The sequence below is a fragment of the Pinus tabuliformis genome, chromosome 4_2 (assembly GCF_031772625.1).
Source record: "Pinus tabuliformis cultivar Carrire ecotype Pingquan chromosome 4_2, CPIR1, whole genome shotgun sequence".
In the NCBI taxonomy this organism is placed as follows: Eukaryota; Viridiplantae; Streptophyta; class Pinopsida; order Pinales; family Pinaceae; genus Pinus; species Pinus tabuliformis.
In genome coordinates this window covers 502,056,245-502,128,333 of record NC_142304.1, presented here as the reverse complement: position 1 = coordinate 502,128,333, position 72,089 = coordinate 502,056,245, and the positions used below count along the sequence as shown (strand labels likewise).

At 37.1% G+C, this 72,089-nt stretch overlaps 1 protein-coding gene and 2 pseudogenes across 1 annotated transcript; all 3 read left to right on the top strand.

The window, feature by feature from the left end:
- The first annotated feature begins 31,548 nt into the window (after positions 1-31,548).
- LOC149170188 (amino acid permease 2-like) lies at positions 31,549-36,983 on the top strand. Its single transcript, XM_089427275.1, has 7 exons — positions 31,549-32,220; positions 32,385-32,621; positions 32,734-32,827; positions 35,016-35,230; positions 35,398-35,540; positions 35,808-36,035; positions 36,139-36,983. The coding sequence occupies exons 1-7, from the start codon at positions 32,133-32,135 to the stop codon at positions 36,538-36,540; spliced, it is 1,407 nt and encodes a 468-aa protein (XP_089283401.1). The 5' UTR covers positions 31,549-32,132; the 3' UTR covers positions 36,541-36,983.
- Positions 36,984-49,184: 12,201 nt separating this feature from the next.
- LOC149170187 (amino acid permease 3 pseudogene) lies at positions 49,185-50,370 on the top strand (annotated as a pseudogene).
- Positions 50,371-51,750: 1,380 nt separating this feature from the next.
- On the top strand, positions 51,751-66,504 carry LOC149170186 (amino acid permease 2-like; annotated as a pseudogene).
- The last annotated feature ends 5,585 nt before the right edge of the window (positions 66,505-72,089 follow it).

Here is a 72,089-nt window from a genome sequence, read left to right as displayed (position 1 = left end):
ACAAATGGGTTTATAGGATTAAGCATGAATATGATGAAAATATGGAGAGTTGTAAAGAAAAGGCTAGTGGTGAAGGGATTTTCCCAAAACAAAGGCATTGATTTCACTGATATTTTTTCACCTTTTGTCAAAATGTTATCCATTACAGTCATTCTTGGTTTTGTTACTGCTTTAGACTTAGAATGTGAACAAATAGATGTAAAAAATGCTTTCCTTCATGTTGAATTGGAGGAAGAAACTTATATGGAGCAGTGAGAAGGCTTCATAGAAAAAGGCAAAGAAGACTTTGTTTGCAGGTTGAAGAAGAGTCTCTATGGGTTGAAACAAGCACCTCGACAATGGAACAAGAAATTTGATTCATTCATGTTGGAAGATGGTTTTCACGGATTGGAAGCTAACCATTGCGTTTATATCAAGAGGTATGATCAAGGAAAGTATATATTATTATTATTATATCTGGATGGCATGTTAATTGTTGGGAATGATAAGAATATGATCAATAGGTTGAAGAAGGATTTGGGCATCAAGTTTGCAATGAAGGATTTGGGTCAAGCACAACAAATATTGGGCATGAGGATCACATGTGACAGGAAAAACAAAAGGTTGTGGTTGTCACAAGAAAAATATATCAAGAAGGTGCTTGACAGGTTTAATATGAAGGATGCCAAGCCAATTGGTACACCCCTTGCAGTGCATTTCAAGTCGAGTACTAAGTTATGTCCTAGTGATGATAAGGAGAAGGAATAAATGAGTAATATTCTTTATGCTTCAGTAGTTAGTAGCTTGATGTATGGCATGGTATCTACACGAATAGACATTGCATATTCAGTGGGAGTAGTGCCCAGGTTCCTTGCCAATCCAGGCAAGCAAGATTGGCAAGAAGTAAAATGGATTTTGACGTATCTCAAGCATACTAGTCATTATTGTTTATGTTTTGGTCATAATGAGAATGTGCTTGAAGGATTTACATATGCAGATATGGATGGAGATATCGACACAAGAAAGTCCACTACAAGTTATTTATACACATTTGCAGGTGCACCAGTATCTTGGGTGTCAAGGTTACAAAGAATAGTATCTCTCTACAATTGAAGCAACATGCATAGCTACAACATAAGATTGTAAAGAGATGTTGTGGATGCAGCGATTCCTAGTAGAGGTAGGAATAAAGTAGAACAAGTATGTGTTATATTGTGATAGTCAGAGTGCCATTCACTTGGAGAAAAAGTCAATATTTCACTCAAAAACCAATCACATTGACTTAAGGTACCATTGGATCGAACATGTGTTGGAGGAAAGACAATTATCCTTGGAAAATATCTATACAAATAAGAACCCTATCGATATGCTCACTAAGATTCTACCAAGAAATAAACATGAGTTATGTAGAGGTATGGTAGGACTTGGTGTGACTTGATTCAAGGCTCTTAATTTGGTTTCAAGTGGGGTAATGTTAAATGTGAAACCAATGAAGACGTCAGCACCGAATGACAACACCATCCGACACTCACTACCACCCACGCCGAAATATACAGCCTATTACACCGTCCACTCACTCCACTGTGCAATCATGTATTCCACATGACATAATTGCAGAATTCTAGAGATTCCCTCATCTATAAATTTATAATCTCTCCTCTTCCTGAGCAATGTAAGCCAAGGCAAGGCTTGGGTGTAATAAAAGTCTTTTCTCCATCATTGTCTTGTGCTCTATGTGTGTCTTCTACCTTGTGTTTTGTTGTCTCCTCATGTTTTTGTTGTATTTACCAAAAATTTGTTCCTTTGAACCTATCAAGTTTGTGTGGAGGATGAATCAATCTCCACACCTCCCCACAATTCAGTTGAAAAGTATGCATGATAGCTAGAGCCAATGATGTCAAGGTTCTTGGCATAGACTTCATTATACATAGCTCCTCCTCACTAGGGCCCTTTGCGACTTGAGCATTTGGCCTCTTAGTGGTGGCCACACTATGCGTGGTGGTAATATTCATCTCTACAAGGCTCTTTTTCATTGTTTTCTATTATCATAAATTTTTTTTAGCTTTTCTTTTGTTCGTGTTTGGGTTTATATTTCCTTTCTTAGTATCATTGTATCATTCTATTTTTGTATTTTGTGTTGTCTTATTGATGAACATCTTTTCTAAGTTTATGGATCAATTCCATGCCCTTGATTTGATTCACTGCATAGTGTGTCTGGCCCTTTCCACCTCAAATTCTACCTTTCTGGGATTTCCTAGAAATTTGATTGAGCAAACACTTGCCTCTTCGTATGCCCTCTCACTCATAATTTATCGCTCACCATTCCAGCTAAAATTTTCATAGCCTTCATGGCCATGAATTCTTTATAATACTAGCCTCTTCCTAGCCCTTTGCCAATGATAATCTTATCGACATATGCCTCTCTGCCACTTGATCTCCTAATTTTTCCAACCTGGAAATTGTCTTTGCCAACTCAATATTCAAAGCACTTTCACCCAATCTCAATTCCTTTGTTATCATCATTTATGTCTACATTCCCCATAATAGACCAGTTCCTAGGTGTAAGGGTGGTAAGCATGTTTGAACGATTGCCTCTTCTATGATTGACAATGATGCCACCTCATTTTTACAACCTCGAGCCCAAGCTCAAGCTCATAGCTCCTCTTCCCATCACTGGGAGATTATTCCTAAATTGGTTCGTTGGGAAATTGAACATGTGCAAGTTGATGTGTGCTATAATTTGAGCTCCATCCCGGACACCCATGTTGACTTGCACCCAAGAATGGATTCTTGATACAAGAATATCCTCTCGGCCCCAATTTTCTTGGTATATGCAAGTTGAAAATGTATTTTAGAACACAAATATCTTCATACAAGCCATATTGTAACACCCCGACCCCACATCTACACAAATTCACTGGCTTGCGAAGGTAAACATGAGACGAATAGTTACTATGACATGACCCGACCTCCAAGATTTAGTTATGGAAGTGGGGCCAACAACTAAAAACTCATAGACATCCCTCAAGGCTTAACACTCAAAGGACCACCCTAGGTGACCAAACCCTAAGTTGGATAGCTTTTTTAGTGAGTTGGGCCCACAACCGCATGCACAATCCTGCAAGGGTATGGTTATGACCCTCCAACCACACGCACAAGCTTGTAAGAGTGCGGTTATAGCCCAAAATCATTAATTTAGAGGGTGCAGTCTCAAGTTCTGAGCCACAATTCCAAGGCAACCTCCAAATTACTACCCAAAACTTCCTAAGACTTTCCAGAATGATAAATGACTTAATGAAAATGCTATTCAATGAAAAAATTGAACAAGAACTTGACCTAACCAGGCATAATCATGAAATTCATTTTGTCAAACATATGGTGAACATGTAAACTACAGGTCATGAATGCATATATGATCATAGGAGTCTGAAACTTATATTAGTATCACCAAAATGGCCTAGTTCCCTCTAATAATAGCTGCAGTAACACTTTTTATCCCATGCATTCATTACGCATCAAATAATTATCAAATCCCGAACAAGTCATACTTAGAGCTCATTACAAATCTATGCTTATAACCAGCATATAACCATACTATTAACCATGAAAAAACAACCATCAAATCACCATAATAACAACTGCAAGTTCTCATAGATTACAATAGGAAAATAACTCTTATTAACTTATGCAAAAGCCAACCATGTTAGGTACTTCCACGTACCACCAAACCATAGATTGGGGTGAACCAAATATTTATTTCATACAATCACCCTTGTGTCATATTCCAGGCATGAATGCGGGATCTCAAAACATAAACAACAAGTGCTTCTTGGATATTAAACCACCTCCACCCTCAAGCTACTACAATATCGCCAAAATCGGTCAAGAGATCACAAGCCTAAAAGCCGAGGGGAAGCAGCGATTGACGCGATAAATCGCATCGGGACTTTAACAAAGGGAAGCTCCGGATCAAGACCCATGCGACTTGCGACTTGCGATGATGCGATTTAATCTGGACCGTTGGTTTAGTTAGATCGTGATCTTTGGTGATTCACGGACATTTCTGTTTATAAAGCGCAAATTCATTGTTTTGGCCTTGTTCCAAAGGTATTCCGATTCTAAAAGAAAAAGGCGGAATTGTGTAAAAGGGTGAACAATGTGGTGATTGTTGAGATTCGTTAAGCCATTGTTTCCGTTTGCATCAATGACATTAATGATAGAGTGAATGGATCAGTAACTACCTCGTAAATAAACACCGAGATACACTACAGCTAGACTTATGGTCCACTAAGCAAAACTTAAACGCTTGCAGCTTTATGGATTTTAATAACAATGAAAGACGAAAAGACCATGAAAGTTTGATGGTAAACCATATATCAAATAATGATTCGTAATCCCTGAAACATATTTGCCCAATTAATGAAATTAATGACAGAGTGAATGGATCAGCAACTTCCTCATAAATAAACGCTAAGACACACTACAACTAGACTTATGGTCCACTAAGAAAAACTTAAACGCTTGTAGCTTTAGGGATTTTAATAACAATGAAATACCAAAAGACCATGAAAGTTTGATGGTAAACCCTATATCAAATAACCAATGTCTAGTTTTCCATTCTGAAAATTCCAAATTTTCGTGGGTTAAATAGAAGATAATGCTTTCATATGAGTGAAACCAAATACAAAATGCAGAAAGTGGTTTGATAGCATAATCACAGGTTCTTGTCAGGCCAGGAGTAACTCCAGACTTGCCAGAAAAACTGATTCGTTTATTTCATTAGGTGGCTATTGTTATATACATGAATGTGACTGATCAGTTCATCATCTTGATGATTGTTCACATTCCAAATTCACCCAATCGCAGAGGATTAGGTGTCAACATTCCCCCCCCCCCTTAATCTGAAGGGATGTTGGTGAGTCCAAGCATCGTTCTGAATCTTTCAAGCTTTTCTCTTCCAAGTGCTTTGGTGAAGATGTCTGCAATTTGCTCATTTGTGGAACAATGACGAAGATGGATTGTTTTGGCCTCAACATGATGTCGGATCAAATGATATTTAGTATTGATGTGCTTTGTACGATCATGGGACTTTGTGTTCTTGGCCAACTTTATTGCAGAGGTGTTGTCAATCATGAGTGGAGTTGATTGTACTTGTTTTACCTGCAAATCTTCAAGAATTTTCTTGAGCCACACAATTTCTTTCGTTGCTTCAGCTGCTACCACGTATTCTGCTTCTGTTGCAGAATCTACTGGAACTGATTGTTTGCGTGATCTCCAAGAGATAGCTCCTGATCCAAGACTCATATCATATCCTGAAGTAGATACTCCAGTTTCTTTGTCTCCATCGAAGTCTGAATCAGAGTATCCAATCAAGCTGAAGTTGTCCACCTGTGTATACTTGATTCCAAGGTCTTGAGTTCCCTTCAAGTAACTTAGAAATCTTTTTGCAGCAGACCAATGTCCCTCACAAGGCTTTTGCATAAACCTCGAGAGGATTCCAATAGCAAATGAAATGTCTGGTCTGGTAGTGGTGAGGTAGATGAGACTTCCTACAAGCTGTCTATACTTTATTGCATCCTCAAATTCCTTTCCTTCAATAGATGTGAGCTTTAAGTTTTGTTCCGTTGGATTAGAAAGAGGATTGCACTCTGTCATGCCAAATCTGTTTAACAAATCTCCAATGTATTTATTTTGAGAAAGAAATATGGATTTTGGATGTTGGGTTACTTCAATGCCAAGATAGTAATGAACATAGCCCAAATCAGTCATTTCAAAACTTTTCCTAATTCTTTCTTTATGGATGCAATATAGCTTTCATTGTTCCCTGTAATTAAAAGATCATCTACATATACCACAAGATATACAACTATTTTGCCAACTTTCTTGACAAATAAAGTTGCATCATCAAGATCAAAATGATTGAAGTTGAGTTTCAGAAGATGCTCAGTTAATTTTTCATACCAGGCTCGTGGTGCTTGTTTGAGGCCATACAAAGACTTCACAAGTTTGCATACTTTATGTTCATGTCCTTTCACAGCAAATCCTTCAGGCTAGGACATAAAAACATTTTCTTTTAGATCTCCATTCAAGAAGGCAGTTTTTACTTTCCAACCGTTCTGAGCTGCTAGTGCAAAGAGTGTCCGGATGGTGGCCCATTTTGCTGTGGGGGCAAATGTTTCCTCATAATTGACCCCTTCCTTTTGTGCAAAACCTTTTGCCACAAGCCTAGCTTTGTGCTTTTCAAGTGAGCCATCAGCTTTGTACTTGTTCTTGTAGACCCACTTGCAGCCAATTGGTTTGGTTCCAAATGGAGGATCAACCAGCTTCCAAGTTTCATTCTTTATGAGCGCATCATACTCCTTTTGCATTGATTCTTTCCATTCATCATGAGAAGCAGCTTCTTTAAAGGAAGTTGGTTCAAAATCTGTAGACAAGTTCAATTCACAATCATAAGAAACATCCATATCAACAGGTGAATTATAGTCATCTACATCACCTCCATTTTGTTGGTTTGAATTTCTGGTTCCTGTTTTTCCAATTTCATCAGGATGAACACTTTCAAGTGTCTTTGTCAGCCACTTTGGGGGACCTTTCTGAGATGGTCCAGGCTGCTCTGTTGATTGAGTTGGGATTGAATCAATATTGAGTCTCCCAATTCTATCAATTACATCACTTAAAGCATCATCCGTTGTTGGAGTTTCATGCAGGGAAGATTGTTCTTCAGAAGAAGATTCCACATGTTGATCTAGTATAGGAATCCCCCCTTCAAGATGTGGAATTTGATTATCAAATTCTTGAAATGATTTCGTTTTTGCAAATCTATCCAAGCGATCAAGGTGCCGCTCAACAACATTGTCAGATTTGGATGATTCAAGAAAAATGACATGTCTAGATACAACAAACTTTTTATTCACTTCATCATAGAGGTGGTATGCTTTAGAGTTGTTTGAATACCCCAGGAAGATACACTTACGACTTCTAGCACCAAGTTTGTTTCTATGTACCTTTGGTATCAAAGCATAACAGGTGGAACCAAAGATCCTGAGATGTTTTACCGAAGGAACATGTCCATACCACAATTCATAAGGTGTCTTGTTTCTTATAGCATTAGATGGACATCTATTCTTTATATATGCAGCACATAGAACAGCACCAGCCCAAAACATTATCTTTACATTTTTGAAGAAAAGCATGGATCATACCATATTCAAAATTGTTCTATTCATTCTTTCTGCTACACCATTATGTTGGGATTATAAGGTACAATTATTTGATGTTTGATCCCATGTTGGCGAAGATAGTTTTCAAATTCATTTGATGTATATTCTTTTCCATTATCAGTGCGAATAGACCGAATATGAGATTGTGCATCATTTTCAATCCATTTATGAAAATTCTTGAATGTTTGAAAAGCATCAGATTTGTTCTTCAATAAATAAACCCAACACATTCTGGTGTAATCATCAATAAATGTCATGATATATTTATTTCCATTTGCAGAAGGAACAGGCATTGGACCACATAAATCTGAATGAATGAGTTCAAGCTTCCTATGTTCTCTTGAATGTGAATCATGAAAAGATTGTTTGCTATGCTTTCCTAGAATGCAAGCATCACATTGCTTATGTTTCCTAGGAATTGTAGGCAAACCAGCAACACCATTTTTCTTCAATAAGCGGAGACTATCATAGTTTAAATGTCCAAATCTAGCATGCCATAATAAACTTGATGGAAGTGTACCTTCTTCATGATGAGAAATATATGAGAAATTTTGTGCATGAGCAGAGGTTCCTTGCAGTTTGAGAAGCCTTTCTTCTTCTATTCCCCTCATGACAAGTGAGTGGTCAGATGCTTTTCTTACCTCAAGCTTGCCATCAAACATATGAATGGAGTGACCTTGCTGGCGGATGTGGACCAAGGACAAAAAGTTTCTCTTGAGCTGTGGGAGATATAGAACATGATCCAGAAGAAAGTCTGGAAGACCATGCAGTTTAAGCCTGATTGTGCCAAGCCCTGATGGCTTGATTTTTGACTGATCTGCAAAGTATACTGCTCCATCAACATTGTCAGTGAAATATTCAAAAAAATCTTTCATATGAGTCATATGACAGGTTGCTCTTGAATCAAGCAACCAATCATTTTTCGAAGAAGCAAGTGAAGCATTAAACAAATCTTCATTTACTCCAATGTTACATTGTGCCTCAATATAGTGAGCGGATTCAGGTGCTTTACCTTTGTCTATATCATCAGTTTTACCTTTCTGCTGGTTTCTTTTCTGCTCAATTTTGTCCCATGGTAGCTTGCATGTGGATGCATCATGTGATCCATTTCTTTTGCAGCGAATACAATGCAAATCTTCTTTCTCTGCTTGAGAATGTCTGCCCCCCCTGCCTTTGAAGTATCTTCCTCTTCCTCTTCGTCCACCTCTTCCTCTTGTAGAATCTTGAGCAGGATGCTTTTCTTTATGAGCAAGGCAAACAGTCTCTTCAGAAGATTCAGGGACTGTCTTCTTTCCAAAGGCTTTCTCTCTTTCAACAAAATTTTTCACAAGAGAGTCAAAGGTTATATCTTTAAGATTTCCATTTGCTTGTAAATACTCAAGATAATTGGAGTAAGTAGGATAGAGTGCCTTGATAAAAGCAATAAGAGGGATATCCAGCTCAACCTTAGTGGATTTGATATCATGCATTATGGATTTTACTTCAGATGCAAGAGCAAGAGGATCATTATTTTTCAGTTCAAGAGTGAAGAGTTCAATCATGAGCTGAACAACTTCAAGTGCAGAATGTGAGTCATAGAGTTCTTTCAGTTTTTGTAAAGCTTCAAAGGCAGTTGAATATGATGAAATATGGTGACTTACTTCTTCATTTACAGATGTTGCAATTAATGCATAGGCTTTGCTGTTCTAGTTTTCCCAAATGACGAGCTCTTTGTCTGATGTAGGCTGCACTGGGTCATTGTCTCCCTCTACGACACACACTCCTTTCCACAACTCATTGAAGATGAGGGTGTGTTTTATCATCCGGGACCATTCAGGATAGTTATCTTTGCCAGTGAGAACTATTCCTACCATAGAGATGATGGAATGCATTTTGTAAAAAAAATACTTCTGCTGATATACAGTGAAATTGTATTCAAAAAAATCTCTGTGGGAAATAATCAATCATTCACCGCGAGCTCTACAAAGTTGGAGCAACAACAGTATCAACCGCGAGCTCTACAAAGTTGGAGTAGCAACGGTATTACAATTTTAAAGTTCACTGAAGAGACTAAAAAATCACCATAAATCCCTTTGATTCTCTAGACTTTGAAGCCAGTAATAAAAATATGGCAGCGTTAAAGTGCTCTTGTGGAGAAAAAAACTTCTGCTGCTAAAAAGGAATGCTATCACTATCATAAAATTTTCACTGCATATAACCCTTTTTCTTTAATTCAATATATGCTATGTCACTGCATATAATCCTTTTTTTTTTAATTCAGTATATGCTATGTCACTGCATATAATCCTTTTTTTTTTAATTCAGAGAATGAAAAAGAATAGCGCTTTGACAGAGGGGCCGTAGGCACATAGGAAACGCTGAGAATATAAAGGTCTTGCAAAACATAAACTTACTCTTGTACCACAAGCTTATCTTTACTCATATGACATTGCTTCATCATATGCAATTCGAAACTCAGAACCTGGGAAAACCTCAGCTTTCGTAGCAAGCTTTGCAAGAAACTAATCGTAAAGAATATCAAAGAATTTATGTATTGTTTCTCTTCATATCAGTGGCTCACACCAGGTATTCACCTATTTTTCCATAGTGACACTTCACAAAAATAGCAGCTACAGCAAGGTCGTGGCTTCTCTCTTATTACGGTGGTTAGATAGGTTACACCATACCAGCGTTATAAACATTCAAGAGACAGCTTTAAACGATACAGCGTTAATACACCATTCATGTGATACAACGTTTATACACCATTTATTCAGCATTAAACGATACGCAGTAACTCCATTCAATACAGCGTTATACACCATTTAATACAGCGTTATAAACCATTCAATACAACGTTATAAACAAGCGTTCAATACAACACTTCAAATACCATTTAACAGCGTTAATACTCAGCACATACCAACGTTCATACGAGCACATTCAATGCAGTTCAAATGAGCCTTTTTTTTTCAAAAAAATGAAATGGCTCCTTCCACCATTCACGCAGCCTCATCAAACGTTCAAGCGTTAACCAACGGATGCACAATAGCAGGCAAATGCATTATGGCAGAGTATGGGACAGAGGAGTTACAAGGCACGCCAAAAAAGGAACTTGGGACCTGTGCTCTGATACCATGTCAGGCTAGGAGTAACTCCAGACTTGGCAGAAAAACTGATTCGTTTATTTCATTAGGTAGCTATTGTTATATACATGAATGTGACTGATCAGTTCATCTTCTTAATGACTGTTCACATTCCAAATTCACCCAATCACATAGGATTAGGTGTCAACAATTCTATTATAACGTTCCTTTATTACTTTAACCTAAACCTAAAATATGCACCCATTGGAACTTGGTAATTAAAGTCTTATAATAATTAACGGTTGGTCGGAGTCTCAATAATGTTGGCTTCTTGCAGTGATTCTTCATTCGCCATCAACAAAAACATTGAGACTTTGAGAGTGTAAATGCGACGCAGGGCAGAGTATATATAAAATTATTAGACCATAGCATTTAAAAAAAATCCACAACCTAGATAGTGTCTTTTAAGATCTGTCGTGCATAAACTACACCCATGGAAATTAAATACAAAATTATTAAACCATTCCTTTATTACTTTAACCTAAACCTAAAATATGCACCCATTGGAACTGGGTAATTAAAGTCTTATAATAATTGACGGGTCGCTAGAGTCTCAATAACATCGGCTTCTTGTAGTGATTCTTCATCCGCCATAAATATAAACTTTGAGACTTTGAGAGTGTAAATGCGACGCAGGGTAGAGTATATATAAAATTATTAGACCATAGCGTTTAAAAAAAACCACAACCTAAATAGTGTCTTTTAAGATCTACCGTGCATAAACTACACCCACAGAAATTAAATAAAAAATTATTAAGCCATTAAAAATTTTGGGAGAGCGTTTAACAAAAAGACCAGAACCTTCTTTTTTCTATGGGCTAGTCATATCATGAAGAATTTAAACATAATCGATCCCCTTCTTTTTTCTACGGGCTAGTCATCTCATTTGAATCAAAATGGAAAAATATCGCAGAAGGAAAATGTGTAGATACTTGTAAGATGAGATGGTGGCTCTTATTGTCTATCCATTATGAATCCTTCGATCATACTTGATTCTCTGCACCTTCTCCACAACTAATTCATTTCCCAAACTCTTGCATTCCTTCTTTCCTTCATGTAATGATATTTAACATCAGAATTTAGGAAATAATTCAATCAGACACCAACTACAAAAAATTATCAGAGACAGTCAGGAGAGGATGGAAACAATTAAAAACAGAATCACTAAGAAAGGTTTTTTCCAATGCTGAAACCTGGAAAAATAGTAGGTAGAGAAAATGAAGGCTATGAAAGCTTTGTCACCTTTTTTACCAGATAGAAGTCGAGAGAAGCCCTTCAAATCTTTAGAGTAATCCTTCCCGCATTCTAGTAATCCTTCAACAATTCCAACAACCCTAAGTGCTAACAAAGAAATGCATGCATCCACGGAGCATTTGATTATAATATATGTAATGGTAATGAATAATAAGTACAATAAATATTTAATGACAATTTGAAATGCTCAAGATGGAGTGGCGGTGTTATTCTATCGGGCATGGAGTGGGAGAGTTATTTCCATTGCAGATTAATGGAACGATGGGTGGAATGGTGAAATTGATGGACACCTATTCTTTGGAAATAAACACTTGGAAAATGGTTGAAGAGGCATAAGTTTAAGAATGTGAATAGACATACGTTTCACAATCGGGTTTGAATATATGTTTTATAATTTGTTTAAAATATATTTCTCAGTGTTGAAAAAACACTCGGCAAATGGTTGAAGAGGCATAATTTTAAGAACGTAAACAGACATACGTTTTAGAATCAATGTTGGTTTGAATATATATTTTATAATTTTTTTAAATACATTTTTCACTAATGAACATACGTGGTTATCAACAAGAGGTACAGTAAATTTTTAATCATTATTTGTAAAAAATTAATTGAAGTATGCTTTAAACATGTGATTTAGACATGCAAGTAAGTTAGTGGTGTGAATTCTATCCATTGATATAGTGGCAACCATTAGAATATACTGACATCTTTCAATTTAGCTCATTCGATAAAAAAGATTAATTAAGAAAATGATTAAAGTGCCCAACTCCAATAGGAGGGATGCCTATCAACGTAATTATGATCTCACAACATTGGGAGCTTTAAATACATGGAAAATAAATAAATATTTTCCTAATAAATCAAATAAACATGAATGTCTGCTTGGAAGCTATGTTCTACTTATAGAAGAAAGTTCAAAGAACTAGTATTTTTTTCTCTGAAAAAAAGAAAAGCAGCAGTTATTTTTCACTTATGATCACAAATGTAGTTACTCTGCCGGGAAATTGATAGATTTTGATCATAGGTTTATTATAATAACTAACCATTAAGTAAGTAAAAAAACCTAATTTTACTTAATAATATTTAGCTTTAAGTATGTGCTTAGAGCATTCTCAATATTTTTAAAGGGTTAGATGTTAAATATGGAGAGGTGAATTTGCGAGTTATGGGTTAAATTCAAAGAACCATAGGGTAATAAAGATGTTTGCTCTTATTTAAAAGTGAGATCCTCCTTAAGAACATTTATTTTAATATCATTTTGATGAGTAAATTGAGTATAAAGAATTCTTTGGGGTAACTATAACTCACATTAATTGATACAATTTGAGTAGATCCCTTGCTATAGTTTTTATGTGTAAAGATAAAACCCATCAAAAGGACAACTTAGTGGAGATATTTCATATAAATATAGCAAATGGTTGCTGACTCGAAGATCTCTAGTGTTGGAACCTCTTTATTTCTCCCTTATGTAAGGACTGAGGAAAGTACGGATAGGAGCTACTTAAGGAGAGGGATTGAATCATATCACATCCTTTGAAGGAAACTAACTTTGAATGCATGGGTACCATAGGCCCCACTATTCCACCATGTAGTTGCAGTGCCAAAATAAGAGTTGATTTATTGTAAGCACTATAAATAGGCATTTAAGATAGGTCCTTATATTGTTTACTAATCCAAATCAGATACTTGTCAAAATGTCTTTGAAAACTTCGTAATAGCAATTAAATTTTTTCAACAAAGCTAGAACATGTTCAAAAAACCCTTGGAAGTTGAAATGAAACATTGTGATGGTTTTATTTCTAAGACAACCCCACTAAAAAATAAAGTTATCGTGAAGAAGAGGATTGCATGGAACATAATGTAGAAATGAAGAAGAGTAGTAGCAGAGATGAGAGCTCAAGAAAGCAATCTTCTTAATGATCAAAGGAGAAGAAGATATTGATGATATCCCAAACTAAGTGAATATTGTTGTTGTGTTGTGGCCATCTACAAATTTCCTACTAGTGTGGAACAATACACTAAATCTATGTATAGATCACCCTTTCGTAATCAATTTTCCATTTAATAAAATCTCCAATCAACCTTATTTTCTTCCCATTAGAATTTCCACAGTAATCCTTGTTGTCCATTACTTGGTTTGTTTTCATGTGATTGTATTGAGGTGGTTAATTTCTTTTGTTATGGTATGTTTTTGTGTGTGTTACTTGCTAGAAGGCCATGTGCAGTACTATTTACATGAGTATTTCCTCAAATTGATTAATTATTATTTGCAAGTCAAAAGCATCAATATATCCTCAAGCCCATGCACTTGGGAATTCACCTACAACCATCAACCATTACCGCATCAATATAAAAATATACTTTGTAAGTCTTTTGTGCCTTCTTATGAGATAGAGCACACATTAATATGCCTAAAACATATCCAAATGTCATAGTGTTGTAGTATGTGATTATGGTATGGTGCTAACATGTAGCCACCCATCTTTGAAAACATATAAAAGTATATTTTTTGTATATGGATTTCTAAATTGGATGTGTTGTGTCTACAATGTGGGATTGGCATTTAAAGAGATAGATTTCTCTTTTTAGCTAGAATAATAGAATTGTAAAATGCATTTGACATTGTTGTTGGGCATTAGCCTTAGCACCACAAACAAGTAAACCAAGCCTTAGAACTAGATACAAAATGGAGCCCATTCATGCTCATTGACATATACTAGTATAGAAATAAAAATCTCATATTACACTCAATTTAAACTTTCAATTGAGGATGAATTCATATTACATAAACATTAAATTTTAATCTTCCACAAAGATCTACATTGATGGAATGTATATGTCACAATCCTACCATTTGCAGATCATTTACCCTTGTATAGAAGGTGTTGTTATGCCACAAAGCCTTATTTAATTTAACTTGCAATTAATTTAAATTACTACATAATTAGCATCAATCACCCACAAAATTATTATCTTCCCAAGGAGAGATTTGACCATAATATGGAATCTTACCATGATATTGGATTTCTCTCTACCAATTTCAAGCCCAGAGGAGTTTTTAATAATAGGTTTGTAACGTAAAGCTTGATGGGCATGCATTTTTTCAAACATTTATTCAAAAAACATTTCATTAAACACTTTAACTACTTACCTTGGATTTGAGGCCAAAAGATTGCCACCTCATTGGAGATTGTTGCCAAAATTCCATGACATCCATTTCATTTAATCAAGGTTGTCTCACATAGCCTACTTGCATCAGGCTTCAACAAAGCATCCCATACTTCAAAAGAATATCTTCAGTTGTTTTTTTGGCTACGTGTCCATGCACTTCTTCTAGATGGTTACTAGAGGCTTCACAATGCTTTATGAAATGACACTTACTTGTGATGGGTATCCTCCTCCTATTGCCTTGCTTCTCATTTCCATGCTACCAAATCTTTGATAACTTAGTGGGTGAAAGGATTTGAGAGCATTTTCAATGTATGGCTTAAGTACCTCAATGTGGTACCCATTTTTCTTGATTAAACCTCACCTTTGATTGTAATATGAAACAACAATGGATATATTATTTTAATAGAATTATTAGAGTAAATCCAATGTCATCATTAGTAGATGATGAAAATCCTCCCTCGATCTACTTAGATTTGGTAAATAATTCTATTCATACTTAATAAAATTCATTGCTACTCTTCAAACCAAAAACAATGTATACATTTATTCTAAAGCAACGACATTTTGAAATTTCAACTTCTTCAATAATTAAACTATTTCCACTTATTATTACTATTATTTTTAGAAATCCAATTAAAATACCTAAAGCAATCGAGTTACTCATCCCAAATATAGACACTAGTAGAAAATGAGAAATTAGTGACTAGGTGACTAAAAAAGTTAGTCATTGTAGCTTTTCCACGTGAAATACTACCAAAAATGAGCAATCTTAAGTGACACAACTAAAAACGACTAACATAAATGACTAATATAGTCACAGGTTACAATATATGACTAGCTAATAAGTAATACAAGTAAAAACCACTAACATGAATGACTAAGTTAGTCTGGGAACACAAATATGACTACCTAAGAAGTACTACAATAATATAAATCAGTTGTTTATGTTAGTCATTTTAATTGTATCACTTCAACAATCTAAACTTACAAGTGAATGTACCTCATTTTCACACTAATTTTTTTCCCACTGACATAAATATAGTTTAACAACGTCAATTTCTCTCCATATTGACATATCTCTTCATGATGTAATCAAAATCCTATTCATATTCCTCCTTTAAATTTATGAGTATTTTGTTGACACTTAACACCTTTACAATTAACTCTCCTAGTTTCATATACACAATTAGAACTCCATTACTTTAAGCTCATTCATTGTATATCCGTGTTTGTGTTCTAATTAGAGACATAAGTAATAGGGAATGTCTAAATTAAGACCACTTTGTCCCCTCTTGTTCACCCAACTCCTAGCTCTACATACTACACCACAATAATATTATGCCACTTGAAATTATTTGTGTCATTTACATTATGTACACATTAGACTTTATAATATACGTATCTTATGTTTTTATATATACTACACCATAGGATTGTTGTCTCCCTATGATCTTTGTTTTCCTCCAAAACTCTGGATAAACCCGCTTTCCCTCAAGTCCCCAAGCACTAAGTTTGAACCATCATGTAACCGCAATCACATGACCATGTGCTTTACACAAGCCCTTTTTCGTCACAACAGTTATTTTCTCCTTCCCTCATGCTCCCTTCATCAGTCTTAAAAAGAGTTAATTCCTTATCGGGTCCGGGCTTTAATCGCTATCGCAAATCGCATCCATGTGTGCGTAAAGGCCCAAACCCCTTGAATTCCTCTGATGTGATATTCTTAAAAATAGTTAATCCCTTTATCGGGTCTGGGCTTTAGTCGTTGATCGCAATCACATCCATGTGTGTATAAGGCCCAGACCCCTTGACTTCCGCTGATGTGATATTAAAAGCAGTTAATTCCTTATTAGGTCCGGGTATAGTCGCCGATCGCAATCGCATCCATGTGTGTATAAGGCCCAAACCCCTTGACTTCTTCTGATGCGATATTGTGATCACCCCTCCGCCGTCCGATCAGTCCCGACAAGATCCAACGGCTCACGCCTATTTCGCTCTCATATCTCACATGTATCTTTCCTGCCCGATGGTCGTCAGATCTGTCCACTAGAGATCCAACGACTCACGTTGTTTTCTCCCGCTTCTGCCCGATTCTACTCCTGCTTCCGCTTGATTCTTCTCACCAACAGATCTCTGCCCTCCATTTACTTGATCCAATGACTAATATATGTTCCGCCATGCAGTCAGCTTGTCCATAGCCTGTCTCGTGCATCCGAAGGAAGAAGGTGGCTAGTATCCAGCACTTAGCGTAATAGATCCTCAACAACCGCATTTAACATGAAGAATGGTCGAGAAGGAAAGGACCAACCTCGAGCAAATCACAACATTTATCAGTTATGGAGCTTCTATACAACACTCCACCTGCTTGAGAAGGACAATAGAGCATCCGAGAAGATCAATTTTGTTCGCTAAAGCAGCAGATTGTAACAGAGACTCTTTCAGACAATTAAAGTAGTTGGTGGCCAATTATGACCCCTCCACGCCTAGTAGCAAAGAATTTTTGTAAAGAAACTCTATATATACCTAGAACAGAGATGTATTCAAGGTTGGTGGTTGTTGTTTTGATGTAAGGTTCAACTTCTGGAGACTATAACTACTTCAATACTTGCAGCGTCTGGTCTTCATTTTCAGCTAATACAAGCTTCTTTGTTGTTAATTGCCCACTTTCCACTTCTATTCTATTCTAGGTTGTGCATGTTATGAAGTTTTCATGTACTCTTGATGTTTAGCATTAGAGGAGCTATCATCCTACCTCTGTGTTGAAGTCTAGTATGTATCATTGAATGTGTTATGCAGGTTTCTGTTAACTTAGTGCTAGAGAGCCATCATCATGTCTGCGCATTAGGAAATAGATTTGCAGACCTTTTTACTGGTAACAGCCGGCCATCACACGGTCTTGTGCATTTTCTGGTGTGGTCAATATTCTCCATATTCACCAAATCCTTAAACTATGAGTAATTGGTGGTCTAAAGCCTTGTAGTCTGGGGGTGTTCACCCATGTCTGGAGTTAAGCATAGTAGAAGTGGTTATCTGGCTTGAACAAGCACCATTCCTTCCATTCATCCATTTCCAACATTTTGTTGAGTTTGTAATATTCTCGAGCATCTCCGAGATACAACCTAGGAGAGTTTCTTGGGGTGATAACAGGGACTTATGTTCATAGACTTGCAGAAACTAATTTGCAGTGTTCTTTGATTATGTTGTGAGGGTTGCCTCTCCTAAAAATTCTAGTTAGGAAATTAAGCTCCTTAATACTTTCTTCCTCCTTATTTTACTATTTGAACTTAGTCAACACGTTGTGGCTAGTTCTAGTAGGAAATCCTAGCCATGATCTCTTACTGAATTGTTGGCTAACACTAACACTCTCCCTGCTCCAACAATTTGGTAAGAAATCTCTCTAATCATCAATCAATTGGGTACTAACTATGGAATTAGGTGAGGAGCTACTAAACAACCTTACACATGGATGTAGGTATAATGTTCTTCATTGTACCGATTCCCAAAACCCTTGAGGTACCTTTTGAATTTTTCAAATTCTTTAGGAGTTGGAAGAGTGAATAGAATTTGGTTCATTCAAGCCATAAAATTCTTAGCGATAGATATGGATGGGTGCCATTTTGGACGTCCACACTAATTCATATCATGGAACTCGTTGGCAACATAAAAAGCATCTACTAGATAACTAGACATGTAAAAATAGGGGCCTTGGCTCTGTGGGGCTTCCTTTATTTTCTAAAGAGTTTTCACTAAACTTGTCAACAATATGTTTAACAAATTAAATATTCGACTAATGGAAACTATTTCTTCCGCTAAAGGAAACCATCCAACTTTGAATTTAGAGGCATTGAACTCACCATACAACCTATTGATCATAACTATCAAGTGACAAAACAATAACTACAAAAGCTCGGTAGGATACTGCTTGTTAGCACGCTCCTTGAAGGAGTCACTATACCACCACCATCCTTTCATAATTTTAGTGAATTTAGAATGATTAACAAATAATTTTTCTAGGAAATGCTTATTCAACTTAACTTATGGAGGCTTCAGATGATAAATCTGAATTAAAACTTTAAGCTTTAGGAAGGCTAAAATTTCCCTTATGCTATTGGCTATGGCCTCTTTTTGCAAATTGACATGTGCCATTTCCCATCTCTTCATATTGTTTTATGACATAATGAGTGGTCTTGTGGCTACCAAATAAATATTAAACTTCCTTATGTTGCACATTGCATTGAAATCCTCATCTTCCATAGTGAATTGCGAGTTAGAATATCTCCCCAATTTTAGGTATACGCCAACTCCGTCGAAGACTCTAGTATCCATGAATTAGGTTTCACTCATATGAGGGTCTAGCACAATGGATTTCACATCCCATTGTGAAACTATGGACGTGTCACTATGAAATGTCTCTATGTTTTAGTGCTTGTTATATTAACTAGATGTACCAATATGAAATGTCTTTAGATTTTATTGTGTGTTATATTAAGTATTTAAATAGTGTTTGTTATATTAATTATTTAAAATGGATGAAGATGTTCCATCATTAGATCCTTAAAAGACCCATCTTGCAACATAGTCCCTGCCTCTACTGCTAATTAATTGATTCTCCCCACAAAAGATTTCCATACAAACAATTTTTCTCCCCACAACGACCTCTGCACAGCGTTCTTCGCACTCAATAATTATTTTCATTCAGTCATTGACATTCAAAGCTATTATTAATTGATGTTGGTCCTAAATGCACTCGCATTCATATAGTATGTCAGTAAGCAACAAACATTTACGAGGTGGTTACAACCCCCACCACTCTAAGGTTTTTGAAAATATGAATTATAAATGAAATTGAAATTGATTTGATTAAGTACATCTTCTTTTTGTAACGATTCAAAAGGTTTCCATTTCGTACTATAGAGGGCCCTGACCTTTCACTCAAATTTTCCTTAGTAGCTCTTTAAAGCATTGAGAAAAGTAATTTCGACCCCTTGCCCTATGTTGTTAAAGCACTGTATACTTGTATTTGTGATTATTATTATATTTGGTTTCTGACTAGATCATGAGATTGGAATGGAGGTCGATAGATCTAGTAGATTTGGTATGACTATCTCTCTTAGTAGGTTGAACGAACTTGTTAAAATGAAAATATTGCTTATTGAAAATGAAATTGTTAAATCTCCTAGTAGATTTGTTGGGTTAGCTCATTATTTGGAGCTCCTCACTGTGGCACAATGAACTAGCTCATTGTGTGGGAGTGCGGAGCTCCCCACAAAATCGTTCCACACCCTGCACATTACCATTCTCGGCATAAATTCTTTGTTGACAGGACCTCACAATGAACTTCATTTTCGGTCCTCATGTTTATGCGGGCTTGCGCATTCTTTGTAGAATTTGATGGATGTTAAACATGCACAAAAATATATAGTTATTTATATATATCTTGCAACTTGATCGGAGGCAATGTTTTGGCAGAGGGAGCCTATAAATTGTAATCTCATCTACTGTGTTGGTTCTGTGAAGTATTTGGAATTGTAATCCCATCTTTCGGTTGGTTTTGTGAAGTACTTGGTTTCGATACTTCGATTTATGTAATTCAAGCGATGAGGAGCAAAGACAAGGTGTTCAATAGACATTGTAATGCAAGAAAGTTCTGCAATGACAATTTTTTGCAAATGAGTATATGGAGGCTACTTATAACTATTGCAAAACCAAAGGGAGAGCATTTGAGGTGGTTCTATGCAATGCGGGATTGAAGAAGATGCGGGGGAAAAGCAAGAATTGTGTGAGTAAGAAGGTCATTATCGCCTGGCCCTGCAAAATACAGAGAACTTAACAGTAAATACTCACAATCACATTTAACCTGGCACACCACCGCCCTCATCATCATCTTTTTGACATGAAAAAAACTAAACGACCACTAGCTATCTATGATGTAACAATTAGATGGTTTTTATCCTTCCTCTTCCTATCGGCCGGTAGGCATTTTTGGCAAGCTTCCACTTCAATATTGTTTCCCATTAATTAATTAAAGACCGGTTCAGTTCACCTGGACTGATTAGTGATCGGTTCAGTTCACCTGGACTGATTAGTTCACTGTCCACCTGCAATGGACCCCAAAACCCACTGGTACTCCACTCACTCAGTCTCTCTACGATTAAAAATAAAAATAAAAAACCTTAGAGCCATAGTCCATTATCCATCTCCAAAAAAGGAAAGGAGTTTCTAATTTCAACGCCACCGCCAGCATCGCCTTTTCGCTGTCTTCTCTGCCCTAGACAGGGTCTGCCCTGGTGCACCATTGGCTTTGACGTGTGCTTTGGGGAGTACGCGTTGCAATACTACGTAAAAGTCAAAGAAAGAGTGGATATGTTTCATCATAATCTGTTGGGAGTGTTTTATTATGGTGAAACGTATATATAGTTACATGTGTTTTTAACTATGTTGACGAAACATATATGTTTGTAGTGTTTTATCATGGTGCAAGTATGTATAGTTATATGTGTTTTTAATTATGTAGAAATATAGATGTTTATTGAAAGAAAAATAAAGAGTGATATTTTTATGGGGAAAGAGGGAAGAAGTCAAAATATAAATCAGATTAATTTTGATTTTTTTTTTAATTTTAAATTGGAGTAGTAATTTAAAAGTAGTATTTTGATTTTGTGGGTGTGAATTTTATTGAGAATGGAGACAATAGTAATGATATGGAGAAGTTGAGTGGGCATAATTTTGTCTTATTGAAATCATAGATGGAGGATACACTGATTTTGAAGGATCAATATTTGTCTATTGAGGGTGTGACAAAGAAGCCCTCATCGATGACACATGAGGAATGGAACAAACTAGATAGAAAGGAAATTGTGACAATCTGCCAATATCTAGCAAAGAATGTGTATTTTAATGTGTCCGGAGAAAAAACGACAAAAGGATTATGGAAGAAGCTCCATGATCTATATGAGAAGAACACATCATCAAACAAAGTGTTCTTAATGAAGAAGCTTTACAATCTCAAGATGAAGGAGGGTGCTTCAGTTGTTGAGCACTTGAATGAATTCAATATTATTACTAGTCAACTTGCCTCTGTTAAAATCATACTAGATGATGAAATTAGAGCCATTTTGTTAATGTGTTCTATGCCAGACAACTGGGAAAATTTAATTGTAGCTATGAGTACTTCAACACCTGCAGAAACCCTAAATTTTGATGATGTTACCAACAATTTAATGAATGAGGAGTTGTGACGCAAGTCAATTATGGAAAACCAGGGAGGATAAGCTTTAGCTCTAGCTGATCGTGGTAGGAGAATTGATCAAAGCCGACAAGGGTGATCAAGATCGAGAGGATGATCAAAATCAAGGAGGGGCAAGATCATATACTTTCATTGTGGAAAACTCAGGCACATGAAGAAAGAATGTCGAGTCTAGAAGAAAGGACAAAAGGATTAGAAATCGGCGAGTACAAATCACAAGTCATCTAGCACAAATGAAGGTGAGACTATTGTTGTAGTCACATTTGGTGATCTTTTATTTAATGTTTTAGTAGAGGATGCATGTTTATATACATCTAACAGTACCTTTGATTGGATCCTTACTCTGGGTTATCTCACCATGTAACCCCATGCAAAGATAATTTTGTTGCATATAACCCTGAAGATTATGGTAGAGTGCATTTGGGTAATAATCGTTCTCGTAGTACTCTTGGAGTGGGAGATGTCCATATAGAGATGAAGGATGGATAATTTATATTGTTGAAATAGGTCAGGCATGTACTAGAAATGTGCATGAGTTTGATCTCTATGGGACGGTTGGATGATGAAGGCTATTCCATAAGCTTTGGAAAAGGAGGCTGGAAAATTAGCAAAGGAGCATTGGTCATGATTATAGTACCCAAGACAGGAACGTTATATACATTAAAGGAAATGATAGGAAAATCATATTTAGTTGTTGTCACAAAAGAAGGAAATTCAACAGATCTGTGGCATAAGTGCTTGAGTCACATGAGCGAGAAGGGCTTAAAAATCCTTGTTGGTGAACATTTATTGCGAGGTTTGAAATCCTACAATCTTGATCTTTGTGAGTATTGTATATATGGCAAACAAAGAAGGGTTTCATTTCTTAGAGGTGGCCATGACAGAAATAAAAATTTGTTAGAATTGATACACTTAGATGTGTTTGGGCCTGTTAACATCAAGTCATTAGGAGGAGCATCATATTTTGTAACATTTATAGATGATGCATCCAGGAAAGTTTAGGCCCACCCTATGAAAAATAAAATTGAAGTATTTGAAACATTTCAAAAATTCCATGTTGTTGCTGTAAGAGAAACTAACAAGTTGCTCAAGTGTTTGAGAACAGATAATGGTGGAGAAATTGCTCAAATGCATTCAAGGAATATTGTAACAGGTTTTGCATAAAACATGAGAAGATTGTGCCTGGTACTCTTCAACATAATGGTGTCTCAGAAAGGATGAATCGCCTCATTATGGAAAAAGTGAGAAGTATGTTGTTCAATTCTGGTTAGGAGAAGCATTTTTGAGCAGAAGTTGTAAGGACAACTTGCTATCTTAAAAATCGATCTCCAAGTACAACCTTGGATGGAAACATCACTAAAGAAGTTTGGAGTGGTAAGAAGTTTAATTATTCTCGTTTGAAAATTTTTGGAGGTGAAGCATTTGTACATATTCCCAAAGAAAATAGAACTAAGTTAGATGATATATCCATGAAATACATTTTTCTAGGATATGCGGATGAAGAATTTGGTTATCATCTATGGGATCCATTCAAACATAAAATTATTAGAAGCAGGGATGTTATATTTATTGAGTCAGAAACGTTTAAGAGGATTATAGTTGAGATGGAGGTCAAGAAATTTATTCACAGGTTTGAAAAACAACATGAAGACATCCCACCAATGCAAGAAAATGAACAACAAATTCAGGAGTAGGAAGGATATCAAGTGGAAAATGATGAGCACCAAGAAGAAGGAATCTTGCAGTAACCTTTACAGGAGATTCAACCTCATAACGCACCGCCACAATTGATTCACAGATCTTGTAGGCCTCATAATCCTTCACAAAGGTATCATCCTTCAAGCTATATTTTATTGACTGATGAAGGTGAGCCTAATTGTTTTCAAGAGGCTTGTAAAGTTGAGCATAGTAAAGAATGGAAGAAAGCAATGGAGGAAGAAATTAAATCTTTTCCAGAAAATAAAATGTGGGAGTTAGTAAAGCTCCCGAAAAGTAGAAAGGCTCTACAAAACAAATGGGTTTATAGGATTAAGCATGAAGGTGATGAAAAGAAGGAGAGGTGTAAAGCAAAGGCTAGTGGTGAAGGGATTTTCCCAAAACAAAGGTATTGATTTCGCTGATATTTTCTCACCTTTTGTCAAAATGTCATCCATTACGGTCATTCTTGGTCTTGTTATTGCTTTAGACTTAGAATGTGAACAAATAGATGTAAAAAATGCTTTCCTTCATGTTGAATTGGAGGAAGAAATTTATATGGAGCAGTGAGAAGGCTTCATAGAAAAAGGCAAAGAAGACTTTGTTTGCAGGTTGAAGAAGAGTCTCTATGGGTTGAAACAAGCACCTCGATAATGGAACAAGAAATTTGATTCATTCATGTTGGAAGATGGTTTTCACGGGTTGGAAGCTAACCATTGCGTTTATATCAAGAGGTATGATCAAAGAAAGTATATAATATTATTATTATATCTGGATGGCATGTTAATTGTTGGGAATGATAAGAATATGATCAATAGGTTGAAGAAGGATTTGGGCATCAAGTTTGCAATGAAGGATTTGGGTCAAGCACAACAAATATTGGGCATGAGGATCACATGTGATAGGAAAAACAAAAGGTTGTGGTTGTCACAAGAAAAATATATCAAGAAGGTGCTTGACAGGTTTAATATGAAGGATGCCAAGCCCATTGGTACACCCCTTGCAGCGCATTTCAAGTTCTACTGAGTTATGTCCTAGTGATGATAAGGAGAAGGAATAAATGAGTAATATTCTTTATGCTTCAGTAGTTAGTAGCTTGATGTATGGCATGGTATGTACACGAATAGACATTGCATATTCAGTGGGAGTAGTGAGCAGGTTCCTTGCCAATCCAGGCAAGCAAGATTAGCAATAAGTAAAATGGATTTTGAGGTATCTCAAGCATACTAGTCATTATTGTTTATGTTTTGGTCATAATGAGAATGTGCTTGAAGGATTTACATATGCAGATATTGATGCAGATATCGACACAAGAAAGTCCACTACAAGTTATTTATACACATTTGCAGGTGCACCGGTATCTTGGGTGTGAAGGTTACAAAGAATAGTATCTCTCTCTACAACAGAAGCAACATGCATAGCTACAACATAAGCTTGTAAAGAGATGTTGTGGATGCAGCGATTCCTAGTAGAGGTAGGAATAAAGTAGAACAAGTATGTGTTATATTGTGATAGTCAAAGTGCCATTCACTTGGAGAAAAAGTCAGCATTTCACTCAAAAACCAATCACATTGACTTAAGATACCATTGGATCCAGCATGTGTTGGAGGAAAGAAAATTATCCTTGGAAAATATCTATACAAATAAGAACCCTATCGATATGCTCACTAAGATTCTTCCAAGAAATAAACATGAGTTATGTAGAGGTATGGTAGGACTTGGTGTGACTTGATTCAAGGCTCTTAATTTGATTTCAAGTGGGGGAATGTTAAATGTTAAACCAATGAAGACGTCAGTGCCGAATGACAACACCATCCGACACTGACTACTGCCCACGCCGAAATATACATCCTATTACACCGTCCACTCACTCCACTGTGCAATCATGTATTCCACATGACATAATTGTAGAATTCTAGAGATTCCCTCATCTATAAATTTATAATCTCTCCTCTTCCTGAGCAATGTAAGCCAAGGCAAGGCTTGTGTGTAATAAAAGTCTTTTCTCCATCATTGTCTTGTGCTCTATGTGTGTCTTCTACCTTGTGTTTTGTTGTCTCCTCATGTTTTTGTTGTATTTACCATAAATTTGTTCCTCTGAACCTATCAAGTTTGTGTGGAGGATGAATCAATCTCCACACCTCCCCACAATTCAGTTGAAAAGTATGCATGATAGCTAGAGCCAATGATGTCAAGGTTCTTGGCATAGACTTCATTATACATAGTTCCTCCTCACTAGGGCCCTTTGGCACTCGAGCATTTGGCCTCTTAGTGGTGGCCACACTATGCGTGTTGGTAATATTCATCTCTACAAGGCTATTTTTCATTGTTGTCTATTATCATAAATTTTTGTTTACCTTTGCTTTTGTTCGTGTTTGGGTTTATATTTCCTTTCTTAGTATCATTGTATCGTTCTATTTTTGTATTTTGTGTTGTCTTATTGATGAACATATTTTCTAAGTTTATGGATCAAGTCCATGCCCTTGATTTGATTCACTGCATAGTGTGCCTGGCCCTTTCCAGCTCAAATTCAACCTTTCTAGGCTTTCCTGGAACTTTGATTGAGCAAACACTTCCCTCTTTGTATGCCCTCTCACTCATAATTTATCGCTCACCATTCCAGCTAAAATTTTCATAGCCTTCATGGCCATGAATTCTCTATAATACTATCCTATTCCTAGCCCTTTGTCGATGATAATCTCATAGACATATGCCTCTCTGCCACTTGATCTCCTAATTTTTCCAACTTGGAAATTGTCTTTGCCAACTAAGTATTCAAAGCACTTTCACCCAATCTCAATTCCTTTGTTATCATCATTTATGTCTACATTCCCCATAATAGACCAGTTCCTAGGTGTAAGGGTGGTAAGCATGTTTGAACCATTACCTCTTCTATGATTGACAATGATGCCACCTCATTTTTACAACCTCGAGCCCAAGCTCAAGCTCATAGCTCCTCTTCCCATCACTGGGAGATTATTCCTAAATTGGTTCGTCGGGAAATTGAACATGTGCAAGTTGATGTGTGCTATAATTTGAGCTCCATCCCGGACACCCATGTTGACTTGCACCCAAGAATGGATTCTTGATACAAGAATCTCCTCTCGATCCCAATTTTCTTGGTATATGCAAGTTGAAAATGTGTTTTAGAACACAAATGTCCTCATACAAGCCATACTGTAACACCCCCACCCCACATCTACCCAATTTCACTGGCTTGCGAAGGTAAACATGAGACAAATAGTTACTGTGACATGACCCGACCTCCAAGATTTAGTTATGGAAGTGGGGTCAACAACTAAAAACTCAGAGACATCCCTCAAGTCTTAACACTCAAAGAACCACCCTAGGTGACCAAACCCTAAGTTGGATAGTTTTTTTAGTTAGTTGTGCCCACAACCGCATGCACAATCCTGCAAGGGTATGGTTATGACCCTCCAACCACACGCACAAGCTTGTAAGAGTGCGGTTATAGCCGAAAATCATTAATTCAGAGGGTGCAATCTCAAGTTCTGAGCCACAGTTCCAAGGCAACCTCCAAACTACTACCCAAAACTTCCTAAGACTTTCCAGAATGATAAATGACTTAATGAAAATGTTATTCAATGAAAAAATTGAACAAGAACTTGACCTAACCAGGCGTAACCATGACATTCATTTTGTCAAACATATCGTGAACATGTAAACTATAAGTCATGAATGCATATATGATCATAGGAGTCTGAAACTTATCTTAGTATCACCAAAATGGCCTAGTTCCCTCTAATAATAGCTGCAGTAACACTTTTTAGCCCATGCATTCATTACGCATCAAATAATTATCAAATCCCGAACAAGTCATAATTAGAGCTCATTACAAATCTATGCTTATAACCAACATATAACCATACTATTAACCATGAAAAAACAACCATAAAATCACCATAATAACAATTGCAAGTTCTCATAGATTACAATAGGAAAATAACTCTTATTAACTTATGCAAAAGGAAACCAAGTTAGGTACTTCCACGTACCACCCAACCATAGATTGGGCTGAACCAAATCTTTATTTCATTCAATCACCCTTGTGTCATATTCCAGGCATGAATGCGGGATCTCAAAACATAAAAAACAAGTGCTTCTTGGATATTAAACCACCTCCACCCTCAAGCTATTGTAATATCGCCAAAACCGGTCAAGAAATCACAAGCCTAAAACAAGCTTAGATTCCCCAGGCTTTCTTCAACATTACCTTGAGGAATTTTCCTGTCTCCACCAACCTATTGAGGAATTCCTGAAGATTAAACCACCTCCACCCACAACCCTTGGGAATTTTCCTGACACAACCTCACCTGGTTCCAAACTTTCCAGCAGTCCAAACATCAACCAGAAAAGAATCCCATCACACCATGAATATCTAGGAAATGGAAAGGAAAGACTGAAACCATTGTCAAACTAGGAAAAACGCATGCCAATGACAACAAATGAACCAAATACACAAATGCATGTACCATGCATTCACATACCAACTAGGAAATCACATATGCAACCTATTACCTACAAAAACCTATTGCTGAAGCTGCTCGATCCAACCTTCTGTGCTTGTCCTTTTATTTCCTTGAATTTCCTTTCTTTCTTTCTTTCTTGCTTGCTTTCTCCTCTTGGTGCTATTTTCTTTTTGAAATTGAATTCCAAAGCCAAAATTGACAAACAATTGTGAACTGATCCCTAGAAGCTTTTTTATTATTAAGGCCTCTATTTTCTTCATTTCCCTCTATTTTCCTTCAATTTCCCTCTCATGCAAATATGTGACTCTTCATCTCCCTTTTCTCTTATTTTCCTTTATTTTCATAAATGAATGCCAATTAATTGCTCTTTGGCTTTGCCAATGTCGTTGCTAATTTCCTTAGCCATAATAAACTGAAACTGACGCCCATTAGGATGTTTTTCCCAACATTCATCTTGGAATATGTGTCCCATGACCTTGGTCTTATTATTTTGCCTTTATTACCTTTTATTACATGAATTTTTAACCCATGGTTGTTACAAACCCCCCTCTTGGGGGAACACCATCCTCGGTGTTCTATGACACCTATGACCAACAAATCGTTGAAAACAAAACATACTGCTATGGAGATTTATAACTTAGCTTGATGCACTATTTATAATAAACAATTGTTGAATACCATGACCAACATGACAAGCATGAAAATCATATTGCTTAACTGAGTTTTATAGCATTGCTCATTACGGTATCTACAATAACAACCGCACATAAATATGTACATATACCAAACCTCCTTTTCCTCAACTGATAAACAATGAAGGAAACATAACCTACATCTAATCAACCATCTCCCACGTAGCTTCATCAGGCCTATAGTGCTTTGACTGCACTTTAACTTGCTCGATTGCTCTGTTCTAGAGCATGAGTTGTTTCCGCTACAATATGCACTGAAGTTATGGCTGGAATTCTCCTTTTGGCTCCACCTGTAATACATACCAATCAATCACATGATCAACATCCTTCACATAAATTTTAAGCAATGAAACATGGAAAATGTCATGGACTTTCATTGTTGATGGTAGTGCAAATATGTAGGCCACTGGTCCAACCCTCTCAAGGATCTTAAAAGGCTCACAATACCGAGATGTCATCTTGGCACATGATCTAATTCTTAAGGAGATCCTCTTGGGCTTGATGTGCAAGTACACACGCTTCCCAACCTGAAACTCCCTAAATGACCTATGCTAGTCTGCATAAATCTTCTGCTTGTCTAGTGTTTCCTTTAGATTCTTCTTGATAACTTGCATTTCCTCTTGCATCTCTGCCAACATGTCTAATCCAATCAACAGGTCATGAATGCATCTCTTATCGTAGGAGTCTAAAAATTATATGGGAATCATCAAGAAGGTCTAGTTCCCTCTCATAATGGTTGCAATAGCACTTGTTAACTCATGCACTCATTAATCATCAAATAATAATCAAATCTTGAACAAGTCATAACTAGAGCACATTACAAATATACGATTATAACCAACATATAACCAGATTATTAACCATGACAGAACAACCATCAAATCATAAGTATAAGTGCTCATAAATTACAATAGGAAAATAAATCTTATTAACTCATGCAAAAGCCAACCAATTCATGGACTTCCACGTACCACCCGACCATAGATTGGGTTGAACCAAATCTTTCTTTCATCCAATCACCTCCATTCCATATTCCAAGTGTGAATGTGGGATCTCAAGACAAAAAAATAGGGCTTCCTAAAGATTAAACCACCTCCATCCTCAAGCTACCGTGATCTCGCCAAAACTGGCCAAGAGATCAGAAGCACAAAACAAACTTGGATGCCCCATAGTTTCTTCACCATTACCTAAAGAAATTTTCCTATCTCCACCCACTTGTCGAGGGCTTCCCAGAGACTAAACAACCTCCAACCCCAACCTTTGAGAATTTTCCTAAGACCACCTCACTCAATTCCAAAACCTTCTAACAATTGAAAGTTCAACCAAAAAAGAATCCCATCACACCATGGCTATCAAAGAAATGGCAAGGCAAGGCTAAAACCACTGTCAAACTAGGCAAAACCCATGCTAATGAAAACAAATGAACCAAATACACAAATGAACGTACCATGCAATCACAAATCAACTAAGAAATCACACATGCAACCTGTTACCTGCAAAATTCACCAGTTGAAGTTACTTGATCAAACCTTCCTTGCTTGTCCTTTGCTTTCCTTGCCTTTCCTTGTCTTTCCTTGCTTACTTTCTCCTCTTGGTGCTCTTCTCTCTTTGAAACTAAATTTTAAAGCCAAAGCTCACAAAACATTGTGAGCTGATCCTTAGAAGCCTTTTTATTATTGACGCCTATATTTTCTTCATTTTGCTCTATTTTCCTTCAATTTCCTTCTCAGGCAAATATGTGACCCTTCATCTTCATTTTCTCATATTTTCCTTTATTTTCATAAATTAATGCCAATTAATGCCTCTTTGCTTTTATCAATGCCTTTGTCAATTTCCTTAACCATAATACACCGAAAGTGACACCCAGTAGGATGTTTTTCCCAACATTCAGCTTGGAATAACTGTCCCATGCCCTTGTTCTTATTCTTTTTCCTTTATTAACTTTTATTACATGAACTTCTAACCTGAGGTTGTTACTACATACAAAGCTAACATTCTATAAGAAATAATTATCTAAACTATAGAGCTAGAGCATAAATTTAACTACATTGATTGTAAGCTAACCATTCTAGCCAAGATATCAACCAACATGACCTTCTTGCAACAAGAGGAAGGTGATCCACAGCTGTACATGAATCCTCCACACTAGTTGTCATGCTACACTAGATTTTTGATCATGTATTTAGTGATATATTTAGTTTATGAATGTCACAATATGTAAAGAGATGACACAAAAACCTACTTATAAAAGTTTTTTTTAAAGAAAGATATTTTGATTCGAAAAAATATTAATAACCTAACAACTTTAAACTAGTGCTACTACTCTGGATTCTTTTCGTGAAAATTAAGAGTAAGCTATATTTCAACGCGTTATACAACCAATAAGATGTGATTGCATAGATTAAATATATGTTCTCCATTTTCCATGGCAGACACAACAGGATATTTTACGTTTTATCAATGTCAAAAGATTCCACAATCACTGTGGTGTACCACATCTAAGAGCAAGTTTTGACTGGAATCTTTCTGATCAAGAACTTTATTATGCCACAAATAATTGCTATAGTGGATAGATTTCTAACGTTTAAAGAGCACATTTTTTCCCACTTTCGGTGATCGATTCTCACTTTATTTAATACATTTAAGGCGAAATCACGTGTAAATATTAAAAAAATGTATATGGTGCTTTGTTCCCAGGGTTATGCACAACACCATTCCAGTCCAGTAAATCTTACAAATAAATCTATAAAGATTTAAGTGGATGGTCCAGTTGGTTGAGGTTTTAGCCAAGTCATCAAGAGATATTTTCAATTTTTTTCGGGTTCATCAAAATTTCAAGGTTAAGTTTGAGATGGGAGTTTGGCCAGTTTAGAAGTTGTTGAGAGGAGAAAACACAAAAATTAGCAAAGAATTCATATTCAACAAAGGCAGGTTCAATTTTCTTTGGGTTTATTGGGATTAGTAAATTCAATTTTCAGGTTCAATTCTTTTTGGGTTTATTGGAATTAGTAAAACCAATTCTCTTTAGGTTCATCTTTGAGTTCAATTTTTTTGGGTTCATCAAGATTAAGCTTTAAGCTTCATATCAGAGTGACCAATTTATAAATATTGGGTTCATCAAAATTAAGCTTTCATATCAGACTGGCCAGTTTATAAGTATTAAGAGGAAAGGAAAAAAAAAACACAGCAAAAGATTATTCAACAAGGCGTTTGTTTATATATTTAGAGAAAAAGAGTGAGGGCTTACACCGTGGTGGAGGATGACTTCCATGAATGATAAGAACAAACAACATTATTCACTTTCCAACGCCTGTGAACATGACGATGCAGTGGAAACAACCAGAACAGGTATTCAAGCATCCCTTAATTCCTTTTCCACTGCATTTCTCTTCAATGTTTTTAGACCATGTGCTAGGAATTCTGTATATTCAACTAGATTGTTTTCATATGCTATGGTTGCAATAAAAATTATAGTGGATTTTGAAGTTCTTATATGAAATTTGGGTAAACAGGGACCCTATGGACGGCTGTGGCTTATATAATTACATCAGTGATAGGGGCGGGAGTGTTATCCTTGACATGGGCCGTCGCGCAGTTGGGATGGATTGCGGGGCCTGTAGTCATGATCATCTTTGCTCTTATAACATTGTATTCCACTTTCTTGCTAGTGGATTGTTACAGGTTCCCAGATCCAGTCTCTGGGCCTCACAGAAACACTTCTTACAGGGGTGCCGTACGAGTCAATCTTGGTGCTATATCTCCTCATGATTAGATCTATTGTTACTTTCTTTCTATATATTATCTATTTCGTGACTGAATTTTTGACACAGGTGGACTTATTTTGCCCGTAATGCTACTCAGGTGAAAGAAAAGCCTGGCTGTGTGCATTAGTTCAGTATTCGTTACTGTATGGAGTATGCGTTGCGTACACCATCACTACTTCGGTTAGCATCAGGTTAGTTTCCATGACAATAATTTCGGCTTTGTCTAATGAGGTAATCAGGTTATGATTTTGCTAGGATGGTGAAATTTTTTTAAAGGAATTTGGTGATTTTTTAAAAGAAATATTGCACTAGGAGTGTTTGAATAGTTTTTTTTCTAATTTATATGGAATTTTATAGGAGTTTGTTAGGATCACAAATGAGTTGTGAATTTCATAATTTTAATGCTCAAATATTTTTTTCCAGGATATTGAATTCATATATACCATCAAAACTTATTTTAAATAACAAATATAAAAAATTTGTCTAATTTATTTTAAAAAACACTCTAAAATATATAAAATTTAGAGAAAGCTTAATTGATATGTATTTCCTAACCTATAAACTCTTCACTGACTTCATTTAATGGATATCTGACATATTATGGCCTTCATGGTATATTAAACAATACCCTTAATTTCACTACATGTTGGAAAATAGCTCTAAACATCACATTATTTAACTCCTCTCAACACTAACCCAATACACCTTCTCAATTTACAAGACCCCTACTTCCACTAAATATTGCAGGTATCCATTTTTTCTTTTAACATTTTTTATACCTTTTTATATTTTTTTATTAATTTCCAATTTTTTTTAGATTTGTTAATATAAAAACCCTTTATCCTCTTCATATATATCCCCCATATATTATGTTATTTTTTCTTCGATATATATACATGATATAATATTACTCAACAAATAAAATCCAGTAAACTCTTATACTCTTAAAATTGCTGTAATCTTACTGCCCATTTATATAACGTCGGCAAGTATCATGTATGTTTGAGGATTTCTGTTACAGTGAGCAGTCAATAGCGATCAAAGCTGCGTTGCAGCAATGGTGGATGGGAGGCAGCGTCACAGGACTGTGTATCGTATGACGTCATTGAAAAAGAACTGTGATTGTGTATGACAAAACCATCCAACATATCTATTTGGATTCTTAGTTTTCTCGGCTTTCTAGAAAGTTTCGAAGTTTTAGTTATGTCATTTTGCCCGGTGCTTTTCGCGTTGGCGCATGCGAAGTATTAAACAGCGCACAATTTGTGAATCTTGATAGTATGTAAAGTTTTATATTTTTGGGTAAATTTTTTATTATTCTTTCACACAGTATCGAGCATGGATTAATGAGTTTGTGTAGAATTTAATTGGAATCTAGTTTTCAATAACACTATTTCAAACTAGGATTGATCGAACTTTAATTAATCTTGTCCACAATATATGTGTACATTTTTTTCCATCAACATCAAAATTGATTCGATTTAGTAAACGATTTTTTTTTCATTTAACATTAAAATTGTCCACTATCTAATAAAAAAGACTAAACCCAGTAAAGAAAATTTTCATGAAGTAACGAGAGAAAAAAGAAATCATCAATCCCAATAATAATATTGATGTTCTTGCCATTGGTATTCACATATTCCACAACTTTATCGATTGGATGAACTGGCTATATAGTAATATTAAGAAGAACTATGTTTTAGAAAACAAACAGGTTAAGGTTAGGGTGGGTTACACTCCTAATAAAATCCTAGTGTCCTTAGTGATGGATTTTGGTGTGTTGGCTCGCGTATATTTCAATTTACAATTTTGTTTTTGCTTATCATAATTTTGCTTTTCCTTACCATAATTTTGGAAAGTGGACACAATTTTATCATAATTCCCATTATTTTTAGTGATGGATTTTGGTGTGATTCGCTTGTGTATTTCATTTCATAATTTTGTTTTGCTTATCATAATCTTGTTTTTGCATACCATAATTTATTTTGGAGAGTAGAGTGGATGCAATTTTATCATAGTTCTTTTAAAATGGGTAATAATGTTCACCCTGATTCGTTCAATTGATGACTAAAATAGGGATTGGGACAACCATATTGACTTAAACTCGTTGTCGAGAACATTTATAAAGTTTGGAACATGTATAAATTTGTACTGTATATTGAAGGTTATTTAGAGAGGTTTTGTTTTCTTTGACCTTTAAGGTGGGCCCACTGTACTTTTCTGACAGATGTTCTGGACCATATATGCTAGTTGCAGTCACCATATCTGTACAGAGCCTATACACTGACTTCATATATGAAATTTCAAGTTTATGATGCTATTGCTCTATATTATATATAAAAGGGCTGAAAAGCTTATTAGGTGTGAATTACATTGCAGAGCAATCAGCCGATCGAATTGTTACCACAAAAATGGACATGACTCTCCATGCCATTTCCCAGATCTTACCTCTATGGTCATCTATGGAGTTATGCAAGTCATCTTGTGTCAAATACCAAACTTTCATAAACTATGGGGCCTTTCAATAGTTGCAGCGATAATGTCATTTACATATGCAACATTAGGAATCGGTCTGGGCCTTGCCAAAGTAATTGGTATTGTTTACCTTACTCTACTCCATTATATACAATCATTAGCCCTCTTGGTTTCTTACAGCAGCTATGAAATTATTCTCCTGCATAATCCTGGTTTTATTGACCTTGTATATTACATTTGTTTTATGTCATCCCTAACATGTTGACAAATGTTCCAAAAACTGTAGAAAATGGAAAAATCCAGGGAACACTGGGTGGAATCTCTACAACCATCTCTCTTACTCGAGCCCAGAAAGTTTGGAAGATCTTACCAGCTCTTGGTGACATTGCATTTGCATTTCCATTTTCTCCACTTGTTCTTGAAATCCAGGTTTGCCTCAAAGTTAACTCTTATTTGAAATTTTTTGTAAAATAAAACTTCTGTGATTCATAAATAATGGTTGAAAACTTTTGTTTGGATTCATCATCATATTTATTTATAATGAATCCCAACAATGGGTTCGAAAAATTGACACCAAATAATTGTTATATAATTATTCCTAAAAATGGCTTCAAATGATTTATATATACGAATCCTTTGGAAAGCAGTAAGCTTCAAGTATAACTCTGTGCCCCCCTCCAATGAATCACTGTGCAGGATACTTTGAAGTCTCCACCTGCAGAAAACAGAACTATGAAAAAAGCAACATTGATTTCTATAGTGATAACAGCATCATTCTATATGCTATGTGGTTTTCTGGGCTATGCAGCATTTGGGGAAAATGCACCTGGTAACCTATTAACAGGGTTTGGATTCTACGAGCCATACTGGCTTATTGACTTCGCTAATGCATGCATTGTGGTTCACCTGGTGGGAGCATACCAGGTAAGAATTTTCTCGCCATTTCTCTCAGCTCTGCTTGACTGAAACTCTATTCATTCCTGCCACCCATATAAATCTATTGCCCTAATATCTGAAGCTCTCGCAGGTGTTGTGTCAACCGATTTTCAATTTCATTGAAGGTTGGATTTCTCAGAAATGGGCAGACAGTGTGCTAATCAGTAAGAGAATCGGCATACGCGTTCCTTTTTTGGGGTTCTACCGTGTCAATCTACTCAAGCTGGGTTGGAGAACTGCATTTGTTGTGTCAACTACTGGCATTGCCATTTTATTTCCATTATTCAATGACGTGGTGGGAATTTTGGGTGCTCTGAACTTCTGGCCATTGGTGGTGTACTTTCCCGTGGAGATGTACATTGTACAGAAAAAAGTGCAACGATGGACACTCAGGTGGAACCTTCTGCAAACATTGAGCTTCGTAGCTCTTCTTGTAACTCTGGTAACCGCTGTTGGCTCCATAGAAGGCCTTGTCAAGGACAAAGAAACATAGAGAGGATTTGGGATAGACATCTTTATATTTATTGTAGATCTTGATTTTTAAGATAAAGTTAAATTGTTTCTTAGATTCTGAAATATTTTCAAAATCTACCAGTTAAACAATTTCAGGCAGAGTCTACAAAATGTGGATATGTTACAGCACTGTGCCTGTGTTGCCGGGAAGATAATTACTCAGACAACACCATTGTTTCTGAGGTGAAAATAGCATAGTTCGGAAAGCGGATCTAAATGCAGAACAAGTTTGTAGTTGGAACAGATTTCCACAGCACAATAACTATGATCTTGCAGCGCTGGGAGCTTTTAAATAAATGGCAAATAAATAAATATTTTCCTAATAAATCAAATAAACATAAATGCCTCCTTGGAAGCTAGGTTCCAGGTCAACGAAATATGTACTTGTACTCTCTTTTTAATATATAAAAGATAGCGTTTTTTTATCCTGGAAAAAAAGCTATGTTCCACTTATAATCACAAATGTAGTTACTCTGCTCGGAAATTGATAGGATTGCAGGTTTATTAGAATAACTCACCATATATTGAAAACTTTCGCAACATAACGTGAAAGTTCTTGTATAAAATTCAAACTCTACAGTTCATAGTAATATAAATTCGTTGTAACTTTTTTTATAATAAATTTTTTATATATTATTATAAGATTTTTTTTATAATATATTTTTTTTTTTTATATATTACTATAAGATTATATTCTTAAGAAAGAATTTAGTTTAATATAATAGAATATTTATTATTGGTTATTATTTTGCAGATGTAGGTTGACTCATTATTGTTATTCAAGAAAAATTATGTTATTTGGAATTATATCCAAATAGTCAATAAAGCGGGACTTTCACTTTTAAAAAAAGCATGTTCCCTTGAATCCAAAAAAAAAATTAAAAAAAAAAAATTATTAATCAAGCAAATTCACATTTAAAACATATTATAAGATTCTATGTTATAATAAGTAGTTTCTACTTTAATACTTATGAATATATTTAAACTTTATTATTTATTTATTAATATGGAATATATTTAGACTTTATTATTTATTTAATAATATAATTCTGAAGTGGAGTATGTGTTAGTAAAAATGAATTTTTTCATTCATATAAAGTTTAAAAATTTGTGAAAACTAAGAGATTAAAGGTTCAAATCCTCCAACCCAATTTTATAGACCCAAGTAATTATGTCAAAAGAGTTATGCGATCTAGTAGTTGTGTTAAAGGTTTACTATACGAATTATTGAATTCCTGTCAAATATAAAAAAAAATTAATAATTATATTTTACAAATAATATTAAAATATTCACAAATAACTATAAAAATGTAAAATAATCCATTAATGAAAAGTCTTCCAGTGTTTCTTCTCCTTCTTTTCTTTTTCAACTCAATTCATCTCATTGTGTGACATCAATTCATCTCACTGAAAAAAGTTTATGAAAAATAGTTATAAATGAGAGTTTTAATTTCAATTTAAAAACAAATTAAGTTATTTGTTAAAATTACGTATAAAAAAATAGCTCAATAAAATGAGTTAAATTAAATTGCTCGCATTAAAACATCTCAGGTGACAAGTTCAATTCTCCTAAATTGCTCGCATTAAAGCATCTCAGGTGACAAGTTCAATTCTCCTCCGATCTGTTAGGATTAGGGTTCATTCATTTCCTCGTCTCCACTTGCTTTCATATATATATATATCTCCTCGAAAATGTTTCCGCAAGTCCATGAATCACAACCCGAAAAAGGAAATAAAATAATTAGTTAGTAAGATTTTCTGATCGTGGTGGAGTTTCATTCATCCAGAAAGGCCCAATCTGAATATTCATCGCTTCTTTATAATATCTCGAGGGTTGTTTTAATTTTTAAATATGTTTTGGGTTTTGAGGTTAATATCCTTTTCTAAAATTGACTTAAGGGTGGGTTTTATTGTTTCGGTTTTGTGTTAATATCATTTTTTAAATTCACATAGGTGAAATTTGCATTTTAATCAACGTCATTCTCCGGAAGTAGATGTTCATATGGTTATGTTTTTTTTGGTGGGATCAGGAAGGTAACATGTTTTCATATTTGGGTGAGAGCAGGCGAGATCTTAATTTGCGTGAGAGCAGGGGAGCGAAATTTGCACTCCGGAAGTAGGTGTTCATATGGTTATGTTTTTTTTTTGGTTGGGGCATTTGGGAGAGCGGGGGAGCTCTCACTGGTAGAGAAAATTCATGTCAGCATATTTAATAATAAAATATTGTATTTTCTTAATCTAAGTTTTTAGTTTATTGAAATTCACTTTGTTTATTTTGTTGGAAAGACTTTTGTTAAGGTTAGTCTTTACAAAAATTCAAAGATCTTTATTAAGGTTAATTTCGAAGATTAAGATTCAAAGAAATTTATTCAGGTTAATTTCAATATATTTGACTATAAATAAAAGAATCCAATTTTACTTATTTAATATTTGGCTTTAAGTATGTGTTTAGAGTATTCTCAATATTTTTAAAGGGTTAGATGTTAAAAATGAAGAGGTGAATTTGTGAGTTATGGGTCAAATTCAAGTAACAAGAGTGTAATAAAGAATTTCACAACTAATTGTGTAAATATGTGTAAACATTGTATTTACTGCCAAGTTGGTTTTATATGGAAACAACAGTTATGTAACGGAGGAGGCTCTTGTAAAATGATGAATGCCCAAACTATTGTAATCAAGGAGAATCATAATTGATTTAATAGAACTATTGTAATCAAGGAGAATCATAATTGATTTAATAGAAAATCCAATTCCTTGATGGGTGGATGTTTCCTTGACACCCTGTCAAGGTTTTACCACGTAAACATTGTGTTTTACTTGTAAATTATTTTTGGTTTCCATTCAGTTTTTCATTTATTTCTTGCTTTATCAACTGCTCCAACCAACAATTGGTATCACGGCAAGAGTTGAGAGCTGTTGAAATGAGCGGTTGAAGAATGAAGAGGAAAGGAGTTGAGCACAACACGCCAGTTTAATAGAGAAGCCGTCGAGCCTTCATCAAGAAAGTTTCATCTTTTGAAAGAAAGGGCATATTCTGTGCATAAAATCACATTATTTAACATTCGAGGGTTTTGATAATGGACTGGTGTTTTGGCTTTTGGGGAAAAAATGGTGAAGAATGTTAAATGCTATTGATTGCATATTGAACACGCTTCTTATGAAGCTATGCAAGTATGTTAGCAAACCAGAAAGAACATCGGTGCTTGTTTTGGGTACTCGTAAGGGTAATTAGCTCGGAAAATTAGAGAATTGTTGATCTGAAAATGGGGCTTTTAGGCTTCTTGTCTAACTTACAAGAACCTCTCCCACTTACAAAGCTTCTAATTTTCCCAAGTCTTAATGATTAACCAATGCGGAAATAAGAAATGCTTGAAAATATGGGTGTACGCTTGTATTTGTTTTCAGCTAGTTATTTACTTTAAATCTGTTGTTTGTACTGATATGGGAAGATACTTAAACTCATATACAAATGCATATAACAATAGTTAGAGCAACAGTAAAAACAAACACATAACACAACAATATAATATGGAGTTCACCCTGATATCTTGGGCTACGTCTCCTTGAGCTCTTGAACCAGGTGGATGTTGGTGGCCACCCACCAACCCATTTGGACCCCCACAACTGTCTCTTTCAGTCTTTTCAGTTTCCTAAATTACAACACAGTTTACTATTTTTAGCAGTTTTTCGGGTCCTGAACTTCCGAAGCCGTTTTAAAGCCCTAAACGACGTTTTTTTGGGATTCTGGGATGCCTCCCAAAGTGGTAGTACTCGGATAGATCTTTCTAACGAGCTATCGTACACGTCAAACGGAGATCGTATGCCAAAGTTACGACCCCGGGAAATTGATGTACCAATTTACCCAGACGGGGCCCACAATTTGGTGTTTCATCTTCTAGGATTAGGTTTCGGGATGTGAAGGGTTTTCCATTGTTTCTCAACAATAAATAGGCCTTCGAGCCTCATTGTAATACAGTTCGAAACAGTTCAGAGGCATGTAGCCTCCACATCTCTTCTCAGAGATAAGCTACCATCGCCCTAGCTTGTTTCTTTCCATTTCTGTTTGTAAGCATATTTCAGTATTTTCCATTAATGAAATGAAGTATTATTTCCGCTGCATCTCTGTATTTATGGTTATCGCATCTCTGTATTTATGGTTATCTCTGTGATCTATTGCGTTCCTGTTTAAATCCGGATCAGCTCTAATCAACTTGATTAGGCTCTCTGGGATTATGGCAATAGTTCTTTTGTGGAGGTTTTCCGTTACACCAAAACCCGCAAGTGTTGGTAAACATTACAAACCAGTAACTAGGATCCCCAAGGTGGAAATTACGAATTCTATAGAGGTGCGGTGATTTTTCCAACACCCCCCTCAAACACAACTCGAGGTAATCGAACCTAGGTCCAAGCTCTGATACCATGTAGGAATTTACAGGGTAAGTTCCTCAGATAGAACACCAAAGGACACCGCTCACAAACAAATCACAGATCAATACACCAGTATTTTTGACGTGGTTAAAACCCTCAAAGAGGGAAACAATCCACGGCCTGAGCCAACGCGACCACTTCAAACAATTTATTAATAAAAGAATGAAAATTTACATAAGCTTCTCTCATGAACGGTTACCCTACAAATGACCCTCCATGCTCTTTAAATAGAGATCATGGACCAATCGGGTGTTATGCCATGGATCAAGTGTCGGTAATACCGAGGAGAGAATGAACCGTCAGATCACTACATATCGTGACCGTTGGATTGTAAGTTACAAAATGTACATAGTAAAGAAACACACTTTACCTAAATCTACACTAGACCAAGTTATACTTAACTATTTCCTATGTGTCGGAATATCCTAACATCTTTCACAAGTGCCTACACTTAACTCCAATGTTTTACATAGGCACATTAGGCTCAGAACACCATCTCATCCCTTGGCTCTTGGAGCTCTTTAGCTTTCTAGCTTTGGTTCTGGCTCTTGCTCTAGTTGTGGCTCTCGCTTCTCTAAGCTCTTTCTCCCAGCCTTTGCATGCCTCTGTGAGTCGCTCAACCTCCAAGCAACTCCAACAACAATATGCTACTGTCAATTGAGCTCTCTGGCTTTTTCCACTCAACCTCCAAGTGACTCTCCAGACTCTCTGCGCATTCAACGTCTTCTCATTATACGCTCTTTTTCTCCTCTTTTACTTTATGTCTGTTCGTGGCTTAACGCCAATCTGTCTCATGACTGTTCGTTTCCTCTCCCAGCTCTTCGGATTGCCTGATTCTGTCCACTGGAATTCCCTACTTTGTGTCATCATCAGTTTAACGCTTCACAGATAGGTGGCCACTCGTCTCCTCACAAGCTGAGCGAGCTCTTCCTCAAGCGGTTCGTTACTTCGGTTACTTTGTGAAATGATTCATCCACCAACTCAGCGGTCCAATCGGACTTCAACCTTTATGTGTCGAAGCTTATTCTCTCCATTGAATCCAGTTTCCCATGTGGCGCAATCTCTGCCGTTAGATATGGGGCCTCCAGATCCGATGGTTATCGCTCTTATCGCACGGTTGACTTGCTCGGACATTAGCCCGTGATGAGAGTGGTTTTTCTCTTTCATCTGCCAGACACGCGTAAATCAACGTATGGAATCGTTGGGTCCTCTGACAAACCCGCTTACTGCCCAAAATGGCTCCGATATTCCGCTGGTTTTGGAGCGCGAGACCCGCTGTCTGTTTTCAGCGCTTTTCCCACGGTTCTCTAGCTTCCCTTGTGACTGAGTGCTCAAGGCCTTTTTGTTTCGAGGGGTTTTTCCTAGCATTTACGCTAATCGCGCATCAGAAACTGCTTTTGTTTTCTAGTATGGGCTTCCTAACTGCCATTTTTGTTTTGCTTATCATAATCTTGTTTTTGCATACCATAATTTTGGAGAGTAGAGTGGATACAATTTTATCATAGTTCTTTTAAAATGGTTGATAATGTTCACCCTGATTCGGTCAATTGATGACTAAAACAGGGATCGGGACAACTGTATTGACTTAAACTCGTTGTCGAGAACATTTATAAAATTTGGAACATATATAATTTGTACTCTGAATTGAAGGTTTTTTTAGTTTTGTTTTCTTTTATCTTGAAGGTGGGCGCGCTGTACTTTTCTGACAGATGTTCTGGACCATATGTGCTAGTTGCAGTCACCATATCTGTACAGAGCCTATACACTGAATTCATAAATGAAATTTCAAGTTTATGATGTTATTGCTCTACGTTATATATAAAAGGGTTGAAACGCTTATTAGGTGGGCCCCGTTTGGGGGTAAGTTGGTACATCAACGTACGCGTCAAACGGAGATCATATGCCAAAGTTACGACCCCGGGAAGTTGATGTACCAACTTACCCCCAAACGGGGCCCACAGTTTGGCGTTTCATCTCCTAGGGTTAGGTTTTGGAATGTTAAGGGTTTTCCATTGTTTCTCAACAATAAATAGGCCTTCGAGCCTCATTGTAACACAGTTCAGAGGCATGTAGCCATCACATCTCTTCTCAGAGATAAGCTACCATCGCCCTAGCTAGTTTATTTCCATTTCTGATTGTAAGCATATTTCAGTATTTCCTATTAATGAAATGAAGTATTATTTCCGCTGCATCTTTGTGTATATGGTTATCTCTGTAATTTGTTGCGTTCCTGTTTAAATCTGGATCAGTGGTATCAGAGCGGTCTGCTTTTTCTTTGTTTTTCTTTGCATGTCCCCAACAAGGTCGAGATATAAGGAGTTAGGGCTCGAACTGGTTGAACCTTTGCAAGACCAGCCTCGCAAATCCCAACGGACTCCCATGGCGGACGAGAAGAAAGACGAGGGGGCAGGAGATCCCATCAAAATCTTGCTCGAAGAAGCGCTCGAGCGACAACGGAACGCGATGATGGACAGCTTTGCGCAGATTCTTCAGCGGCTACCCAGAAGTGGCGCATCGGCTTCCAGCAGCTCCTCTGGAAACGCCACACCCTTTAAGGTACAAGTTAATTTTGAAATCCCCATATTCGAGGGTCAGATAGACGCCGATGCCGTAGATAAATGGTTAAATCTACTAGAGGGCTATTTTTCTGTTCATGAATTTTCGAGTCGGGAAAAGATTGTTTTTGCTCTTCTCAAAGCAGCCCCCCACGTCAAGGACTGGTGGGAAACCTACTGCGAGCAGAAGGATGAAAGTACTGGCTCACTATTTTCAGCCGCACCCACCTGGGATTCGTTCCGGGATGCCATCAAGGAGTAGTACTACCCTGTCGGGAGCTATGAGGATGAATACATAAAGTGGACCACGCTGCGGCAGGGAAGGGACCAAGACGTGCCGGAGTTCACCAATCTTTTCCATACCCTTCGCACAAAGTTGGGTATCAAGGATTCGGAGCAACATTTGATACTCAAATACCGTGGCTGCCTGCACAAGTACATTCAGGAAGAAATACAGTTCCTAAACATCCCCTCGCTCGGCGCAGCATACCGGTATGCCGTCAAGGTCGAGCAGAAGTTCAAACAAAAGAAGCGAGACTTTGGATCTGCGAATCCAAAACAGGGGAAAGGTGCCCCTAAACCACAGAACAAAGGACAAAGCCAAGGCGGGACAGCCCAAGACAACCAGCCGAAGCTGCAAGCAAAGAACAGCGCCGCGAAGCCGAGAAAGGACACTGGAAAATGGTGCGAGTTCCATAAGAGCTCCACTCACAACACAAGTGAGTGTCGGGCCAAGCAGTCACTGGTGGCTGAGCTAAAGGTTTCAAAATCAGATGCATGTTCCGACTCTGAGTCAGAACCCGATAAGGGGTATGAAAAAGGGAAGCAGATCATTGACGCGGACCCCAGCGCCACTGTTGCTACCGCAAAGATCCAGAAAAATGAACCGGAAGATCCAGAGGAGGAGGAGCGTCTCTTTCACTCCCAGATGTGGGTAAAGGGCTCCCCGATACAGTTCATTGTTGATAGCGTGATCCGGATTTAAACAGGAACGCAACAAATTACAGAGATAACCATATACACAAAGATGCAGCGGAAATAATACTTCATTTCATTAATGGAAAATACTCAAATATGCTTACAACAGAAATGGAAATAAACTAGCTAGGGCGATGGTAGCTTATCTCTGAGAAGAGATGTGATGGCTACATGCCTCTGAACTGTCTTACAATGAGGCTCGGAGGCCTATTTATTGTTGAGAAACAATAGAAAACCCTTCACATTCCAAAACCTAACCCTAGAAGATGAAACGCCAAATTGTGGGCCCCGTTTTTGGGTAAGTTGGTACATCAACTTCCCGGGGTCGCGAATTGGTCATACTATATCCGTTTGATGTGCATGATAGCCCGTTGGAAAGATCTCTCCGAGGACTACGACGGAAAAGACGATTTTTATCAGAAAAATCGCTGGCGGTATATTTCCCAAAAAACGTCGTTTAGGGCCTCAAAACGGCTCCGGAAGTTCAGGACCCGAAAAACTGCTAAAAATAGTAAGTTGTGCTACAATTAAGGAAACTGAAAATGCTGAGAAAGACAATGGTGGGGGTCCAGGTGGACTTGGCAGGTGGCCACCAATATCCACCTGGATCATAGCGGGAGTCAAAAGAACCTCATTTCGGCAGAGGTCGTGAAGCGTTTGGGCTTACCGACCACAGCACATCCACAGCCATACATCATTGGGTGGCTTCACCAAGGACGAGATCTTCGCGTGAGCCAGCAGTGTCGCCTTCCGTACAACATCAAGCCCTTTACGGATGAGGTATTGTGTGACATTGCTCCCCTTGAAGTTTGTGATGTATTACTAGGACAACCATACTTGTGGAAGCGACATGCTGTGTATGAATCAAGGCCCCGTGCTGTTATTATCACATTGGGAAATAAGTTGTTCAGGATACCAGAGGTAGCACCACCTGCCGCCATCTCTTTGATTACTGCAAAACAATGCAGTAAGATCATTTCCAAAACCAGGAAATTTGTTTTCCTGATGATACGCCCTCAAGGGAAGAAGAAGACAGTGGCCGCGGCCTCCAAACGGGGTCCCTCTGCACGGCAGCTGCAGATGGACAAGATTGTGGAGGAGTACGAAGACATCTTCACCTCCCCGGCAGGGGTTCCTCTGCACTGTCAGGTCAAGCACTCCATCGATCTGACCCCAGGTGCGCCGCTACCCAATGGACCAATTTATCAGCGCTCCGTTCTGGAGAACAATGAAATCAAGAGGCAGATTTAGGAGCTCCTGCAGAAAGGTCACATCCGTCCGAGTTCTTCGCCCTGTGGGAGCCTGATAGTGTTGGTACAGAAGAAGGATGGGACGTGGAGACTCTGTATTGACTATCGGGCGCTGAACAAGATCACTGTTCGTAATAGGTACCCGATCCCGCGGATTGATGACCTCCTAGACCAACTAAAGGGGGCAAAATATTTCAGCAAGATCGATCTGAAGTCAGGATATCACCAGGTACCAATCGAACCCTCAGATGTGTGGAAGACTGCCTTCAAATCCAAGGAGGGCCTCTTCGAATGGTTGGTCATGCCTTTCGGATTGACGAATGCTCCTGCAACCTTTATGAGGCTAATGGATGACATCTTGCGGCCATTCACCAACTCCATTGTAGTAGTATACTTGGATGACATTTTGATCTTCAGCCAGAGTTGGGAAGAGCACCTCCACCACATCCGACAGGTTCTCCAAACACTGCGGCAACACAAGCTATGTGCCAATTTGGAGAAATTCACTTTTGGCATGACCGAGGTTCAGTATCTGGGATACATCATTGATGAACAGGGGGTGCATGTCGATCCAGCCAAGGTCCAAGTCATTCGGGATTGGCCCTCTCCAACCACTCTAACAGAGCTCCGCAACTTTCTAGGTCTTGCCAACTTCTACCGCAGGTTTGTGTTGGGGTTTTCTCATATTTCTTGGCCCTTGAGTCAAGTCACCAAGGGCGGGGCGAAAGCAAAATTCTTTTGGTCTGAATCTCAACAGAAGGCATTCAGGGAGTTGAAGGATCACCTCTGCACGGCACCAGTGCTCGCGTTATCAGATTTACAACAACCATTTGAGGTCGAGACAGATGCCTCTGACTATGCTATTGGGGCAGTCCTTACCCAACATGGACATCCAGTGGCATATCACAGTGAAACACTTTCAGACACAGTCCGGAAGTACCCCACTTATGATAAAGAGATGTATTCCATTGTACAGGCCTGCCGACAATGGAAGCATTACATTTTGGGGAAGGAAACGGTCATCCACACAGACCACCAACTTCTGCAGTTCATACAGACCCAAGGGAAATTGCAGAATGATCGCCATCAGAAGTGGTCTACATACCTGCAACAGTTTCACTTGAATATCAAGTATAAAAAGGGCAACACCAATAATGTTGCAAATTGCCTCAGTCGACCACCGATCATGGCGCTAACCACCGTGCTCAACTCTTGCGGGCACGAGACTTCTGATTGGCCACTTCTCTACAAAAGTGACCCAGAATTCGGCCACACATACCAGACACTCTTGGAGGGTCGGCAGGTTGCAGATTTTCACCTCCAGGATGCCCTATTATGCCACCTCGGTCACCTTTGTGTTCCTTCAAGCGAGCGTGCCAAGATGATTTGGGAAGCACACTACAGTCGGGCTGCTGGGCATTTCGGGGTTGAGAAAACAGTGGCAGTACTGCAAAATTATTTCTATTGGCCGAATCTTCGATAGGATGTTGGGAAGTACATCCGATCATGTACTGCCTGTGCCATTGCCAAACCGACCATTAAGAAGCAAGGCCTCTATACCCCGTTGCCTATCCCTAGTCGACCTTGGGAATCCATCTCCATGGATTACATGTCAGGCCTTCCTTCCACTAAGCATGGAAATGACTGTGTTTTTGTGGTCGTCGACAGGTTCTCAAAGATGGCCATTATGATGGCCTGCAAGAAGAATATCACAGCAGAAGCCACTGCTAAACTCTTCTTCGAACGAGTGTTGGTGCACTTTGGGATCCCACAGTCTATCATCTCAGATCGGGACAGCCGGTTTCTCAGCACATTTTGGTCCAGTCTCTGGTCAATGCTGGACACCAAACTCACGAAGTCCATAGCCTTCCATCCTCAAACTGATGGCCAGACAGAGGTTGTCAATAGGATGATTGTGCACATTCTGCGCATGTATAATTCAAAGCATCCACGCACATGGGACGAGAGCCTCCCCTATGTTCAGCACAGCTACAACCGAGCTCTTCACAGCTCCACTGGCCATAGCCCTTTTCAGGTGGGGTTGGGATTCCAGCCACTATGTCCCATTGATGTGGCCATGCCACTTGCATCCACTCACATGAATTCAGCTCATGTCCAGTCCGAAACAGATAAGGCCACCAGCTTCATTGAGCGCATCCAACATATTCGCCAGCAGGTCCATGAGATTCTTGAGAAATCAAATGCGAAGTACAAGCAGCGACATGATCAACATCGAGTGCCACACAAGTTTCAGGTGGGCGACAAAGTCTGGTTGCATTTGCAAAAGTAACGCCTTACTGGAGCCTATCGGAAATTGAGACCACTCCGATATGGTCCTTACACCATTACTAAGGCTATGGGAGACAATGCATTTGAGCTCAGCATTCCCCCATTCCTTGGCCTGCACCCAGTGTTCAATGTGGACCGCCTTCGGCGATACTTTCCACCATTGCTAGACACATCCGACATTGCAGAACAGCTCAAACCCACAGAATTAAATCCAGATTGCATGGAACAAGCTGCAACTGATCGGATCATGGACACACAGATCAAGAACACTCGCCAACAGAATATCCAACTGTATCGAGTTGTCAAAGCAGGCCAACTCCTTCAGCAGGGCAAGTGGCTCACCAGGGAACAAGTTCAGCAGAAGTTTCCTCATCTCATGGAGGAGCTCAACGCAATTGGGACCACTGCTTCCTAAGGGGGGAGGAATGATCCAGGTGGATATTGGTGTCCACCTGCCAAGTCCACCTGGACCCCCACCATTGTCTTTCTCAGCATTTTCAGTTTCCTTAATTGTAGCACAACTTACTATTTTTAGCAGTTTTTCGGGTCCTGAACTTCCGGAGCCGTTTTGAGGCCCTAAACGACGTTTTTTTGGGGAATCCAACAATGATAGTGCTCGGATAGATCTTTCTAATGAGCTATTGTACGCGTCAAACGGAGAACATATGCCAAAGTTACGACCCCGGGAAGTTGATGTACCAACTTACCCCCAAACGGGGCCCACAGTTTGGCATTTCATCTCCTAGGGTTAGGTTTTGGAATGTTAAGGGTTTTCCATTGTTTCTCAACAATAAATAGGCCTTCGAGCCTCATTGTAACACAGTTCAGAGGCATGTAACCATCGCATCTCTTCTCAGAGATAAGCTACCATCGCCCTAGCTAGTTTATTTCCATTTCTGATTGTAAGCATATTTCAGTATTTCCTATTAATGAAATGAAGTATTATTTCCGCTGCATCTTTGTGTATATGGTTATCTTTGTAATTTTTTGCGTTCCTGTTTAAATCCGAATCACATACAATCATTAGCCCTCTTGGTTTCTTACAATAGCTATGAAATTATTCTCATGCATAATCCTGGTTTTATTGACTTTGTATATTACATTTGTTTTATGTCGTCCTTAACATGTTGACAAATGTTCCAAAACCCGTAGAAAATGGAAAAATCCAGGGAACACTAGGTGGAATCTCTACAACCATCTCTCTTACTCGAGCCCAAAAAGTTTGGAAGATCTTACTAGCTCTTGGTGACATTGCATTTGCATTTCGATTTTCTCCACTTGTTCTTGAAATCCAGGTTTGCCTCAAAGTTAACTTTTATTTAAAATTTTTTGTGAAATCAAACTTCTGTGATTCATAAATAATGGTTGAAAACTTTTGTTTGGATTCATCATCATATTTATTTATAATGAATCCCAATAATCGGTTCGAAAAATAGACACCAAATAATGGTTATATAATTATTCCTAAAAAAGTCTTCAAATGATTTATATATTCGAATCCTTTGGAAAGCATTAAGCTTCAAAGTATAACTCGGTGCCCCCTCCAATGAATCACTGTGCAGGATACTTTGAAGTCTCCACCTGCAGAAAATAGAACTATGAAAAAAGCAACATTGATTTCTATAGTGATAACAGCATCATTCTATATGCTATGTGGTTTTCTGGGCTATGCAGCATTTGGGGAAAATGCACCTGGTAACCAATTAACAGGGTTTGGATTCTACGAGCCATACTGGCTTATTGACTTTGTCAATGCATGCATTGTGGTTCGCCTGGTGGGAGCATACCAAGTAAGAATATTTTCGCCATTTCTCTTAGCTCTACTTGACTAAAACTCTATTCATTCCTGCCACCCATATAAATCTATTGCCCTAATATTTGAATCTCTCGCAGGTGATGTGTCAACCGAATTTCAATTTCATTGAAGGTTGGATTTCTTAGAAATGCGCAGACAGTGTGTTAATCAGTAAGAGAATGGACATACAAGTTCCCTTTTTGGGGTTCTACCATGTCAATCTACTCAAGCTGGGTTGGAGAACTGCATTTGTGGTGTCAACTACTGGCATTGCCATTTTATTTCCATTATTCAATGACGTGGTGGGAATTTTGGTTGCTCTGAACTTCTGGCCATTGGTGGTGTACTTTCCCGTGGAGATGTACATTGTACAGAAAAAAGTGCAACGATGGACACATAGGTGGAACCTTCTGCAAACATTGAGCTTCGTAGCTCTTCTTTTAACTCTGGTAACCGTTGTTGGCTCCATAGAAGGCCATTGGGATAGACCTCTTTTTCTCCAGTGTAGATTTTGATTTTCAAGATAGAGTTAAATTGTTTGTCTTTTTCTCCAGTGTAGATTCTGGAATATTTTCAAAATCTACCATTAAAATAAGTTCAACAATTCAACAATTTCAGGGAGAGTCTACAGAATGCTACTATGCTCCAGCACTGTGCCTGGCAATATGTTATAGCATTGTGCCTGTGTTGCCGGGAAGATAATTATTCCAACAACGCCATTGTTTCTGAGGTGAAAATAGTTCGAAAAGCGGATCTAAATGCAGATCAGGGCTGTAGTCGGAAGAGATTTCCCCAACGCAATAAGTATGATCTCGTAGCGCTGGGAGCTTTAAATAAATGGAAAATAAATAAATGTTTTTCTAATAAACCAAATAAACATGAATTTCTCCTTATTATTATTATTAGGCTTTAGTATTTTTAATATTTATGTTAGGGTTTGTATAGATAAGGTTAATTATTATGAGTATTTAGAATTATTAACAACTATATAAATATTATTAAACATATTTAGGATTATTAATAACTATATAAATAATTATATAGGATTATTAATAAATATATAAATAATTATATAGGATTATTAATAACTATATAATTTTTTTTTTTCTTCTAGGTAACGCTAATTTATTAATAAAAAAAAGTAAAAATACAATGAGGCGTCGGCCTTAGCGGTGCTCAACAAAGTTATATCAGTATGGAACCAAGAACCAAAAAGCATGACTGCCCACCGAGGGGAAACCAATTCGAAAGTGGCCATAATCAATGCCCACGTAGGCGTCCCAGATCATAAACAAAAACATATAAAGCCCACACAGGGGTCCTGAGTGTAATTCAGCCAAAATGAAACAAGTGGATTGAAAAATCATTGGGAAAACAACTATTTGGAACCTGGATAGCACATCTGTCAAGCGGGACCCACTAGGGGTCTCGTGGAGGCTCCTCCATAATTCAACAGTCGTAATCTGCCTAGTCCACCAGCTCATTCCTCTCCGCCACCTTTGCAGACGTGCCACCATCTCTGCCAACGACCTCCTGAGTGCCGCCCAAGCATCCAACGTCTGCATGCTCGCCACCAACCAAATCCTCACCATGCAGGGTGCTACCATGTCCAACTTTGTGCCTGAGAAAGCTTGTCTTCGCCTTTTCACCAACTCCCGTGTTTTCGCCAACTCCTATATCTCGCGTCTCCTCGGCCTTCCCTATGGTGTAGGCCTTCTCTTCCTTTGGTTCAGTTCCCTGAATCCGAGTAGCTTGCTCCTCCAGCTGACTCAATTCTTCACTGAAAGCCATAGTGATGGTAGCGATAATGGGAGGTCGATTCAGCGAGCTCTGAAAACAGAACTGGGCAGTGTGGTAAGAGGGGTGAGGAGGGTCAAGGGGGCCAGTTGTTTGGAATGTTGTATTCGCTCTTCTGGCCCGAGAATTCTGTGCCCGTCCTCTGCCGCTGCGGGTATGCGGGTATTGGCCAATAACATGACCACTAGACTAAGCAGAAGAAGGGGTGGATGAAGGTGTCTCTGGTTCAGGGATGGACGGCGAGGTTGGGCGAGTGCTACGGCCTCGACTGCTACCACGTCTACTCTGCATCCTATGGCTAGTTCGCATCATGGCGTGGCCAGCAGAATGGCGATTGAAGTCTTGGGCTGGGATGAGAGAGGTAAAATCAGAATGAGGGCCTGGTGAGGAATAATTCACTCTGAGATTACTACTATTTTTGAGCCTGGAAGTAGGAAAATTCTGGGCAGAATTCATGATACATTGAGTGGTTTGGGTGAAATGGAATCCATTTCCCAAATCCACACAGCTGAGAATCCAACAACGATGCCTTGTGGCTGTGCGGAAGTTCGGCTCCTCAGCTTAAGGGAGGGTAAGAGCATCTATGCGGGGAGGGGGAGAAATTATTCTAGTCTACGTCTGCCATGATTTTAAGCCTGCTGTAGCTATCTCGACCTGAGCACCAACATAATTGTGCCTGCATGTTGATATTGTTGTGCCATAAATTGGCATGGATTTGAGGCCAAACGATTGCCACCTCATTGGAGATTGTTGCCAAAATTCCATGGCATCCATTTCATTTAATCAAGATTGTCTCACATAGCCTACTTGCATCAAGCTTCAACCAAAGCATCCCATACTTCAAAAGGATATCTTCAGTTTTTTTTTTTTGGCTACGTGTCCATGCACTTCTTCTAGATGGTTACTAGAGGCTTCACAATGCTTTAAGAAATGACACTTACTTGTGATGGGTATCCTCCTCCTATTCCCTTGCTTCTCATTTCCATGCTACCAAATCTTGATAACCTAGTGGGTGAAAGGATTTGAGGGCCTTTTCAATGTATGGCTTAAGTACCTCAATGTGGCACCCATTTTTATTGATTAAACCTCAACTTTGATTGTAATATGAAACAACCATGGATATATTATTTTAATAGAATTATTAGAGTAAATCCAATGTCATCATTAGTAGATGATGAAAATTCTCCCTCGATCTACTTAGTTTTGGTAAATAATTAAATTCATACTTAATAAAATTCATTGCTACTCTTCAAACCAAAAACAATGTATAGATTTATTCTAAAGCATAGACATTTTGGATTTTCAACTTCTTCAATACTTAAACTATTTCCACTTATTATTACTATTATTTTTAGAAATCCAATTAAAATACCAAAAGCAATCGAGTTACTCATCCCAAATATAGACACTAGTAGAAAATGAGAAATTAGTGACTAGGTGACTAAAAGAGTTAGTCATTGTAGCTTTTCCATGTGAAATACTACCAAAAATGAGCAATCTTAAGTGACACAACTAAAAACGACTAACATAAATGACTAATATAGTCATAGGTTACAATATATGACTAGCTAATAGGTAATACAAGTAAAAACCACTAACATGAATGACTAAGTTAGTCTGGGAACACAAATATGACTTTCTAAGAAGTACTACAATAATATAAATCAGTTGTTTATGTTAGTCATTTTAATTGTGTCACTTCAACAATCTAAACTTACAAGTGAATGTATCTCATTTGCACACTAATTTTTTTCCCACTGACATAAATATGATTTAACAATGTCAATTGCTCTCCATCTTGACATATCTCTTTATGATGTAATCATCATCCTATTCATATTCCTCTTTAAATTTATGAGTATTTTGTTGACACTTAACACCTTTACAATTAACTCTCCTAGTTTCATATACACAATTAAAACTCCATTACTTTAAGCTCATTCATTGTATATCCGTGTCTGTGTTCTAATTAGAGACATAAGTAATAGGGAATGTCCAAATTAAGACCACTTTGTCCCCTCTTGTTCACCCAACTCCTAGCTCTACATACTACATCACAATAATATTATGCCACTTAAAATTATTGTTGTCATTTACATTATGTACACATTAGACTTTATAATATATGTATCTTATGTTTTATATATACTACACCATAGGATTGTTGTCTCCCTTCAATCATATCACAAGATATATATATGGCATATATTTATTTAAACATTTGAACTATACATATGCCCACATGGGCTTGAGGTTGTTTGTTTGTTTTGATACCCATGTCATTGTTACCACTTGGTAACTTATCAATGGGCCAATTCACCTTGTTCGCTTGTCATCCATGTTCTACGGTGGTGTTGAACCGAGGTGATTCGATTGATGTGATTAAAGGAGGGTTATATGATTATGGTATGGTCATTTTGCCTCTGTTTATTTGTATTTTATATGTTTCTTTCACCACCGCCGTGATTTTTCTCTATAGAGGTCCAAATGAGGTTTCAAAACTTCGCATTTGACTCATGACAATTGTTTTTTCTCACTTTTAGCCATTTGTGGTCTAGATTATTCCTTTCTAGTTCAACATTTTTCTCCCCACAAGGCCAAATGCATGGCATTCAAAGGCAATGTCATGTCCAATCTTTTCATTTCGATAGGGTTTATATTTGATGTTTTCTTCTATCACAATTAATTTGTCTAACTTGTCCCAATGTTCTTCATGTGTAGGCTTTGTGAGGGTTCATGTCTTCGGCCCCAGTAAATACCATTTCCGAGGATTCTATTCATTCTCATAGAGAAATATTGTCTAATACTTTGATGGAATATGAGTGTTTTGCATAGGCATGCACCTTGAAGTATTACTCTCCTAGTTTTGTGCTTAATTGCTTGAACCTCACTATTTAAGTTGTCCTGTTTTCATTAATTTTTCTTTCTAGAGTTACAGTTAAGTTTCTCACATATGGATGTATAATAATACCATAAACTATCTCTATCAAACTCATAATTGAAAATAAGAAACACAAAAAAATATTTATATCTATCATAATCTGTATAATTTATATTTTCAAAAATAGAATCATATTTATTAAAATATAGTATGATATACTAATATAAGATTAAAGACATAAATTAAAAAATCAACCATTAATTTTAATATATTCTTTGAAGTATAAATTAATCAACTCGGTCTAGAGTATGCCCTAAAATAGCTTGCTTTTGCTTAGCTAAGAGCTCGTCTTCCTCAAAAGTAAGGAAAGTGGCTAACCACCCAAGACACAGAGGCATCTAATAGAAGTGAAGGCTTGCCAATTTATAGACCACCAATGGTTCATTTCAGGTTGCCTAGTTTTCCTTGAATAATGGTGATGAGACAACTTGCATTTGTGGATAATAGCTTAAGAGAGTTGTCGACACTTTTAGTTTAACAACTAAATAATGATAAGTTTTTCTACTATTAAAAAAATATAAATTAATCAATTTACACATGGTTTAGTTTTTATTAAAATTAAAGTTCTCTTGGTTTTTATTAATATTAAATTTCTCAAAAAGAAATTGAATATGGAAATCAAATTGAAAGAGTACATGTTTCAGAATAAATAAATAAAAATTTACAGCAAAATTATTTTTAATCCTTTTTTTTAAATACACGATTTTAATGACAAGATAAATTCATCCCAGGAAAATGTAATCCCTACAAAAAAATCCATGTTAACTTTGGACTCCCACTTGGATAACACTTCCTTCTGAATTCAGTTCTTCTCTTTTTTCCCAAAACCCCATTGATTTATTTTTTAGGGTCTACAAATGGCTTCAATCTGCGATTTGGTCTATCTTCTGAAATAAGTGGCATACATTAATCTAATTAAGCATTATGGCACTGCCTAGAAGAGGCGGGGAACTCATTTCACCTATAGGCAAGAAACACCAAGAACATCAATAGGGCAGGGTAGTGCGGGGCAGGGCAGGGCAGGGTGGTGTGGGGTAGGGCAGACATGGTTTGTGGTTTTGAGAATGGTCGTCTTCTAGTACTTCACCATGTAGATGATCTCCTTAATGAAGCCCGTTGATCTGCTGCTTCATATGCCAAATCTATTTTCTAATGGTGAATACATTGTAAGTACATCATAAAGCTTGACCATACTCAGGGTTTGATTCTACTGAACAAGCCCATAATCAGGTCATCGTGGGAGATTTGGCATAACTATTTCTTGGAGAATCCAATCTTGATTCGACTTGTGGGGTTGGAACGAGGACGTAGAGGGCTACCTTAGGACCGAATTTCAAACCTGTAAGATCCGTAATTACAGAGATACAACAAGTTCAATATCGAGCTCCTACAAAGCCAAAAAATGTGAGTAGTCTTTTTAAAATTTTACATAAGTTTAGCTTTAAAAATTAGTTTGAAGGAATTCAAAGGACATAGTGAAGTATCATTATCATTAATTGATGCCCCGAAGAAAGAAAATGGAAACACCTAGTAAAAAACATGAAAGATCTAGCATGAATCATCAAGAAGAGGAAGAAATGCAACATGATATATCAAAATTACGAGACCAAGTGCAACAAATTTTGCTCTCACAAAAAGGAACAGAAGCTAAGATAGATGGTTTAAAGAAAGGTGTGGAAGCTAAGATGGATGGCATGGAAGCTAATATGGATGGTATGGAAGCTAATATAGAAGCAAAACTTAAAGGAAACATGGAAGATTTGAAGATAGATTTGACAAAGTTGCTTCAAGAAATGCTTATTGATGGCAAAAGGGTAGTAAAAGAAACTCATTATGAGAAAAAAAGAAATGCTAATCATGATTTAATAGACTCTAACGCTGGATTGAAGACCCACCATGTTCCAAAGATTGATATGAGGAATTTTGATGGCAAGGATCCCGTAACATGGATACTATAGATGGAGCAATATTTCGATAAACATCAGGTCGAGATAAACAAGCCGCTAACCACATCAGGTGGCTTGCACCCCCTTCTACCGCAACCAACCTAAGCACACTTCAACTCGTTAAGGCACACCATATGCACCCTAGTCACACTAAAGTCGGCTTTACACCACCCAATTCTAGAGGACAACCACACGGATCCCACAAATTCACACCTGAGCACCACCAGATGGGCGAGATTCTGAGAAAACCACCCTACAGAAATGGCAGGCTCAAACTCCTTAACCCACACACTGCCCACCACTCTTTGACATGAATAATACAAACACGCTGCGCTGCACACCGGATGGCCTTCACCTCTTCCACCGCAGACACCCCAAGCGCAATTCAATCCACTAAGAACCCCATTAATTTCCGCTCGAGCACCACCAAATCAGCAAAGTTCTAGACTAACCACCATACAGAGAGACGAAGAGACTCACACTCCTTATCCCACACATAGGCGAGAAGGCCCGGCGAGACAAATTCCTTTTACTTGAACCAACGATGGGCCAGAGCATGGTGGTGGCTTAGCACTACGCCTGTTTGCGTTCCCGGGTCCCAATAGAAAAGCAAGCCATGAACCCCAGACCAGACCACAGGTCCTTGATCCCCAAAATTGCCTCTCATCTAAGGTTGAAACCCCAGGGAACAACCATGGATACAAACCCAGGCTTACCAAAACTCATCTACTAAGCTTCCCCAATAAACTTCCTTCGTGACTCGCGTGCAATTATAAACATGGTAGGAGCCTCCCACGTGCCTGTGTATTGAATTCACTGAGTTTGCATGAGTGTGAAGTTATGAAGGACATGGAGCTGGAGCAGGTCTCGTGGGTCGCTTTGGTGCCACTTGTACCAACTTGTAATCATCTCCATCAGGGGGAGGAGAGCCTTTTTCTATGAGGTCCTGAAGCAGTTGAGCATTTCCAGGGTCTAATTTAGCCGCACCAAGCACTTCGTGCGAACCGGAGGCGAAATCATGATACTGATGTGATGCTCTACTATTAGCCAACTAGTCTGCCACTTTGTTACAAGCCTGAAGAACATGACCAGTAGTGACATAATCAAATATTTCCAAGATATGCCTTATGTGTTCGAGCTGATCCTTTAGTCGACCACTCTTGGAAATTTTGGTGGTAGGAAAACCATTAATGAGCTTTTGGACCATCTTGTTGACCAATGACAAGGGGCTTGGACCTAAGTTCAAAGTGTACTTTGCACGAAGAAAACCCTCAACCATTGGTCCTTTGGCAACGACCTACAAGTAGATCGTAGTCTCACCCAAAGCAGTTATGGGAGGTTGTAGAACAAGGTTTATGCAGCCAAACGAATATGCGCGTTGTGGAACTCTTGTGTTTACTTATGTTTTATGGTTATCTACAACTTCATATACATAAAAGACTTCGTGCTAATGCTTTACTTCACAGATTAGTACTTATTGCATAAACATATCAGAGAATAGTATAACAAGTATTATTTCGCATCATTTAGTAAAAAGCATGCATAACAGTATGTATAAACACATATAATGAACAGAGATACACAAGATTTCGTCAATTATTCTTATTATTTACTAAGATAGATCTTCAATACATACAACTTCTCTTAACTGCACACCCAGTTGCAATTGGTCTGCGCACTCAACTACAAACTCTTCCAGGCCTCCACACACTCAGTTGTAGAGTCTTCCCTTAAGGCCCAAAACATAGGCTAAAGACAAAAGATATCAATGATTCATTTATCACTTCTCTTATTACTTGAAAAAATATTCCATCTCCTTGTATAAACTTCATTACTACAAGACCATGGTGCACGTACCATGGATCCGATAAAACAATGAACTAATACCCTATGTCCGTTAAAAAATAAGGGGCTTTGACCTACCCCAAATCCCCTAAACATCATGCGGTAAATATAACTTTATGGACTCTGTGTGCTCTACTCCTCAAAATGTGGAGTCTTTGACCAAAACTAGATCAATTTAGGCTACGCCCACCAACCTACCAGGGTAAACATGAGACAAAGAGTTATTATGACATGACCTGACCTCCGAGCTTCAGTTATGGAAGTGGGCCGACAACTGAAAAGTCACCGACATCCCTCAAGGATTACAAGACACTCAGGGGCCAAAGAACCACCCCAGGTGACCAAACCCTGAGCTAGATAGATTTTTAAATGGCATGGGCCAATAACTACATGCACAAGCATGCAAGGGTGCAATTATGACCCTCCAAGCCCATGCACAAGCTTGTAAGAGTGCGTTTATAACCCAGAATCCTCATTTTAGAGGGTGTGATCCTAAGATCTAAGCCAAAATTCCAGGCCAGCCTCCATACCACTACCCATAACTTTCTCAAACTTTACAAAATGATAAATGATGATGAAATGTTATTTATACAAAACTTGAACAAGAACTTGACCTAACTAGGCCTAACCATGACAGTCATTTCGTCAACCATATGGTGAACACTCAAATTATAGGTAATGAATGCATATATGATCATAGGAGTTTAAAATTTATCTGAGAATCACTAAGAAGGTCTAATTCCCTCTCATAATAGATGCAATATCACTTGTTAGCCCATGAATTCACTAACCATCAAATATTTATCAAATCCTGAATAAGTCATAACTAGAGCATATTACAAATCTATGCTTATAACTAGCATATAAGCAGATTATAAACCATGAAAAAAGAACCATCAAATCACCATAATAACAAGTACAAGTGCTCATAGATTACAATAGGAAAATAGTTCTTATCAACTGATGCAAAAGCCAACCAAATTAGGGACTTCCACATACCACCCAACCATAGATTGGGATGAACCAAATATTTTTTCATCCAATCATCCCCATGCCATATTCTAAGCATGAATGTGGGATCTCAAGACATAAACAACCAGGTATTCCAGGTGATTAAACCACCTCCACCCTTAGGCTATTGTGATCTTGTCAAAATCGATCAAGAGATCACAAGCCCAAAACAAACTTGGATGCCTCAGAGTTTCTTCACCATTACCTTGAGGAATTTTCTTGTCTCCACCCACCTATCGAGGGCTTTTCGAAGACTAAACCACCTCCACTCCCAACCTTTGGGAATTTTCCCAAGACCACCTCACCCGGTTCCAAATCCTTCCAACAATCCAAAGCTCAACTAAAAAAGAATCTTGTTACACCATGGTTATCTAGGAAATGGAAAGGCAAGGCGGAAACCATTATCAAACTAGGAAAAACCCATGTCAATGACAACAAATAAACCAAATACACAAATTCATGTACCATGCATTCACAAATCAACTATGAAATCACACATGCAACCTCCTCTTGAAGCTGTCTGCTCCAACCTTCCTTGCTTGTCCTTTGCTTTCCTTGTATTTCCTTGCTTGCTTTCTCCTCTGGGTGCTCTTCTCTCTCTGAAAATGAATTCCAAAACCAAAGCTGACAAAAAGATGTGAATTGATCCTCAAAATCCTTTTTATTATTGAGGCCTCTATTTTCTTCATTTTACTCTATTTTCTTTCAATTTCCCTTTCATGCAAATATGTGACCCTTCATCTCCCTTTTTTCCTATTTTCCTTTATTTTCATAAATAAATGTCAATTAATTCCTCTTTGCTTTTTCTAATGCCTTTTTCAATTACCTTAGCCACAATAAATTGAAAGTGACACCCACTAGGATGTTTTTCCCAACATTCAACTTGGAATACATGTCCCATGCCCTTGGTCTTATTCTTTTTCCTTTATTAACTTTTATTACATGAACTTTTAACTCGAGGTTGTTACACATATTCACATACAAAGCTAACATCCTATAAGAAATCATAATGTAAACTAGATAGCTAGAACATAAAATTAATTGCATTCATTGTAAACTAACCATTCTAGCCAAGATATTAGCAACATCACATTCTCCTTGTAAGAGGAAGGTGATCAATAGCTGCACAATGATCCTCCACACTAGTTATCATGTTACACTAGAGTTTTGATCATGTATTAAGTGATATATTTAGTTTAGCAATGTCACAATATGTAAAGAGATGACACAAAAAACCTGCTTATAAAAGTTGTTTTAAAGAATGTTTTGATCCAAAAAGATATTAGTAGCCTCAAAACTTTAAACTAATACTATTAATCTAAATTATTTTCACGAAAATTAATAATACTTTATATTTCTCAATATAATTTCCTTTTACATAATAGTAGTCTATATTTCTCAATGCAATTTCTTTTTCACATAATGCAAAATAAATAAAATTATAAAAATAAATAATCAAATAAATACAAATTACTAAATAAAATATTTTTTTAATAAAATTAAAAAAAAATCACTTTTATAATTTTATTTACATCTTCTTATTTATTATATATTCATTATAATTAAATAAATAATTTCTAATACTCACTAATATATTAGTCAAAACAAAATAATGTAATTTTATTTTATATATATATAAAGTTATAATTAAACGTCATCCTCATCCTCCCCAACTAAGGGGAAATGATAAAAGCTATGAATTATTTTGATAAAAGCTGTAGTGAAACCTGCAAAGATATCCACTTTCACTTTTTCTATCATCACAACCATCGCATAAAAATCTAAAAGCAAATCACTTCCTCATTGTCCAATCAAATATCTAAAAAAAAGCAATCCATTTTCTCCGCACCATATTGCACCAGCCCAATAACAACACCCTGACTGGTCAATATTGCACAAATCCCATGTTTAACCCATAATCGAATAACTAAATTGCTTATTAACTCATTAATTAACGAAAAAGGCACTTGGAAGCTTTAAGAACATCAATTTTTGTTGTGTTACATTTTATTCATAAAGTTGAATACGTCCATGATATATCACGCCTTAAAGTCTAATTTCAACGTAAATAATTTTTTTTTATTCATATTATTATTCATAATGGTATAAATAATTAAAATTCATATAGTTGTCTGACGCAGTTTAATGGGCAATAGCTTTGAAAATGAAATATTATGTTCGAAAAGAAGTAAGTTGATTCCTTTAATTATATTAAAATATAATATTAATTAAAATCAATCATGTTGTTTATGGAGACTGGAGACTGCAATTTCATTTAGCTGACAAATTCTTGTTTCATTCTAGACATTTTGTTTTTCAAAAAAATTTATCATATGAGCTTTTGAATCATTTTTTCCATAGTGGAAATGGATTACATCATTAAAAACTTTTGTGATTCCGATAGTTGCAACCCAGATTTTTTTGCTGATTTTTTCAAAGTTATGTCTAAATATCCATTATTGTGAAAAAGTGAATCCATGAAGGTGAACTATTGAAAATATATGTGGAAAATATATATGAGTTTTCTAACCCAACTTTTCTAACTTCAAAGTGATTACATCATGAGTGGATAACAATTCACATTTTATCATGAGGGCTTCTGCCATATATGGATTTTCTCTCTGAAAAAAAAAAAACAATTCACATTTTCATTGTTTTCAAACTGGTTATTTAATATGTTAATTGAATTTATTTTAAATAGAAAAATAAATTATTATTATTATTTCTACTTAAATTTAATATTTTTTTTGTAAAATGGTGGAAAGGATTTTCATTAACAAAAATGAGTATACATTGAAATCATATTTCTCAACCTCACTAAGCTAAGAGAAAACAAAGTAACAAAAACAAGAGTATCACCCAACTTGGGGCAGATTTCACATATGCTTTTCCTTCATATTTTTTTAGCTACTTTCACCCATCCATTCAATGGAGGAGTAACCAAGGCTAGCTGCAGATTGTCGTGACAAGTTGTTGTTGATGCTCCCTTATGGGAGTGAGGTTGCTTCCAATAAAACAGTGTTATTGTTTATTTCTGGTTCTCTTTGCTCCTCAGAAGAAGAAGAGAAGTCCTCTTCCTCCAAAGGGGTTGGGCTGCATAATTTCCAAGCCTAAGATTTAGTTGTCCATCTTATTGGCTTTTGAGCACAGAAATTCTGTAAATGTCTTATTTGACAATCAAAACCAAAAGCAATGTTCAATCAAAAGCAATGTTCTCATAGTCCAGACTTGTTTGATAACAGAGTAGACAACCAAAAGCAATGTTTTCATAGTCCACGTGGAAATCACCTACTTCAGGTTGATTTTTTCAACCAAGCCTTTGCAAATGTTGAATCCTACACAAAACCTCCCATAAGTATATACTCTAAATTTAATAAACTTATATGAATACATTATTACATAATTTTGAATTATTGAAAAGTACTTTGCTCATAACAAAAAAATATGAAACATTTAATTATGTATAAAAATAAAATTTAGATTTATATAAATGTATATTTCAATATCTTAAATATAAAATAAATAGGAGCAAAGTCAAACTATTAACTTAATAATATTAAGTATTCAAAATATTTTAAAATTTAATAAATATAAAAATGGCATTAGATATCTAAAATATTTTGGTATGAGTTGAATTTAAAATTAGAGTAGTCTAATTAATAAATAAAACGATATTTTTTCCATATAATTTTGGCTTAAATTCTTTTGGTAGAGTTTTTAAAAATTATAAATTGTTTAATATGTAAAGTTAAAATATTTCATACTGTTTTGGAATTTAATTTATTTATATATTCAAAAACATATTTTAAATAATAAAAAATTACAATTTTATATCAAATTCTAATATTAAAATTCTATTTTTTTTCTATTTTATTTATTATAACTTGCGTTATAAACAATGTGCTTATTTAATTTAAAAATTTTAAATATTCCATATTTTTTTTTTCAAAGGTGGAAAAACCTATCAAACTCAGTTGTCAAACGAACACTGAGGACAACCATCTTTGGCTGCTATTCACAAATGTCAGTTTGTCGCATCACTATTATCAAGGAAAACCACCCCACCCGCAATGATGCCTCTGGGTCTTGGGCCGTTAACCTGTTTCCTTAAGTCCGAGAAAGACTAGCTCTTAGCCAAGCAGAAGCAGTTTTAGGGCATACTCCAGACCCAATAATATTTTAGAGTAAACAATGTGCTTATTTAATTTAAAAAAATAAAATTAAATATGGCATAATATTTTAGATTAATTTGATTATACATTTAAATACACATTTTAAATTTAAAAAACAGTATATTTAAATTTGTATAATCAAATTCTAATGTTAAAAGTCCAATTTATCTATTTATCCAATATACTTATTTAATTTAAAAAATTTAAATATTCCATAATATGCTAGAACAATTTTATTATACATTTAAATACACATTTTAAATTAAAAATCAATCTATTTAAATTTGTATGGTCAAATTCTAATGTTAAAAGTTCATTTTGTCCATTTATTCATTATAGCGTGCCCTATAAGCATGGTCAAATTCTAATGTTAAAAGTTCATTTTGTCCATTTATTCATTATAGCGTGCGATATAAGTAATGTGCATCTTGCTGTGTAGGTTTAAAAAATGTAGGCCGAGCGGTTTCATTGGGGTTTGTTCCGGTCACAAGGCTGAAGGTCGAACACCGAGGGCATAATCTTCCCGCTCGGGTCAGTTTTTGTTAAACACTAGTTTTTTTAAGAGTAGTTTCGAACTCAAGTTTAAGATGATTGGAAATCAGAACACTTGTTTGAATCATTTTTATGGTGGAAATAGATTTGGGAGTAGTTTTTAATATAGATTTATACTAGTTAGAAATCAAAATGCCAGAGTCTAAATCATTTTTTGATAGTAAAAATAAATTTAGCACCATAAAAACTTAAAAACTTCCTGGAATCTAAAATTTTGAACTTTAACCATTGTAACCTAAATTTAAAAATTAGTTCTATGATTTTCGAAACTAATCTGTGAATTATTTTGAAAAAGTAATGTCAACGCGTTATACAACCAATAAATAGATTAAATATATGTTTGTGAATTATTTTGAAAAAGTAATGTCAACGCGTTATACAACCAATAAATAGATTAAATATATGTTTTTACCTTTTATCAATGTCACAATCACTGTGGTGTACCACATCTAAGAGCAAGTCTTGACTGGAATCTTTCTGATCAAGAACTTTATTATGCCACGAATAATTGCTATAGTGGATAGATTTCTAACGTTTAAAGAGCACATTTTTTCCCACTTTCGGTGATCGATTCTCACTTTATTTAATACATTTAAGGCGAAATCACGTGTAAATATTAAAAAAATGTATATGGTGCTTTGTTATATATGAAATTTCAAGTTTATGATGTTATTGCTCTATGTTATATATAAAAGGGTTGAAAAGTTATGAAATTGTGAATTACATTGCAGAGCAATCAGCCGATCGAATTGTTACCACAAAAATGGACATGACTCTCCATGCCATTTCCCAGTTCTTAGCTCTATGGTCATCTATGGAGTTATGCAAGTCATCTTGTGTCAAATACCAAACTTTCATAAACTATGGGGCCTTTCAATAGTTTGAAGCGATAATGTCATTTACATATGCAACATTAGGAATCGGTCTGGGTCTTGCCAAAGTAATTGGTATTGTTTTACCTTACTCTACTCCATTATATACAATCATTAGCCCTCTTGGTTTCTTACAGCAGCTATGAAATTATTCTCCTGCATAATCCTGGTTTTATTGACCTTGTATATTACATTTGTTTTATGTCATCCCTAATATGTTGACAAATGTTCCAAAACCTGTAGAAAATGGAAAAATCCAGGGAGCACTGGGTGGAATCTCTACAACCATCTCTCTTACTCGAGCCCAGAAAGTTTGGAAGATCTTACCAGCTCTTGGTGACATTGCATTTGCATTTCCATTTTCTCCACTTGTTCTTGAAATCCAGGTTTGCCTAAAAGTTAACTTTTATTTGAAATTTTTTGTGAAATCAAACTTCTGTTTGGATTCATCATCGTATTTATTTATAATGAATTCCAACAATCGGTTCGAAAAATTGACACCAAATAATTGTTATATAATTATTCCTAAAAATGTCTTCAAATGATTTATATATTCGAATCCTTTGGAGAGCAGTAAGCTTCAAAGTATAACTCTGTGCCCCTCTCCAATGAATCACTGTGGAGGATACTTTGAAGTCTCCCCCTGCAGAAAACAGAACTATGAAAAAAGCAACATTGATTTCTATAGTGATAACAGCATCATTCTATATGCTATGTGGTTTTCTGGGCTATGCAGCATTTGGGGAAAATGCACCTGGTAACCTATTAACAGTGTTTGGATTCTACGAGCCACACTGGCTTATTGACTTTGCCAATGCATGCGTTGTGGTTCACCTGATGGGAGCATACCAAGTAAGAATTTTTTCGCCATTTCTCTTAGCTCTGCTTGACTGAAACTCTATTAATTCCTGCCACCCATATAAATCTATTGCCCTAATATCTGAATCTCTGGCAGGTGATGTGTCAACCGATTTTCAATTTCATTGAAAGGTTGGATTTCTCAAGAAATGGGCAGACAGTGTGCTAATCAGTAAGAGAATGGGCATACGCGTTCCTTTTTTGGGGTTCTACCATGTCAATCTCCTCAAGCTGGGTTGGAGAACTGCATTTGTGGTGTCAACTATTGGCATTGCCATTTTATTTCCATTATCCAATCGTGGTGGGAATTTTGGGTGCTCTGAACTTCTGGCCATTGGTGGTGTACTTTCCCGTGGAGATGTACATTGTACAGAAAAAAATGCAACGATGGACACTCAGGTGGAACCTTCTGCAAACATTGAGCTTCGTAGCTCTTCTTGTAACTCTGGTAACCGTTGTTGGCTCGAAGGCCTTTGGGATAGACATCTTTTTCTCCAGTGTAGATTTTGATAGAGTTAAATTGTTTGTCTTTTTCTCCAGTGTAGATTCTGGAATATTTTCAAAATCTACCATTAACATAAGTTCAACAATTTCGGGCAGAGTCTACAGAATGCCAATATGCGCCAGCACTGTGCCTGTGTTGCCGGGAAGATAATTATTCCGACAACACCATTGTTTCTAGGTGAAAAGAACATAGTTCGGAAAGCCGACCTAAATGCAGATCAGGGTTGTAGTCGGAACAGCACAACACAATAATTATGATCTCGCAGTGCTGGGAGCTTTAAATAAATGGAAAATAAATAAATATTTCCATGATAAATCAAATAAACATGAATGTCTCCTTGGAAGCTTTTGGAAGCTATGTTCTAATGTGATTGATATGCTAAGCTATGTTCTAATGTGATTGATATGCTAGTAGGGTATATGAAACATATATACAATTATATTTTTTAATATAGTTGATATATACTCATAAAATTATATCAACCATATTAATAATTATTATGATTATTTAAGATTATTAATAACTATATAAATATTAACCAGCAAATTATTTTTATATATCATTATATAAATATTATATAAATATTATAATAATAATATAAATTCTTAATATATATTCTTTAATAATAAGAATAGCTCATAATATTAATAATATTAGATTATCATTATATTATTTAAATAATATAAAATTATAAAAAATAATAACAATTATATTGTCTAATAATAATATATTATTATTATTATTATAATAATATACAAATATAATAATAATAATATAATCAATATTATTATAATAAGAACAATAAAAACGGATTATTTATTATTTATGTTAATTAATAACTATATAAATAATAGCAACTATATTCTTATATAATTATATATTTATAATTATTATATTAATATTATTAAATAATATAAATTCATAATAATATTAGTATTATTATTATTAGGCTTTAGTATTTTTAATATTTATCTTAGGGTTTGTATACATAGGGTTAATTATTATCAGTATTTAGGATTATTAATAACCATATAAATATTATCAAACATATTTAACATTATTAATAACTATATAATTTTTTTTTCTAAGTAATGCTAATCTATTAATAAAAAATGTAAAAATACAGCGAGGCGCGGGTCTCAGCGGTGGTGAACAAAGTTATATCAATATGGAACCAGGAACCAAGAAGCATGACCGCCCACCGAGGGGAAACCAGTCCGAAAGTAGCCATAATTAATGCCCACACATGCGTCCCAGATCATAAACAAAAACATATAAAGCCCACACAGGGGTCCTGAGTGTAATTCAACCAAAATGAAACAAGTGGATTGAAAAATCATTGGAAAAAAAACTATTTGGAACTTGGATAACACCTTTGTCAAGCAGGGCCCACTAAGCTTCTAGTGGAGGCTCTTCCACAATTCGATAGCCATAGTCCGCCCAGTCCACCAGCTCTTCCTCGATATGACAGTTGTAGTCATTCCTCTTCACCACCTCTACGGACGTGCCGCCATCTCTGCCAACGACCTCCTGCGTGCTGCTCGAGCATCCAACACCTGCATGCTGGTTGCCAGCCAAATCCTTGCCATGTAGGGTGCTATGATGTCCAACTTTGTGCTTGAGCAAGGCTATCTTCGCCTTTTTGCCAGCTCACGTGTTTTCGCCAACTCCCGTATCTCACGTCTCCCTGGCCTTCCCTCTAGTGGAGGCCTTCTCTTCCTCTGGTTCAGTTCACAGAGTCCAAGTAGCTTGCTCCTCCTGCTGTCTCAATTCTTCGCTGAAAGCCATAGTGATGGTAGCGATAATGGTGGGTCGATTCAGCGAGCTCTGAAAATGGAACTGGCAGTGTGGTAAGAGGGGTGAGGAGGGTTAAGAGGGCCAAATGTTTGGAAGGCCACATTCGCTCTTCTGGCCCAAGAATTTTGTGTCCATCCTCTGCCACTGCAGGTATGCCGATGTAAATGTGTTAGAAAACTTGCACAGATGAATCTAGCTAGTAAAGGTTGAACACATAGCTTTGCAAAGCAAAAACACAAAAAGAACATCGAAAGAACAAAAGAATGATTCATTAGAAAATAGGTTACAATGCTCATGATATATCATTATTGGGTGAAGATCCCAAGGTAATGCACCATAGTGGTGATCAATGAGAAGACTCAACACCTACAACAAGTTCCGGAGAGAACTAGCCAGTTGCAAAGTGAAAGAAGGAGCAAATCAGGGAGTAAATCATGCAGAGGAACTAACCAGTTGCGGAGTTAAAGAAGGAGCAAATCAGGGAGTAAATCATACAGAAGAACTAATGAGTTGTGGAATTAAAGAAGGAGTAAATCAAGGAGTAAATCATGCAGAAGGAATCTTGCATGTAGTCCCATGGTCTAACTAAGAGTCCGCATGTTGTGTAGTAGTTCCAACACCCCCCCAAACACCACTACGGGGAAATATAGAAAATGGGCCCTGGCAACTAAGGCCAAAGGTCACCCAAAATATAATGCAACTTATACTAAAATTGAGGAAAGAGGGAAAACCTCATGGGAAAAAAAACCCCCCCTCAAAACACAATGTAATCAAAAGAAAAGAGAAAGAAAAGATAGTTGCTAAGCAACTGTGTCCTTCACACCAAGACGATCGCACAGAGAGCGAAACTTCTGCTTAGTGAATGTCTTGGTGAAGATGGATGTAGTCTATTCTACTAAAGGACAAAAGTGCAAATCAATGACCCGATCATGTACTAAGTCTCTGATGTAGTGCATACGGATCTCTATGTGCTTCCTCCGCTGCTGCTGTACTGGATCCCTGCAAAATTTGAGAGTGCTCAGGTTGTCACACCAGATGACAATTGGCTGGTGGAATTGGACGCCCAACTCAGTGAGGAAGTGTTGTAGCCACAGAGCCTGAATGGTGATGTTGACTACTTTGTACAACCTACTTCTTTCTCGACCAACAGATAGGCTAGATCCTAGAATGAGTGAATATTTGGAGGTGGACTTGCGATCGATGTTGTCTCCTGTCCAATCAGAATCTGTGAAGCCAAGGAGATTCAATGCAGTGCCTGTGCATAGTGAATCCCGAAGGTGATGATACCCTGCACATATCAGAGGATGCACTTGGCAACATTCCAGTGTAGCTCATGCGGCTCTTGCATGTATCTGGAAACTGCCCCTACTGCATATGAGAGATCTGGACTGGAGTGGGTGAGGTACAATAAGCTCCCCACTAGCCGTCGGTAGAGAGTGCTATCAACTAATGGCGTGTCATCTACATCCTCAAGGCGGATCCCAGACAGAAAAGGAGTCGGTGCTGGCTTGCAGTTAGTCATGCGAAATCTCTCAAGGAGATCTCATGCATACTTAGCCTGAGAGAGTTTGATGCATGTGGCATCCTGGCTGATCTCAATACCAAGAAAGAAGTGTAACGGACCCATATCCGTCATCAAGAACCTATCATGCAAGGCCCTCTTAACTGTAGCAATGGCTGAAGCCGAGCTGCCGGTGATTAGGAGATCATCCACATACAAAACTAAGATAAGAAGAGAATCATGTGTCCTAAGCATGTAAACATTCGGATCAGAATTACATATTTCAAAGCTTTGTGATAAGAGAAAAGAATCCATCTTCGCATACCAAGCCCTTGGGGCCTGCTTAATGCTATAAAGAGATTTCTTCAGTGTGCAGACCAAAGATGAATCCTAAATGAAACCATGTGGCTGTTCCATGTAGATCTCCTCATATAGGTCTCCGTGAAGAAAGGAATTCTTCACATCCATCTGATGTACTTCCCACCCCTGGGCAGCTGCAATGGCAAGTGTAAGGCGTATGGAATCCATCTTTGCTACTGGAGCAAAGGTCTCGTCATAATCAATGCCATGCACTTGTTGGAAGCCTTTGGCTACTAGCCTTGCTTTCCATCTGGTGATTTTCCCATTTGCAGCACTCTTGGTCCTGTAGACCCATTTGCATTGGACAAGTTTCCTTCCTGAAGGAAGGGGGACCAAATCCCAGGTTTGGTTCTCAAGGAGGGAGTTATACTCCTCCTCCATGGTAGACTCCCAAGATGGATGCCCAGCAGCCTCAGCATAAGACTATGGATCAGAAGAATGAACCAAATGACAATGTCAGGATGGTGATGGTGTAGTGGTAGTGAGGGCAAGAGGAGGCTCAATAAACTCTGAGCTAGTCCTCTGCAGATCAGAATTATCCCCCACAAGACCATTTCTAGCAGTTGGGTGGTCTTGTGCATATATCTCACGTAAGCTCCTTGTTCTATGATTTATGACAAGGGAATATGAATTAATGATGGAAGCCCGATCTAGGCTTGGATGTGGATCATCATATGCATGCACTAGATTTGTATCTGAAGACTCTGTCTCTGCATCTGTATGCTCTACCTCGGCATCTGCATGCTCTGTATCTGCATCTGAGTGTACTGAGTCATAATCTCTGACATGAGGTAGATAAAAGGGGTCTGCATGCGGCAATTGAGGTGCATGCGAGAGACTTTCCTCAAATTTGACACTTCGCTCAATGATGAGCTTTTTCGTAGAGGAAATTAGGAGTCGGTATCCCTTCACACCATCAGGGTATCCAACAAAGATGCACTTCATGCTCTGTGGATCAAGAGCTTTTCTCTTTTCAGAGGGGATCCTGGCCCATGCTTGGGAGCTGAAAACATGGAAGTGGGTGACCTCCGGTTTAGTGCTGCTCCAAGCCTCAAAGGGGGTCTAATCCTTGACAGAGCTATGAGGAGATCTGTTTTGGATGTAGTTAGCACAATTAAGTGCTTCAGCCCATAGCTTATGAGGCAGTGACTTAGCATGCAACATGCAGGAAGCCATCTCTTTGAGAGATCGATTCTTTCTCTCAACGACTCCGTTCTGCTACGGAGTGTATGGAATTGTGTACTACAACTGTATACTAGACTGAAGGCAAAGGTTTCGAAGTGTTGTGTTAACATATTCCCCCCTATTGTCTGTATGGAGGGCTTTGACCTTTCTCTCTGACTGTGTCTCAACTAGTGCTTTGAAATCTTTAAAGTGCGCAAAAACTTCAGATTTGGCCCTAAGAAGATATACCCAAGTATACCGTGAGAAATCATCAATAAATGTAAGCACATACCTTGCTTTGTTGATGGAAGGATGAGGAAAAGGCCCCATGAGATCACTATGGATCAGATCTAGAGGAGAGGATGCTCTGTGAGTCTTGCTGGTGTCAAACTTTTCTCTAGGATGTTTGCCAAGTACACACCCTTCACAAAATCCTTTGGAGAAACTGATATTTGGCAAGCCTTCCACCATATCATTCTTTCTTAGCTGCTGCATATACCTGTAATTTAAGTGACCAAACGTCTCATGCCAAAGCCTACTACTATCATCAACATGTGTAAGCAATAAGGAGGATTCAGCTTCAATAAATTCAGAAAATGTATACAGTCTGGCTCCATTGTTTACCTCATCGGTTGCAATTTTGGAGCTGCTATGTAGGTCATATATGTTCACTGCATCTGGAGTGAATTCCACTATCTTTCCGATGCTAGAATGAGTGATCTGATAAATTGAAAGCAGGTTTACCGAAAGTTTTGGAACATGAAGCACATCTTCAAAGCTTCCGTGTAAAAGTTCTACACTGCCTTTTCCGTTGACCTCAATAGGTGAGTCATCTCCCATGAGGATGGGAGGTCCTTTGCATGCATCTAAAGAGGAATAGAATTTCTTTGTAGCAACCATACGATGTGATGCA

Bases quoted from the DNA above. Each gene is read 5' to 3' on its own strand.
- LOC149170188 (XM_089427275.1), top strand. From the start codon at position 32,133: ATGACTTCCATGAATGATAAGAACAAACAACATTATTCACTTTCCAAC. The intron at 32,828-35,015 runs GTTAGTTTCCAT...ATTACATTGCAG, and splicing joins ACTACTTCGGTTAGCATCAG to AGCAATCAGCCGATCGAATT. The intron at 35,541-35,807 runs GTTTGCCTCAAA...ATCACTGTGCAG, and splicing joins CACTTGTTCTTGAAATCCAG to GATACTTTGAAGTCTCCACC.